The sequence below is a fragment of the Bidens hawaiensis genome, unplaced genomic scaffold (assembly GCF_021521415.1).
Source record: "Bidens hawaiensis isolate Kalapana, Puna unplaced genomic scaffold, B.hawaiensis_p1.1 tig00024867_1, whole genome shotgun sequence".
NCBI lineage: Eukaryota > Viridiplantae > Streptophyta > Magnoliopsida > Asterales > Asteraceae > Bidens > Bidens hawaiensis.
Window position 1 is genome coordinate 56438 of NW_027493950.1, and position 60948 is coordinate 117385.

The following is a 60948-nucleotide window of genomic DNA, read 5'->3' on the forward strand; positions in this document are numbered from 1 at the left end:
ACAGATAAAAAATATTATTTAATTGAACAGAGAAGGATATAGAGAATGAGATAGTGGATATTTTAAAAAAAAATAGTTAAATTTTAAAGATAAATGAGTTTTTTTAGCTGAGTTAGGGAGGTAGAAGCTAGCTGACATAATGTTGAGGGTATTGCACAAGGGGTTAATATAGGTTAGGGAAGGGAATATCGTATTATCGTATATTAAAAATACATATCAAATCGAACTAATTGTAACTTGAAATGCATGCGAAAATCGTACAGTTTGTATAAAATGATCATATAATATAGAAATCATATAAGAGAGAGTGAGTAACCACCTTTGTAGATATATTGAGAGACTCCATTTTGTTGATGAAGTTAAAGAGAGTGTGTGTGTGTGTTTTGAAGTTTGTATGAGACAAGACAAATTGCTGAAGAGGCTTCTTGTGGGAGATGATGGATTCATGGATAAAACACAAGTGCTCTTATAGACATTCTTTTACTAAAATTAACGGTCCAGATCAATCTGATGAAAATGTTATCAACCACATGTATACTTTTGTTATTTTGTAGTTTTGTTTATTTAAGAAATATATAACAATTTCTATGTTTAGTATTTGTATCCTCTTTAATCCAAAAACAAACTGCTTTTAGTAAGCTTTATTAAAGCTCGACAATTAAACTAACTTGTGATTTAGATACACATCATACAACTACAAACTCTTGTTATATGTAGTTAATTATATGTCACGTATAGAACTATTGTAACACAATATATGGTCGTAAAAAAGCTATTTACTATGAAAATTGTGCTTGCAAAACTGTTGATCAATTTTTAACGTGCAATTTTGTCGCAAAAATGTGCGTCACGTATTCAACTGTGATGCTTGAATGCTTTTCGTGTTAGTACACAAATTTTATGTCCTTTTGTGAATATGTGGGTCAATATGTTACGAAAAGCATATACTTAGATGGTTTTTAATAAAAAGGAACGGGATTTTATAGGTATTAAACTGTATTTTAAAAGTTTTTGTTTTTGTAAATAACAAGTTTTCTATGTTACATATAAATATTTTCAATGTTAATCAAATTATAAATGTTAATGTAATTCTCAAAAGGACTAGTTTTTGAACTTTTTGTATTATTATAAAAAATGTTTTATAAGTTATATTAAATCAAAGGAAATATTTGATCACATTTTAATACTTGTTAACTTAAATAAACTTATCTCCAATGTTATAGGTTTTAGTCTCACTCACTTGAGATCAATATGATAAATGTTAACGGTTAAAACTAAATTGATAATAATTTAATTTTATTACATAAGTGAAATTATTACATAATTTAGCATAAGTTGGTTGTGGCTTAATGGTAGAGCACTCACTTTACAAGTGAGAGGTAGGGGGATCAAACCTCACTACCACCAACTTATATGGAAGATATGAGGGATGACTCTGACTTGTCAGGGTTCGAGTCCTGATCTCACCCGATTTTACCGGCTCCTCGCTGTCGTGCCGTTTGGCGGGAGTGGGGGTCGGGTTTTATCCGGTGAATCCCTCAACAGGTGGACCGCTAGGGGCTCCGTCCGTCCGGAGTAGTGACCGGCTCAAGCTACTTTAGCCAATTAGTTGGCCGTTCAAAAAAAAAAACATAATTTGACATGTTATTTTCAATTGTGACCGCACTAAAAATACCTAAATAAATGGGCCCTTTATTCACGAATCACTTTCTTTTCACCTTTTAATTTGGGTGCTTTTTTCCATTGATGATGCAATGTTTTTTGTCACACTCTATTATTAAAAAACAAGCGTCGCATCATGATCAATAACTTTTAAAATTATGGGTAAATATATAAAACTAGTTTTTATTCCATGAGGGTTGTTTTATGTTGTTTGTTCTAATATTTATTTATTTTTTGAATTTATATTTTTTTATTGTATGAAACTTAATAATATACTTATGGTTTGATGATAAATTGTTTCACAAATAAATAAGATGTTATAACCCGGTTTTAAAAACTATATGGTTTTGATGAGACCTAAGACCCGTTTATTTTTTACGATAAAATTGGTTTTTTAATTATAAATAATATTTATGAAAGTTAATAATATATTTATGGTTTGATAAGACTCAAGACCCGTTTATTTTTTTACTATCAAATTGGTTTTTTAATTTAAATAATAAATATATCTTTAAAATTTTAAAATAAATAAGATATTAATTTTTATTATATCCTATTTTATAGGATTTTTACATCAATAATTTGGTGAGAATAATTTTTAATTTAATGAGATGATATAACCCGTTTAAGGAATATATGGGTTTGGTAAGACCCATACCCATGAATTCGGGTCAAATGCATGAGAAGCCTCCATTTAAAAATCAAGCAAATCTGGTGACTCCAAAAAAATGGGGAGCGATCACATAACGACACGTAGGATTTTTATGTTTTCGTTTATATATTATATATATATATATACACACTAGTTTTTATCCCCCGTATTACGGGGGTTGTTTTATATTATTTGTTCTAATGTATATTTATTTTTTGAGTTTATATTTTTTATTGTATGAAAGTTAATAATATACTTATAGTTGGTGATTAATTATTTCACAAATAAATGATATGTTATAACCCGATTTAAAAACTATATAGTTTTGATGAGACCCAAACCCGTTTATTTATTTTACTATAAAATTAGTTTTTTAATTATAGATAATATTTATGAAAGTTAATAATATACTTATGGTTTGATGAGACTCAAGACCCGTCTATTTTTTACTATAAAACTGGTTTTTAATTTAAATAATATATATATATATATATATATATATATATATATATTTTAAAATAAATAAGATATTAATTTTTAGTATATTATATTTTATAGGATTTTTACATCAATAATTTGATGAGGATAATTTTTAATTTAATGAGATGTTATAACTCGTTTAAAGAATATCTGGGTTTGGTAAGACTCATACCCATGAATTCGGGTCAAATGCATGAGAAGCCTCAATTTAAAAATCAAGTAAATCTGGTGACTCCAAAAAAAAGGGAAGCGACCACATCGCGACACATATGATTTTTATGTTTTCGTTTATATATATTATAAATTTATTAATAACCTTCTAGATAATATAATGAAATACAAAGGTTGATTTAATTCTACAAGAATTGTAAATATCTTAAGATATATACTATTTAAGGTAACAAATTGCATGGTTTAAACTTGCCAACTTAATCATGAAAGTCTATGCATGAAACTCATAGTACTCTTAATTAACTCGACCTCATTAATCTAGACTCGATTTGTAATTTTTAATGAATTTTAATTTAGATTTGAGTTTAACTCGTGCCTGTTAAATCATCTCATTAATTTACTCGATCAATTAGTACGTTTAACAACGATATCAAGTTTTTCACAAGCGACACAAAGTGTTTGCACCATGTTAAAATGTTGTTACATAGGCCAATAAACAAACCGAATGAACACGAACAAGAAAATGTTCGTGTTCGTTCAATTATTTTTAAGCGGACACGAACATGAACACTTAATTTGACAAATACTTGTGTTCATGTCCGTTTATGTTCGTTCACTTAAAATCTAAACGAATGTTTTACGAACATAATTAAAACAAACGATAAATGAACACATATAAACAAACGTAAATGAGCACAAACAAACATAACAAATATAAATTAAAAAAAATTAAATGAATGAACAAACAAATATAATAAATCATTAAATGGATTATTCATCCAAAAATGAACATAAACAAGCATAACCGAACGTTCACGAGTATAAATGAACGAACAAAATATGTCTTAATGTTCTTTCATTTAATTAAATGAAGACAAACTTCTTGCTCATGTTCATTTGCACGTTTATTAAGCAAACACAAACAAAATCCTCACCGAACAATTCATTAAACATTCAGTCCGCTTACACTTAGTTGTTAACATGTAAGTGGAGATTTGGAAATTGACAAGGACCTTATAAAGGGGCTGTTTGGTAGCCTTTAAATGACCATGAAAAGGATACCTTGTAATAGTTTATAACCTCTTAATGGTTAAGAGGTAACCATCTTAACCATTAAGACTTATGGCTATCTCTTAACCATTAAGAGGTTAAGAACTATTAAAAGGTAGCATCTGAATGACCATTAAAAAGGCTACAAAGCAGCCACTAAATATTTAAATCATTTCACCGTATAATTAAATATGTGATTTACCTACTTTTATATCGCACTTATATTTTGTTGCAAGAAGCAAAGGTTACTAAAAAGATAACAACTGTTGAACATGAAGAGTTCACCAATAGTAGATAATGAAAAGGAAGATTTAATTAAGGAAACCAAACCACGCAACTACTCATATTCACTCAACGTGTGTCTTTTTTAAGTGCTATGACAACAACATCAACGCCACCTTATTATGCATTTACTTTCGCTAGCCATCGATTGTTTATATAAGTACGGTGTCATATTGTTCTCGGAAACTAGGTTATGTACCCGTGTATCACATGGTTGAATATAAAACATAAAAGAAGATAAAATGTTTATAGATTAAAGTTGTATATTTGTATACAACATTTCATACATGGTTTTTTAGGTCAACGTGTTATATACTTGATGAATAAATATTACGAAATGATAAATATAAAGGACCTGAAGGCAATTAATATTGTAATTACTCTGTATAGAGTAATTGTGTTAAAAAAATAACATTAGAATAATAATTATAATAATTAAGCTATACATTACAAGTAGAATAATTATTATTCCTCAACTTCATTTGTTGTAAAGTAATTATTAGTATACGATAGCAAAATATAAGTAGAGTAATTATAATACGTTACACTTTACGATTAAAGTAGTTATTATTACTAATTTGTTGTAGCGTAAATTACAAAAATGCCACCACGTCCATTTTATTTCATGTTCTTCACTCGGAAACTCTCGTTTGTTTAATTGTATTAGATCCAACTCTTCGTTTTTAACAATATTTGGAACTACCCTCAATACTTGAGTGGGTTTTCCTAATACATGATGTTAACCGTCCATACTGATTTTAGCTTTCCAAGCTTGAATTACTTAAGGACACCATCAATGAGGAAACTCACTACTGTGAGAAAACTCCATTGACTCAAGTTTCGAACCTGAGACCTTAAGGATCACAAGTCTTAACCATCACCCTTATGTCTAAATTATTTGTGAATTGTAATGCATAACTTCTTTTTATTTCACATAACCCCTTGAAGTTTATGAAAGTTGTATACAATAACGATACATCTCGTCACATAAATAAGGTGCTACAAAACTCATTCCCTTGTAATAGTTTTTTTATGATTTGATCAAACCAGTCCACTTATTTAAACAATATTCTTATTTGCGTATGTTTCAAATTATATCATAGCAATTTACATTCTGGTTTAGTTGCATGGGGTGATCGTTAATGCATCCTTTGGATACTTGGGGTCTTAGGTTTAAAACATGATTTAAGAGGGTTCTCTCACAGTGATGGGTTTTCTCTTTGACGTTTTTTCTGGATGAGTCAAACCTAGAGCATCAAAATTAATATGGACAATTGACATCTTGTTCAGAAAGAATCACTCAGATATTAGATGTAGTTCCAAACACAGTTAAAAAACAATGATAAATCATACGTAGGGAAGACTTGGATTTAATAGCTAAGGTCAAAATTTTGATAATTGAAATTGACATAAATAGAGTCAAAACATATATGTAAATTAATAAAAATCCACTATTCACCTTTTCTTACGATAAAAATGGAATCAATTTAAATCAGTGAATAGTGAGGCCTTGAATATATGATGTTTCAAATTTTTAATTAAATCCCTTTCTATCAGATTTTATAATCGATGGATTTAGAAAGAATAAAATATTCCTCTTAACTTTCTTAAAAACTAAATTTCTTTCGAACTCGAAAACACAAAATTAAATCATATCGTTTCTTTCCCCTCACCTTTTAGTTCTCTCCGTAATTTCTTTTCTTTCGTTTATTAATCTCGGGAACAAAGCACAATAGCTAAACCAGATCCTACTAGAGTCCAGTATGCACGACACAAAACTATATCATGAACACGTTGCTTCTAGGGCAGAACTTAAACCATGACTATGAATTGCACTTATCTACCGCAACTTTACCAAGCCGACTCCAATATCGGAAGATCCCATATTGCATAATCTATATGTGCACTTATAAAGCTAAACTATAATCCCAAACCAATGAAAAATGCACCAAAAGGTAGCCATATCTCATATCTCATGTGATATAACTTGCCAACATGTGATAACACTTTATTTAAACTATAGTTTTAGTTAGGAAATGAGCACACATCAAGTCATTGGATTGTTTTCCATTAGCCACATTGGTCAACTTTTTTCTTATTAATAATAAAGGTTGATCTTACCAGTCAGATGGCACCATGCTCTGTCATCCACCATGAATCTAGGTCGATCTACAAGCATGTATATATTACCCCAAACGGACCTATATATTATATATCAGTTAATATATTTTTAAAGACTAATTATGTAACACCCCAACCCGGAACAGGCTAACGTGTTACTATTACAGATATCAAATCAACGCCACAATCCAAAATACAACAAAAATTAATGCAACCTACGTCATATTATTAAACAAAATGAATTAACTTTTAGAAGCTTGAACTTCATTTTTATCTCTCATCACTAAATTCCCCGAATCCCGGATTACCTGAAAACAAAATAAGAAAAACAAAACAAGAAAACACGGCTGAGCCAAAAATTGCCCAGTAACGGAAAGAACAATAGTATAGGTAAGGACAGACGTAAGAGAATAAATATACGAACTTCAATTCAAACTCGAAACCAACCCTTTTTACCGAAACATATACTTAACAAAATTCGGATGTATGATCCGACACTTGGCCAGAACATGGTCAAACGCATGCGGAAATATATCAGAACTATAACAAAAACACCCAGAGCCAGAAACATATAACTTGTAACATATAATGTGTGACGTGTAACATATAACGTGTAACATTTAACTGAACTATAATTAAATGCGAAACATAATCCGATACACGATCGGGACGTAATCTGAATATACTCAAATTTAACCAAATGCGTATACACAATCAAAACGGACCAGAAATATAGCGAAACAAAATATAATTACTAAAATACACGATGATGATGTTAAAATAAATAGGTCGTGTAATACGGAAGCACCCAGAGCCTAAACAGAGGGGTACACAGCTAGCTAGTCCATGCACCAAGGAGACGGTGTGGGTGGCGTGCACACATTGTTCCATCTCAAACAGAAGTCAGGAGTCAGGAGTCAGAGCTAAGATCGATCTATACGCCTCTAAGTGGCCGAGGTACTACATGAGTACTTTCAGAGACGCCGTGAACTTTGATTACGCACTGTCACGATAAGTGCCATGTCAGGAGTCAGGAGTCAGGAGTCGGAGCTAAGATCGATCTATACGCCCCTAAGTGGCCCTAATACTTCAAAAGTACTAGTTAGAGACGCCGTGAACTTTAATTACGCACTGTCACGATAAGTGCCATGTCGTTGACGCCCCAACGACAAGTCAGAAATTGCTCGGGTAACAGAGTACAAAAACTAAAATCGTATAACTAAAAATATTCAAACAGGAACATGCAATAATGAATTCAAAATATATATAACCTATTGCATGCTATAAAATTAATATAAACATCTCATACGAATAAACCGAACTAGATCTGTAACTGACAGATAACAAAAATCCGCACTACGAAGTGACGGACATCGAATATAAAATGGACTAGAACCAATACTATGAGTGAAGAAAAACAGAATCCGTACTACAAAGTAACGGAATATAAATAGTACTAAGAGGAAACAAAAACAGAAACCGTACTACGAAGTAACAAGAAACAGAATCCGTACTACAAACTAACGGACTATAATTAATACTAAAAATAGCAAAAACAGGAAACCGTACTACGAAGTAACCGAATATAATTTATACTATGAGTGACAGAAACCAGAATCCGTACTACAAACTAACGGACTATAATTAATACTAAAAATAGCAAAAACAGGAAACCGTACTACGAAGTAACCGAATATAATTTATACTATGAGTGACAGAAACCAGAATCCGTACAACAAAGTAACAGACTATAATTAATACTAAGAGTAACAAAAACAGAAACCGTACTATGAAGTAACAAGAAACAGAATCCGTACAACAAAGTAGCGGACTATAATTAATACTAAGAGTAACAAAAACAGAAACCGTACTATGAAGTAACAAGAAACAGAATCCGTACCACTACGAGAACGGTGAAAACAATATAAAGCTAAAAGAAGAAAAACACGGAATCCGTACTTGATCCGATGAACAAGGACACACTAAGTATAAACAGTCCCGGTCCTTAGCTCGTACGCGAACCTATAATATTATGGTAGTTTAATTTATAGTTGTGATGCTCACGTTTATTCTATCATTTTCGGTATTTGCAAATAAGTTCCATATATGTGTGTGTATAGATCACCATTAATAATTAAATAATAATTATTGTTGAATTGAACTTTCATATTCATCGTAACCTTTCAGAGTTATTTTCATATTTAGTTATCAAACCATATTATATTATACTCTTTAATATTATCTAATAAAATAATTTGTAAAAGGATAAAACTATTTTGAGACCCTTAAATCAGATTCTGTTTCTAAACGTTTAGTTTTATAAAATAAGAAGGTGAGGAAAGACCAGTAGGTCACCTTTATTGATCACAGATTTAAGTGTTTATCAATTTAACCCAAAAATAACTTAACCCTTAATTAACAATCACTTCTTGACTTGAATCAACATAATGGTTTTCGGTTTTAAGGATCATAACAAAGATAGTTTTAATATCCGAATAAAATTGTTACTAACTGAACATGCAATGACGAGTACAAAATATATAATCTATTGCATGGTACAAAAACAAATATAAAACATACCAAATAAATAAACCGAACTCAAACTGAAAAGTCCGCGCTACAAAGTGACGGATGCCGAATATAAAATGGAATATAATTTATACTACGAGTAAACAAAAACAGAAACCGTACTCTAAAGTAACGAAATATAATTAATACTAAGAGGAAACAAAAACAGAAACCGTACTTCAAAGTAACAAAATAAAATTTATACTACGAAGTAACGGAATGTATATATAATACTAAGAGTAAATGATAGCAGATTCCGTACTACGAAGTAACGGAATGTATATATAATACTAAGAGTAAACGATAACAGATTCCGTACTACGAAGTAACGGAATGTATATATAATACTAAGAGTAAACGATAACAGATTCCGTACTACGAAGTAACGGAATGTATATATAATACTAAGAGTAAACGATAACAGATTCCGTACTACGAAGTAACGGAATGTATATATAATACTAAGAGTAAACGATAACAGATTCCGTACCTTAATATCAAGCAAAAGTAAACAAGTTGGCAAGTATTCAAGAATTATGAGAACCTCGACGGATGAGTAATAAAAATTCTGAGGAACAAGGCAGCGGTCGCGCGGGCACCACACAAACGCTTACGGCTGGGTTTAGAAATCGTCAGTTTAACGGCTTCAGATACAGCAGAGATGCCAGTCGTTGTATTCCCGTCGGCTGTAGAGGTTATCCTTGATGGCAGGTGCGACGAATATTTAAGTTGATCGGAAGGGAAACAGGTGGTGCTTTCACGCAAGGAGGTAGAGCGACTGGTAGGGTTTCGCGAGCAGTTAAATAGTGTGTTAATCATCAGAGATAAGGACGATTTCGTTGGAGTAGATAAGGGATTTAAAAGCGTGGTTATCTGTTTCGATTAGGTTGAAGGCCAGTAAACGAAGAAACCAAATCATGTCTAGCGAAATTGATTTGTGGGTCGTGAACTTTGTTTCATGTTTCTATATATTTTCTTATTTAATATTAGTTGGATAAATTTCAAAACAATCAGATCTTGAATTCAATTTGCAAATTTCTATAATATCCACAATTAATATACTTTTTATTATTCTTTATCATTTTCATTATAATACTATCTTAAGATTTAATATTATAATTTTTATATGAATAAATCGGGTTATTACAATTGTACCCCCTAAAAAAAATTTCGTCCTCGAAATTGCAAAACAAAAACGAGAAAATTCAGATTTAATAGAGACACAACATATTAGATCGAATACCATACACTATAACATGACGTCTAATGAAACTTAATTATACTCAAAATTTCAAATATCATATTATGTTAAAATAAATTTCTTAACTCATATACAACTAATTAAATAAATAAACAAAAGACACAACAATTGCACGACGAAGTGAAAATCATATGACGAGGTCATATCAAAGTATTAGGGGAGCATTAATTTACACAATAGAATTTTAGTAGCACACATACGTACCTGTAAATTCACGATTACGTTCGCGACCATAATCGTCAATTTACCTTACGAACATGTCCTAACCGTCTTTCCATTATGCATCTTAAAGACCTCGTTGAGTTTATGAAAAAAAATTGTGTGATGGCAGGCTAATTAAGAAACGATGTCAAAATCTTAAAAGTTCTTATTAACAGCAAACGTCACATACATTCAAATGAAGATAAATGGATTTTTCGAACGTCTAGACGCATACGTGGCAGCAAATTTGGAACCGAATGTAGACTGGTAAGTTAAGATTGTGATCCAAACAACTGTGTCGAACATTTGTCTTCAGTAGTCATTATCTTGATGTCTTCATTCGTAGAGCGTTCGGAACAATGATAGAAAAGCTTAACAAATAATGCTAGTGAAAGCCATAAAAAGGAGAGATGCCTTTGGGTAATAATAGAAAAGACTCAACAAATAGATTGGAAATCACAAAACGATGAGCCAGAAGATTGATAAGAAATGTGAAGTCCTAACCCAACGTCTACCCATTATCTCACAATTCTGATTTTAAGGTTTAAGTTTTCTACAGGAAAGAGCCTTAGCTCTGATACCATAACTGTAACACCCCAACCCGGAACAGGCTAACGTGTTACTATTACAGATATCAAATCAACGCCACAATCCAAAATACAACAAAAATTAATGCAACCTACGTCATATTATTAAACAAAATGAATTAACTTTTAGAAGCTTGAACTTCATTTTTATCTCTCATCACTAAATTCCCCGAATCCCGGATTACCTGAAAACAAAATAAGAAAAACAAAACAAGAAAACACGGCTGAGCCAAAAATTGCCCAGTAACGGAAAGAACAATAGTATAGGTAAGGACAGACGTAAGAGAATAAATATACGAACTTCAATTCAAACTCGAAACCAACCCTTTTTACCGAAACATATACTTAACAAAATTCGGATGTATGATCCGACACTTGGCCAGAACATGGTCAAACGCATGCGGAAATATATCAGAACTATAACAAAAACACCCAGAGCCAGAAACATATAACTTGTAACATATAATGTGTGACGTGTAACATATAACGTGTAACATTTAACTGAACTATAATTAAATGCGAAACATAATCCGATACACGATCGGGACGTAATCTGAATATACTCAAATTTAACCAAATGCGTATACACAATCAAAACGGACCAGAAATATAGCGAAACAAAGTATAATTACTAAAATACACGACGATGATGTTAAAATAAATAGGTCGTGTAATACGGAAGCACCCAGAGCCTAAACAGAGGGGTACATAGCTAGCTAGTCCATGCACCAAGGAGACGGTGTGGGTGGCGTGCACACATTGTTCCATCTCAAACAGAAGTCAGGAGTCAGGAGTCAGAGCTAAGATCGATCTATACGCCTCTAAGTGGCCGAGGTACTACATGAGTACTTTCAGAGACGCCGTGAACTTTGATTACGCACTGTCACGATAAGTGCCATGTCAGGAGTCAGGAGTCAGGAGTCGGAGCTAAGATCGATCTATACGCCCCTAAGTGGCCCTAATACTTCAAAAGTACTAGTTAGAGACGCCGTGAACTTTAATTACGCACTGTCACGATAAGTGCCATGTCGTTGACGCCCCAACGACAAGTCAGAAATTGCTCGGGTAACAGAGTACAAAAACTAAAATCGTATAACTAAAAATATTCAAACAGGAACATGCAATAATGAATTCAAAATATATATAACCTATTGCATGCTATAAAATTAATATAAACATCTCATACGAATAAACCGAACTAGATCTGTAACTGACAGATAACAAAAATCCGCACTACGAAGTGACGGACATCGAATATAAAATGGACTAGAACCAATACTATGAGTGAAGAAAAACAGAATCCGTACTACAAAGTAACGGAATATAAATAGTACTAAGAGGAAACAAAAACAGAAACCGTACTACGAAGTAACAAGAAACAGAATCCGTACTACAAACTAACGGACTATAATTAATACTAAAAATAGCAAAAACAGGAAACCGTACTACGAAGTAACCGAATATAATTTATACTATGAGTGACAGAAACCAGAATCCGTACTACAAACTAACGGACTATAATTAATACTAAAAATAGCAAAAACAGGAAACCGTACTACGAAGTAACCGAATATAATTTATACTATGAGTGACAGAAACCAGAATCCGTACAACAAAGTAACAGACTATAATTAATACTAAGAGTAACAAAAACAGAAACCGTACTATGAAGTAACAAGAAACAGAATCCGTACAACAAAGTAGCGGACTATAATTAATACTAAGAGTAACAAAAACAGAAACCGTACTATGAAGTAACAAGAAACAGAATCCGTACCACTACGAGAACGGTGAAAACAATATAAAGCTAAAAGAAGAAAAACACGGAATCCGTACTTGATCCGATGAACAAGGACACACTAAGTATAAACAGTCCCGGTCCTTAGCTCGTACGCGAACCTATAATATTATGGTAGTTTAATTTATAGTTGTGATGCTCACGTTTATTCTATCATTTTCGGTATTTGCAAATAAGTTCCATATATGTGTGTGTATAGATCACCATTAATAATTAAATAATAATTATTGTTGAATTGAACTTTCATATTCATCGTAACCTTTCAGAGTTATTTTCATATTTAGTTATCAAACCATATTATATTATACTCTTTAATATTATCTAATAAAATAATTTGTAAAAGGATAAAACTATTTTGAGACCCTTAAATCAGATTCTGTTTCTAAACGTTTAGTTTTATAAAATAAGAAGGTGAGGAAAGACCAGTAGGTCACCTTTATTGATCACAGATTTAAGTGTTTATCAATTTAACCCAAAAATAACTTAACCCTTAATTAACAATCACTTCTTGACTTGAATCAACATAATGGTTTTCGGTTTTAAGGATCATAACAAAGATAGTTTTAATATCCGAATAAAATTGTTACTAACTGAACATGCAATGACGAGTACAAAATATATAATCTATTGCATGGTACAAAAACAAATATAAAACATACCAAATAAATAAACCGAACTCAAACTGAAAAGTCCGCGCTACAAAGTGACGGATGCCGAATATAAAATGGAATATAATTTATACTACGAGTAAACAAAAACAGAAACCGTACTCTAAAGTAACGAAATATAATTAATACTAAGAGGAAACAAAAACAGAAACCGTACTTCAAAGTAACAAAATAAAATTTATACTACGAAGTAACGGAATGTATATATAATACTAAGAGTAAATGATAACAGATTCCGTACTACGAAGTAACGGAATGTATATATAATACTAAGAGTAAACGATAACAGATTCCGTACTACGAAGTAACGGAATGTATATATAATACTAAGAGTAAACGATAACAGATTCCGTACTACGAAGTAACGGAATGTATATATAATACTAAGAGTAAACGATAACAGATTCCGTACTACGAAGTAACGGAATGTATATATAATACTAAGAGTAAACGATAACAGATTCCGTACCTTAATATCAAGCAAAAGTAAACAAGTTGGCTAGTATTCAAGAATTATGAGAACCTCGACGGATGAGTAATAAAAATTCTGAGGAACAAGGCAGCGGTCGCGCGGGCACCACACAAACGCTTACGGCTGGGTTTAGAAATCGTCAGTTTAACGGCTTCAGATACAGCAGAGATGCCAGTCGTTGTATTCCCGTCGGCTGTAGAGGTTATCCTTGATGGCAGGTGCGACGAATATTTAAGTTGATCGGAAGGGAAACAGGTGGTGCTTTCACGCAAGGAGGTAGAGCGACTGGTAGGGTTTCGCGAGCGGTTAAATAGTGTGTTAATCATCAGAGATAAGGACGATTTCGTTGGAGTAGATAAGGGATTTAAAAGCGTGGTTATCTGTTTCGATTAGGTTGAAGGCCAGTAAACGAAGAAACCAAATCATGTCTAGCGAAATTGATTTGTGGGTCGTGAACTTTGTTTCATGTTTCTATATATTTTCTTATTTAATATTAGTTGGATAAATTTCAAAACAATCAGATCTTGAATTCAATTTGCAAATTTCTATAATATCCACAATTAATATACTTTTTATTATTCTTTATCATTTTTATTATAATACTATCTTAAGATTTAATATTATAATTTTTATATGAATAAATCGGGTTATTACAAATTAAACATGTATTTATTAATGGTATGTGTAAGTGGACTACTCAGGTTCATGAAGCGACAATAAACATACTTTTAGAGAGAATATTATTATAAGAATGTGTCATTGATCAAGATCTCAAGATCATCTAATTATTAAGACATTTGAATCAATGATATAATAATGGAACTATATATCGAACCGGATGTCTTTTTAGGTCAGGTCGGTTTTAAAAACGGATTACGTAAAAAATAATTATATATATGGGAGGAACTATGCAGAACATTATATGTTGCGTGAACGCTTCAATAGCAGTAAAAACGTGCATTTCACTAATCTTATTTATTAAAAATAAATAAATTGATATTGATATATATTTAGTGTTTATGTTCATTTTAGGTATATTAGATACACATTTGTAGGTAACCGAAAAAAAAACTATAAAAAAGATTGTTTATTGGTCTCTATATATACACCTTGCGCGTTCTATATAAGAATCATAAAGTTCTAAAAAAATATAAACCATTGATAAAAAAAATTTAAATGATTAATATTTGTTCTTTTTGTTTACAATAACTTGGTGTCCCGTCATATATAAATTTATGATGGGAGTAGGCACAAATAAATTTTTATGTATAAAGTGAATAAAGTAGGGTGTGGTTGCATTTTCGTAATATGATAATTACGTTATATAGTGTAATAATTATTACCTATATAGTGTAATTACGCTATTTACAGAGTTATCACTGTGAGTCCTCGACTCCTCGAGTTTTTTTATTTGCTTCGTACGCTTCGCACTGACCGCTGACATTCTTGTAAAGGAAAACCCAGGCGGTGACATTTATATAATTAGATACGTAATGTAATTACTTTTTTTATTTGTTTATTGAAATGTTAAAAAGATTAGTAATCGGTAAACAAGACTTTGGAAGAAAAAGAAAAGAAAATTTTTGACTCCCGGTCTGATCAGATTTATCTTTAAATAGCTTAATCAGACCGGTTAGCTATATATATATGCTGCCGGTTTTAAACTGATCGATCGGTCCAGTTACACGAACATTGATGATAATAACTGAAATTTATATATATTACACAAGTGAGCATTGAAACTTAAGTCTTTGTAAGATACTGAAATAAGTTTGCAAAATGTGTTTATTTATGTCCACAAAGATCTTTTTCAAGTGTCACTTTGAAACAGTACAAAGATATTTAGTTGGGAGTTATGCATTTTAATCTATCAGTTTAATGATGTTTGGTCTTCTGATATTCTAGGATACATATAGCCTAGCAAATATACAGGGTGGCAAATCTTTTATATGGGTTGTCTTACGTGACCACAGTATGTACACTTGTTGTAATTGAGTTTGATAGATTTAGACATCTTTTCCTAAGTTAGGTCATGATTTCTCACCATCTGTCCAAAACAACTTGTCATTTCAACGTCTTCCTCGGACAAGCAGTTCGATCAACTAGGTTATAATTAATGTTAATTAAGGAATCTCCCGTTATATAATGAGTTTATATTACTTTCTAGAATTTAAGCGTGCTGGTTTTTCGGGTTATATAAACTCGCATGTAGTATGGTAGATGTATTATGAATCTAGCAAGTTATCAACATAAGAAAGTTTCTATATCAAACTACGAAATGCCATCACCGCTTTGGTGGAGCGGTCAGGAGGTTTTCCTTCTCCTTCTGGAAGGGTCCCAAGTTTGAATCCATGTACACGTGTGTGTTCTGAAATATGGGCAAAATGTTATAACCTTTTGAAAGAGACAACATTACAACTACGACATACGCCTTAAAAAGACCCTAAGACACTTCTCAGCTTTTCATAGCTGTATTGTCAAAACTTCAATTTGACATGAGATATATTGAAAAAACAAAACCGTGCAATCATTGGAGTAAATTGCCTAAAATAATAATAATAATAATAATAATAATAATAATAATAATAATAATAATAATAATAATAATAATAATAATAAGTGGTAGTAGTAGTAGTGTGACATTTTATCTAAAGATCTATACTTCAGTTTTATTTAAAGATCTTTACTTCAATTTATTTACAAATTATCTAAAATGTAGATAACATCATAAATGTGCCACTCATATAATTTACAACACATTTGTGTACGTAACAAAGTTCACAACTAAAGCTTCATCCCATACCCTTCAAAATATTCACAATTTCAAAAGGCTTTACCACATTTTATGTCTTGACTAAAAACAAAAATATTCTTGGAGTACTGGTTAAGCTACAAGCTAAGTGAGATATAATATACACAAGTTTACATTGCACTTACCACGTTAGTATAACAAAAAGAATAAATGTGACAAAAGTACAAATATATTCTGATTGATCAACACAATTACATACAACAATGAAGTGTCATCACATACTATATGACTAGGTGATATGGTTATGGGGCCATGCTACCTATCCACTTGTATAACAAGATGGTAAATTCTTAACACCATTCTATATAACTTGGTGACATCCACCTCACACCCTATCGACACTTGTCATCCCCACTTACAATTCTTAATACAATTAATAATGTATGCTAAATTGCTAATGTAATAAGTAATAACAACATAAGAAGGTATCATAACTAAGCTATGCTCATAAATAAACAAATATGATTATCAACAAGCCTTATTTTAATGTCTTTGACATAAAAATGGATTGCAAAAACTGCTTTGTCCGATATGCTTCACCACTTTGAAAAATATCTTGTACACGCGTTACTTTGTTGAATATACTCAAGAACCCTTGTCTAAGATATGCCGTTGATAACATATAATAAGGGAGATGTTTTATTACAGAAGACTAAATTATTGCAATAAGAAAATGTTGAGACCTAAATGTTTATTTTTTCTATCAATGGTTAAAAATTTTGAGAAATTTTACTTCTTATATACAATATTAAGTTACGTTATATATATAAAAAACCCATTAAACTACTTTTTTTTGTATGTGTTTCTCTCACTTTAAAACGTTACCTACACATGATACGCATAACCTGTGCATATGTAGGTTCTATAATTAAACGCGTTTTGATTATATTTACTTTTTAATGTTAAAGTAGATGAATAAACATTGCATTCTAACTAATTTTTTGCATTTTAAAATTTTGTGAAATTAAAAAAAAATGAATACTTCTTTTTCTTCATTCTTTTATCACATATATTCTCATGTAATTCATCCCCTATCTAATAATCCACGTTAAGTATTGATGTTATATAGCAAACATCACATGTCACTTTGTATCCTACCATGCTTCTATAAAAATTAGAAACACCTTAGCGTATAAACAACCAACCATTAATTAATTTCGCATGTTTGACTATTTTAGATAAACATGTTCCTTGAGTTGTATTTGAGTTTCAATAGTTTTGTGAATGTTTTATGTGTGTGTGTGTGAAGAGGTAGGTCCCAGCAAAGCCCAGTTGGACCCGCAAGACTCACCTAAAAGAGGGACGTCTGCGCAAAAACCAACTGGATCCGCAGGACCAACCATGCTCAGAGACGTGACGTCCTTACGCGCAGTACGCAAGCTGGTCCCGCAGGAAATGCCTCCCGATGGTGAAGGACTCCGCCTGTTCCCGCAGCCTCGGATACAAGCCATCAGGGAAGGCCACCCGCGCAGCAAGGCTACACGCACAAGGCACTTAGCTCTCACTCAGTGTCACCTGAAGGAATGAGCGAAGCCGGGAACAATCCCGCACAAGGGCGGGAGGGGGAATACTCCCGCCCAAATAAGCCAGTCCGTACGATACAGGAAGATCTTCTGTACTGTACCTGACGAGGTATGGGAAAAAGATCTGACTAAAGATACGACAGCTTATTGACAACAGTATGGCGAGCAGCATGCTCCTGCACTGTATGTCACTATTAGCCGCTGCCTACTCACCAACTACTGCCATACCACGTGCGTAGCCCGTCAGTTGGTGGAACAGGAATAGTATACAGCAGGCCTGGTCGCTATCAGCCGCTACCTACCCACCAACTACCAGCAGGGCACGTGCATAGGCTACTGTTGGTGGAACAGGAACACTGTTGCAGCCGGCCATACCTCTTTGGAAACCTACCTTCGGCTATAAATACCACAAATGGTATGACCATCTCATCTTATCATATCTTACCACATTATCATCATATTATACCTGATATCTGCTCTAGCAATCTCTTAATATACTTTTATATTTAAAGAGCAATCTAGTCTGATTCTCACGCCGGAGGGTGGTCACAAGGAGGAACCCCCCCCTTCTCAGTGACGAGCTCACGGTGTCTGTTTTGCAGGTTATCAGAAGAACCATCTTCCAAGGGTCTAACCCCTCGTGGGAAACATCTATCTAACCCCCAGGTTACCAGTAATCTGCCCGGGGTCCGGTTAGTGTTTCTTCATTGGCGCCATCCGTACATAAAGCTAGAACTTTATTTTTCTCCAGTTTTTTCAAACTTCTACAAAGATGGTTAGAGAAATTCCGGTAACCACAACCCCAGCTACTGGGGTGAATACCGGTAACACAGTTTTTACAAACACTACCCCGGTTACCCAAGCCGGGGCAAGTGAAGTAAATTTTACGAACACTACCCCAGTTACTCAAGCTGGGGCAAGTGCAGTAAATGATCGCCTACTGGGATCCACTGATACCCAGTTTGAGAAACGAAGACTCCCCCGCCAAACTCTCGATGAAGTTAAGGCATGGGCGGAGGCACGACAAAAGGAATTCCAGGCTGAGTTGGACGAACGCTTGCGTTCCATACAACAGGCCGACGAATTCAAGTACTGGGAGGATGACTCGGAGGAATCCGACTCCGACGCGAACCCTCGCCATAGGGCAAAAGGGAAGCGTAAGGAAATGGAATCCCAACCGAAAAGGCATTTTGGACAAGCCTTCAAACCAAAAAGCACAGGTGGAAGTCCACGAGACTTCTCCAAAACGTTCAGACCAAACATTGCAAATGCAGGAACGTCCAAGTTTGCAAGGGACATTGCGGAAGCAATCGCCCCAAAGAGTGCCAAACAAATGCCTAACATAGGCACATATGACGGTATATCTGATCCAGACGATCATTTGAACAGGTTCATAGCGGGGGCAACCGTCAGCAATTGGACGGAACCCACCTGGTGCTACATGTTCCAAATGACGCTTGTTGGGGCTGCTAGAGCTTGGTTTGATCGTCTACCGGTCAACCACATCTACGACTGGGCAGACTTCCAGCAGAAGTTTAGCCAACACTTCAGCCAGCAACGGAAGTATACCGAGGAGCAATGGACAATCCTCAAATGCATACGAGAAGAAGATGAATCTCTGCCAAACTTCATCACTCGCTTCAACTCAAAGAAGCTAAGTTTGGGCAATATCAGCGAAGATCTTGTTCGCGCTGCCTTCATCCAGGGCGCGCATGACCCAGAGCTCATCCGCACCCTAACGGGTAAAGATGGCATGCCATCCACATGGGATGCCATCATGACAGCAGCAAAACGCTATGCGGAAACGGAGAAGCAACTGGGTAGAGATCTCCCCCAGAGCACAAACCTCTACACTCAGAAAACGAGAGAAGACAACGTCCTCACCGCCCGATTAAATAAAAAGCGGAAGCTAGGCATTTGGCAGTCAAGGGTAAACTTTGACACCTCATCCGGCTTGCAACATCGATTGGGCGGAAGGGATAATGTACATCCGCACCGGAACTCCAGATGGACGCCACTCACCAAGAGCGTCACTGAGATATTCGCTACTGAAGAGCTCCCATGGCCAAAGCCTCCAATAATCCGACATCGTCATGATGCTGATCGGAGCAAATACTGTGACTTTCACAAGACAAAAGGCCACAACACTGAAGAATGCATAGACGTAAAAGACATGGTCGAAGCATTTGTCAGAGATGGGACGCTCGCGCACCTCGTGGCGCAATAAAGGCTGAGCAGGCGGGTGCGTGTAGAACCTCAGCTGGGGAAAACACGAATAAAAGTTCCAGCTTCAATGTCGAGACTACATGCTGCGTAAAGAACGAGATCCCGAACCAGGTGCGTATCGGCTCGATGGCACTCCCATCCCAACATGGAAGGGAGCTCATTTACACAATTTGCATGTAAATCAATTCCAATTTGTAAAGAAAAGGCCAAGAGCCACTTCTAATGGAAATGATTCTCTTTAGAACATCGAAGCTGATGATTTTACTTTTCTGAACACTAGTATGCCGGCTTTCACCGCATAATTACGTGAAGTCGTTGCGTGGGAAGGCGGTCCTACCCGCACAAACCCAATAATGTGAAAAAACCTTCACGCAGGTCAGTTGAAGGGAAAAGGTTCAGCACCCAAAAATGAAAGTGCCGGTCTATCCGCACGAATCATAATGAGGAAACTGAACAATAACCTATCAACAACCGCGCGTCGAACGGTTAAACTATGCAACACTGGTAACGGCATTCACATTACGTGAAGTCGTTGCGTGGGAAGGCGGTCCTACCCGCACAAACCCAATAACAGGACAGAACCTTCACGCAGGTCAGTTAAAGGGGATGAGTTCAATTATCCCATTAAATGAAAGTGCCGATCTATCCGCATGAATCATGAAAGGAAACTGAATACTAACCTATTGACAACCGCGCGTCGAACGGTTCAAAACAAAATTCTTAAAAGGATGAGGAAAACCTACACGCAGGTCAGATAAGGGTAAAGTTTTGCCATCCTACTAAGTGCAAGTGACGGTATTACCCGCACAATCACGAAAGAGGAAGCAAAACTTCACACCTATTATCAACCACGTTCAAAGGTTAACTTATCCTCAAAAGATGAAGAAAACCTACACGCAGGTCAGATAAGGGTAAAGTTTTGCCATCCTACTAAGTGCAAGTGACGGTATTACCCGCACAATCACGAAAGAGGAAGCAAAACTTCACACCTATTATCAACCACGTTCAAAGGTTAACTTATCCTCAAAGGATGAGGAAAACCTACACGCAGGTCAGATGAAGGTTAAAGTTTAGCCATCCTACTAAGTGCAAGTGACGGTTCTACCCGCACAATCACGAAAGAGGAAGCAAAACTTTAACCCATAATCAACCACGTTCAAAAGGTTAACTTATTCTACACTTGGAAAATTGCTAATTTAAACTAAGTATGCAAGTCATAAGTTTATAAAGCAATAAACCCAAAGAAGGAAATAACAATCCTATAAGCAAAAAGATTAATATTTCACAAACGAATTATTACAAGAATGGCCGGGTAACTACCCGCCTACGAAAAGAAAATAAATACATCTGTACAAGACTATCCTAGCAATGGGAAGGGATCTTCAGGATCAAGCTTCAGGGCCGCTTCCACTTGGACCCGCTCCATCAGAAGAACGGGGCGGTTCGAGGAAAGCTTTAAGGATAGCTAACCCATCATCAGCAGCAGCCACTTGGTTCACCTTCTCCACCACTGGATGCGGGAAGGCGGCGTATTGATTTACTGCTTGGTCATATATGGCTTCAGTATCAACATTGTACAAAGGGAAGTTGGAAGGCGGGACGCCTTTCTCAACGAACCCTAGACCAAGCAGGAAGCCGGCTCGTTCCCCATCCTCGTGAGAAGCGTTGAGGGCTGCGCTCATAGCATCGTCGTAAGATGTCTCTGAGAAGACCCGATGCACAACCTACAAGAAAAAATACAAGTGTTAAAACCTTTTCTATTTACAAAGGAAAGCGTGAAGACGTAAAGCTAAACATACCTGAGGCAACGCTTCTCAAAGAAGCCATTCTTTGGCAACCAGAGCTTCTTGAAGGGCGGCTTGAGCTTGGGTACAGGCGCGTTCGGCTTCGCTTTTGTTAAGTTTGTCAAGTAGCACTTCCTTTGCGGCAGCCTCTTCGACGCCCTTAAGCTTCCGCTCGGTGTGATCAAGCACGCCCCTCTGGTCCAGGATCTCTTGAAGTTTCTTGGCATCCTCCATCGCCAAGGCATCATGAGCACGTTGGAGAGCCTCCAATTTGGCCTTGAGCTCCTCGTTCTCCACGCGTAAAGGCTCAGCAACGGCTTCAGCCTTGGTGGCCCTCTCGGTTGCGTTCCTCGCAGTCTCCTTAGCCAGCCGAAGCTGTTCGTTAACAGCTTGGGCAGCCTTGGAGCGGGCCTCGAGTCGCGCTTGAACCTCAACCTCGAGGGCCTTGAAGGCCTTCTCCTTCTCCGCAGCAGCTGCGGCCAACTTTTGGTTCTCCTCCCGAAGAGCACGCGCTTGAGATACTTCCTTGGCGCGAGCTGCTTTTAACTTGTCGTTTTCACGACAAAGCAGCTCGACGCGCGGCTGCATCCGGGCCTGGAGAACCCGAAGCTCATTGGTTAGCCTACCCTCCTGGTAGCTAGCCATGGCTTCCCCCAACGCACCATGGGGAGCAGCGTGGCGAGCCCATTCCACGCACTCCACAGGGGTACGAAGGGTTGTTCCTCGGCGTATGTTCCATCGCGGAACATACACTTCATTGGAATCCGACACTGCAAAAAACAAAAAAGCAGTTAGGAAAAGATGATAAAAAATAAAAGTGAAAAAGGGCCAAAGGAACCCTACGCACCTGTAGGGTCTATAACAGGCCGATAACCGCCGAACCCATCACCTGAACCCAAAGGAAACCCATCCAAAAGGTTAGGCAGATGGGAAGGTGGCAAAGATTGGCGAGTACTCCCATGCGTACCTGATGGGCCGGCCGTCGGTGCCGGTGGCGGGGGCATGGTGGGAGCCGCCGCAGTCGCTGCCGCAGAATCCGCGGCAAAAGTAACCGCCGGCTCTGTGAAGGATGCTGTAAAAATCGCACCCACAGCCGGCGGTGACGTCATCTCGGCTGGAACAGTCGGCTCAGAATGAGCAACTGAACCAGCGGAGGCAGGCGCAGGCGCCTGGGTCGACGCCTCAGGTAGGCTGACCAAGCCTACCGTCATTGGCGGAGAGGTAGTACTCAGCCCCTCACCCTGGAATGCGCCAACATCCACACCTGCGTAAAGAAGAAAAGTGTTAAAAGACTTGGAAGATTAAACTACGAAGATAAAAGCCTAAGAGTTGTACTTACGGGTTTTCTTGAGCTTGAACGTACGGACGGGCGGGGACGAACCCGATGGAGCCGGTCTCTTGATGCCGGTCACCGTCGTCGTCATCGGTTCTCCGGAGGTAACAGTCGTAGCCTCCGGAACAGTGGTCTTCTCACCACCGGGGTTCCCCGCCAACTCTTCACTATCTGACTCTGTGTCAGATAGAAGCACCGGATCAGCTGTGGAGGCCACCTTCTCCTTCCCTTTCCCGACGGCAGCCCTCCTCTTCCGCACTAACGGAGGACCATCTGCGGATTCCTCAGAAGAAGACAGCATGTAAGGAATCCCAGCAGCGGGTACAGCACTGAGGGGTGGAGGAGAGAATAACGCCTTACCTGGCCGCCGGTGGCTCAGGATCTCGTGGCCCAGCGGATAGACCTCCACAAACCGATCCGCTGTTTGCTCCAGGATGGGCAACTCGTTCTCGTCAAGAGCGCGAGTACCCACCCGCACGGGACCGTCAGCTTCCCGCGGGTACAGGAGCGACTCCAAATTGTTCCCCTCTGAAAGAAAATAAACAGTTAGAAGACAAACTCATATCAGCAAGAAAGACTAAGACATACCATAAGGAGTAGAGTTCAAACCGTATTCGAGAAGGATGGGAACCTGAGACGCCTCCTTCCATACCCGGCTCATCCCCAGCATCACCATCCCGGACTCCGCAAACCGGTAAACCGGAGATTGGACCCGGGATATCTTCGCAAACCATTCCGCCTCCTGGTAGTTGGTGGCGTGGTGGCTCGGAATGGCTTGGCCATTTTTAAACTTCATGGCAATAGGGACGGCGTGGGCAGAAATGTAGAAGAATTCCCGCTTCCACGATCGGAGACTGCGCTCGGTGGCGCAAATCTTCAAACCCTTAATCCGGGTTGTCAGGGTGTACCACCCCTGGATGCACCTCCAAGTATAGAAGGTCATCAGGCGGTCAACATAGGGCTCAATGCCCAAAATCCGGCACACCCACTCAAAGTGGCGAATCTTGGCGATCGCCATGGGGTGCAACTCGGTCAAATGCACACCGTGCCTCTCCAGGACACGGTAAACAAACTTTGTCAATGGGAACCTAAGATTCCCATAGACAAAGAATGAAGCATATACCCCGATCTTGCCACTGGGGGCATCGTACACGGTCTGATGGGGTTCAGGAAACTCAGGCTCGAGAGGATCGAGCATGAACTTCCTAACAACATACCGGTACTGATCGCCGGGCAGAGCACACTGGCACTCGCCAGCAGTACTCTTATCATCGACTACAGCTTCAGTATCATGTGAAGACATATTGCAAAGGAAGAAGAAACGATTTCGGAGGAATGCTCAACTGAATAAGAGTATTCACCAGAAATCGCCTTAGAGATGAAAGAGAAGTGAAGATGTGAATTACAAATGACCCTCTTCCCCTTTATATAGTGATCGCAATTAATGCGGTGAATTTAATGCGAAGGAGAGAGAAATCGAAGGTGCAATGAAACTATGACGCGTGGCAAAAAGCTAGCTGGCAACAGCTGTAAAAAGTACGCGTGCCAGAAATTTCGCGGCCACGCGCCCGAAAAATCGCGCCCACGCGCCTGAAAAAGCGTCTGGAATGACCATGTACTGTCACGTCACCATAACTTCCTGCACGTCCTGACACAGTCAGAAGAAACCGTCGCACGACGTTTCAGATGTTTGGACTGTTCTTATCCTCACCAACCTTTCGAATTTCAAAATTCAAAATTTAAAAAGATCATAAAGTAGGCGGGAAAATACCCCCCTTACCTTGGCGAACAAGTAACCGTAAGACGGATGCGGGTAGAGTGTAAAGGCAAAACCCTTCACATACCTAGCACCCGCAGGGAATTAAAGCCAAGAAAACCTTGGCGAACAAGTAACCGTAAGACGGATGCGGGTAGAGTGTAAAGGCAAAACCCTTCACATACCTAGCACCCGCAGGGAATTGAAGCCAAGTACCTCGGCAACCAAGTAACTATAAGACGGGTGCGGATACAGTGTAAAGGCAAAACCCTTCACAAACCTAGCACCCGCAGGGAATTGACGCCAGGAATACCTTGGAAGTAAAATAACCGTAAGACGAGCGCAGGTACAGTGTTAAGGCAAAACCCTTCACATACCTAGCGCTCCGCTGGGAATTGAAACCAAGAAGGATCTTCTGGGCAATGCTTGCGGAAACGGAAATAACATCCCCGCATAGCGGGAACGTCGAGAACTACGTTGTTCGAAGCTCCAGGATGGAATTGGTGGTCTTAACATAATTGATCACTATGTTCAAAACCACCAAAACCTCAAGGAGAATCCACACAAGTGGGACTCAACGCTCCTGACGTGCGAGGAGATTACAGCCTACCCGCATCATACCCAAAGACCAAGCAGGAAACTCGGGCATTTCTGCAAGTGACAAGGACTTCCGCGGGTAGAATCCCCATGGAAAACCTTAGAAAAACCCCTTTTCAAAACCCTCTGCTTAAGTCCAAAAGTTCACATCACTTTATTAAACACTCATGAGAAGAACATTGGACTGGAGGGACTTGAAGAGGTAGGTCCCAGCAAAGCCCAGTTGGACCCGCAAGACTCACCTAAAAGAGGGACGTCTGCGCAAAAACCAACTGGATCCGCAGGACCAACCATGCTCAGAGACGTGACGTCCTTACGCGCAGTACGCAAGCTGGTCCCGCAGGAAATGCCTCCCGATGGTGAAGGACTCCGCCTGTTCCCGCAGCCTCGGATACAAGCCATCAGGGAAGGCCACCCGCGCAGCAAGGCTACACGCACAAGGCACTTAGCTCTCACTCAGTGTCACCTGAAGGAATGAGCGAAGCCGGGAACAATCCCGCACAAGGGCGGGAGGGGGAATACTCCCGCCCAAATAAGCCAGTCCGTACGATACAGGAAGATCTTCTGTACTGTACCTGACGAGGTATGGGAAAAAGATCTGACTAAAGATACGACAGCTTATTGACAACAGTATGGCGAGCAGCATGCTCCTGCACTGTATGTCACTATTAGCCGCTGCCTACTCACCAACTACTGCCATACCACGTGCGTAGCCGTCAGTTGGTGGAACAGGAATAGTATACAGCAGGCCTGGTCGCTATCAGCCGCTACCTACCCACCAACTACCAGCAGGGCACGTGCATAGGCTACTGTTGGTGGAACAGGAACACTGTTGCAGCCGGCCATACCTCTTTGGAAACCTACCTTCGGCTATAAATACCACAAATGGTATGACCATCTCATCTTATCATATCTTACCACATTATCATCATATTATACCTGATATCTGCTCTAGCAATCTCTTAATATACTTTTATATTTAAAGAGCAATCTAGTCTGATTCTCACGCCGGAGGGTGGTCACAAGGAGGAACCCCCCCCCCCCCTTCTCAGTGACGAGCTCACGGTGTCTGTTTTGCAGGTTATCAGAAGAACCATCTTCCAAGGGTCTAACCCCTCGTGGGAAACATCTATCTAACCCCCAGGTTACCAGTAATCTGCCCGGGGTCCGGTTAGTGTTTCTTCAGTGTGAAACTGAAAAACCATGTCACATTTATAAAACGTATAAGAATATTAAACATATAATTTAGTAACAATAATAGTAGTTCAGGTAGAGTTTAACAATAGTACTTAATGGGGATTGCTAAAGTAGCACTTACTACATGAAGATTTAAAAGTTAAAACTATGGTATCTTGTAAATTTCTCCGCACTTAAAATTGTGTATGTTTTGGTGTAACTTTTAATTAGTCTATACTTTTGAACGTAGACTAAAACTTAGTGGTAACATATATATCCATACAAGTTCATGACTCAACAAAGTCTTCGAATATGTCCAAGAGAAGGGTACAAGTTTGGTTAATTTGTTAAAATTAGATGCATCATTTGATATTGTTAAAAATGGGATATCTTCATGGAATTCAGAAATTGTTAATTAAAATCATTTAGGTCTCAAGAAATTGTTAATTAAAATCTATTTTCTTAATTTAAACAAATTACAAATAGCTTTCAATAAGCACATATGTGAATAAATTCTAAAACATTTCAATGAAAAATTTTGAATACTACAAGCTAGAGACAATCTCACACATCCCACCAGTGACCGGTGCGATGAAGACCACACTAAATAACTTGAACCTAATCGATGAAGATGATGAAATGAGAAGATGAAACGATTCAAACTTGATGAAGACGTGGAAGTTTGCTTTCAAGTCTCGATCGTATGATCGATAAACAAACATGAAGTAAACTAGTAACTCTCGTTATATTAATCAGAAAATAAAACTCAAAAAACTGATTAGTTAAAACTCTTACAAAAACCGTAACTCGGTTTAACTCTTGATGAACCTTAACTCGGTTACATCTCACATGTTCTATAATGTCAAACCATTGCTCGATTTATATATACTAACCTAACTCACTAGCAAAGACATTACCAATTATAATTACAAAACAATTAGGAAAAATATTGTAATTAGGAAACATAACCAACTATGACCGACCTGTTATTATTGGTCTCCTCAAGTTCACTGACTTGTGATTCTTTAGTCTGAATTTACATCCAACATGCTTGGTTTGCTACGGCCAATTAAATTCACGACCAAATTCACAATCGAAGAAAGCAAAGAACAGTCTTATTGTGGTAGACCAGATCACGAATCAAGGGGTCTTAGATTATACTCATGTTGTGATGAGGACGGCGATGAGAGGAGGAGAGGGATCAATCACGTAAGGGTAAATTTGTCATTTATTTTACACATTAAATTTACAAACTAAACACCATACCAAATTTCATTAAAAATTAATTCGAATTCTCTCAAACTCCAATACTTTCTAAAGATCTCAATTCCTTTCAAAACATTATGCAAACCAAACGCTTCCTGAATTAGTTAAAACCAATACACGGATCAAAAACATTTCATCATACTTCGACGGATTTGAAAGAGAAGATGCAAGATTGAGACCACGCATGCGAACAAGTTGAGCCACTTGTTTAAGATGTTGGTGACTAATCATTTCAGTGTTGTAAATTGAAAGATCAAGATCAATAAAGTGTGGTCAGGATTTGACTTGAGCATGAAATTTGATGGCCATTAGGTCTCATAATGATATAAAGACATGAATATCAAATTTTTGGTCGGCCACATATGTATGACCTAAATAATACTTACATGTTCTAATTGAATCCAAATTAAGATTATCATACAATTTTAATAAGCATGGTGCTTATGTCGATTTTCATATACGTTATTTTAAGCTACAAATACAAGATAATTAAGGCGAATGCATCAAGGATGGAATGTTACGTTGTTTATGTTTCACTTTTGTTCTGGTCATCATATGGTCTAGGGTGTGTGGTATATTTTATGTCGTATTTGCTAGTTCTTGTATATATTATATGGTCTATAAGTTAAATTTTACTAAAAGAGTTTTTTAAGGCAATCTATTTAATTCACACTCCTAAACTATACCCTTCTAAATTTTAATTTTTAATAATTATTAATCATGTTTTAAATGTTGAACTACATGATTTTTTTTTAATTCATTTAATGTGTTCAAGTGACATCAACTCACTTCACTCTTTTCCAATATACCTACTATTTTTATCTCATTATCTCATATTACAAGTGGCTACTTGGACACAAGATAAAGACTACTTTGTTTTGAAGTCAATATATCCTCAATATTGTGTAGTGTTTATAAATTGACAAAACAAAAGTAATTTGACAATGGATTTAAAATTTACTAAACCAATGACTGGTTCTTGGTTTGTATAAAGGTAATTTTAAATTTTTTATAAGCAGTGTGAGAAAAGAAATATAATTTATCTTTGTAAAACACACATAAACAATAAATTTATTATATCATTAACCAATAGATTTAAATATTAGAACTGTAATTGGTAGGAGTCCTTCCAAAAAGAAAAGAACTCTCCAAAAAAAGGTGTATGCTATCTTAAAGCAACAAGCACACGGTATTCTTTAGTAAAAGGCGAAAGAATAGTTCGATTTGTACTTATTGGCTTATTGCATAGCTGCGCGCTTAAATCATTTGCAGATGGTTTGCTTATATACACACATTATCACTCTCGTAACTCCTTTAACCAGCCGATGTGGGACAAACCCAGCCCCCCTCTTCCTCGATTCTCGATCACTTGTATTTGGTTGCTATCTTACTTTGATGAACTTAAGTTTTGAAGTTCAATTTATTTTTTTGTTTGAATTTTGTTATATAAATTTTGTCATCTTGAACCATAGTTTAATGATGAAAATTGTGTTGGTGATCGTCGAGGCAAGTTTTGTTTTGTTTTGTGATTCAGTTGCATGTTCTTAAACAGACATGTTCATATGATATTTTCTGTTTCTTTAATTTAAGAGTTAAAATAAAGTCTGTAGGGATGTCATATTAGATGTTTTTGTTATTAGTCTAGTGGTCACTTATCGAATATAATCCACTTATTCTTCAAAGATTTAGTATCATCAACATAATACGATGTTTTCCCGAACCTAAACTAACAACATATCTATTTATCGTATATAGATTTGCTTTGATGACTAGATAACTCGAAAATGATTTACATGAACAAGAATCTACTATACTGAAGTATGCCAATAATTTAGAATGAGGAATAAAATTATCTGTCTATCTGTGAAACTATGACTCAAATCATATGCAAATCGACGACACTACACACTCTTTACGCTTTTTTTATTGCTAAAGGGTTGGTTGCTTCTTGGTTTGTAAAAACAAATTTTTGAGCAGTGATAGAACTAAAACAGTATCTTTATCTTTGAGGGTAAATAAACTTTTATAACTAGTAACGGTTGGGGTCCTTTCGAAAAGAAAGGAGCTCTCCAAAAATAAGCGTATGCTATTTGATAGCAACGAGCACACGGTATTCTTTAGTAAAAGGCGAAAGAATAGTTCGCTTTGTGCTCATTACATAGCTGTGTGCCTAAACCGAAGGCATTTAGTCTGCTTATATACATACATCCTTATTCTCTAACTACTTTAACCAACCGATGTGGGACAAACCCAGCCCCCTTCTCCCTTGGTTCTCGTCTTCTTGATCACTTGTATTTGGTTGTTATGTTACTTTGATCTTAAGTTTTGAAGTTCAAGTTTATTATGTTTTTAAAATTTTGTTATTGTTCCATTTGAAACAATGCTATGTTTAAGATTGCAAAAGTCAGGGAGCGCAGAAGGCAAGACCTAGGGATTGTTAAGTTTATAAAGGGCACAGAGGGACATGTACCGGTTAAGGAGCAGGAAATCAAGCTAAGATGGCAAACCTACTGTAACATCACGTAAATTTCAGGCCAAAAATGTCAATTTTCAAAGTCAATGGACCAATCCTGCCAAAATCTAAACCCCAGGGCCCAAAATGTAATTTCTGGTTTTCCTGACCTATCGCGGTACGCGATGGGTCAGAGGAGACACCAATCGCGTACCGCGATTGGGATGTCTGACACACGTGACACGTGTGCCACGTGGCACACGATGGCAGCGTCTGCCGCCACGTGTCACCACGTGGCAGCACGTCCGCCACGTGTCGACACGTGGCAGGTCTACCCTGTGACTCACCAACCCTATATCGCGGTACGCGATAGGTGAGCCAGGAGACCCATCGCGTACCGTGATGGGGTCCAAAATTGGCTCTATAAATAGCAGCCACAGGATTCATTCCCAACTCACAAAATTTCACACACTTACTCTCTCACTACTCTCTCTCTCTAGACCTCGTAGTGCGTGCCATCGATCCACCTCGTTAAACGTGCCCCGTTACCTAGGTTTCCGTGCCCTACACCTCGATAAACGTGTCACTTTCCGACGACGTTCCGAGTAAAGAGGAGGTGTTGCCCGACGTCCCGATAGCTAACTCGAAGTACGTGCCAAGAAGTATTGGTGCCTCAGCAACGTGCTAAGTGTGGAAGGAAGTGTTGATCAAGTGAAAGTTGAAAAGCGAGTAGCGTCGGAGTGCTGCCCAAGTGTCTGGGGTATTTCTAAGCCGACAAAGGTAGGCATAATGCCCGACCAAAATAATAATAAAATATTATAACGGCTTAATACCCGAGTCGATATTATTCTCGATAAACAAAGAAATGAATAACAAAGAAAATAAAGAAAGAGAAATAAGATATATATATATATATGAGTATAAATATATAGATATAAATATTCTTTGTTAGAAATACATTATTTAAGTATAACGAGTGTACTTAAATAATGAAGAAAAGAATACGTTTCTTAATGAAGAAGAAACGTCGGGTTTTTATAAACTAAAAGTTTATTAACATTACTTTTCAACTAAAGGCTTTAAAGTAAAATGGGATAATGAACTAAAGGTTCATCGAGATAATTAAGACTAGAGGTCTTAAAGCCGGATCGCGTATCCGACTAATAAATGTTATACTCGTACTATAGGTGCGAGATAGCAAGAAGAGATCTACGGACGGTGTTGGAAGCCGATCCTATTGAAAAGGTGAATACGCCCCACTTTTACAAACTTGTTTTCAAACAAACAAACGTATTATGTGTAAAACTTTACATGAGGCTACGTGTCTCTAAAAACATTATAAATAAGAGTATAAGCCAGCCCTCAGGCTATGGTATACGTTTGTCTGGATCCTTACATATGTGGAACGCGGTGGGCACATCGCACCACGCTTGGTCACGACCTCCAGCCACGATGGGCCGGACCTAAGTTACGTCCGAGTGGGGAATGTCCATGTGTATATTTATGGTACCTAAGTTATGTCATAAACGCTGCGGTGTTTCGCTGAGGTGACCTAGTGCAAAGACTCGAGTTTATGATGATTGTTTTAACTTGATTATTCCTAAGCCAAGATGGGCCGATGTCACACCCCCATTCTAGGCCTAGGGGTATGATCCATAGTTGGTACCATGTTTGTAAATAAATCAGAGTAGCGGGTTATAGCGGAAGTCTTTATAAAAACATAAGGATCAATATTATAAATATTCACAATACAAAAGACGAGATGAAAGTCTCGTTTTAAGTTTACCTGTTTATGTGTTTTACAAAACCACCATATTTTATATTTACACAAAATTATCAGAGCCATCGGATTCTTGAGCTTCTTCTTCTTGCAAGTTCTAACCTTGGTTACCTGCAAAATGTTATTAAAATACGTCAGCAACGAATGCTGGTGAATATGCTGACGCTAAAATATTTTCTTTACTTAATTACCCCTCAAGACCACGTAAGTCTCGGCCCATCTTGGCTTAGGAAAAATCAAGTTAAAACAATCATCATAAACTCGAGTCTCTGCACTAGGTCACCTCAGCGAAACACCGCAGCGTTTATAACATAACTTAGGTACCATAAATATACACATGGCCATTCCCCACTCGGACGTAACTTAGGTCCGGCCCATCGTGGCTGGAGGTCGTGACCAAGCGTGGTGTAATGTGCCCACCGCATTCAACATATGTAAGGATCCGGACAAACGTATACCATAGCCTGAGGGCTGGCTTATACTCTTATTTATAATGTTTTTAGAGACACGTAGCCTCATGTAAATTTTTACACATAACACGTTTGTTTGTTTGAAAACAAGTTTGTAAAAGTTGGGCGTATTCACCTTTTCAATGGGATCAGCTTCCAACACCGTCCGTTAGTCTTTCCTTCGCTATCTCGCACCTATAGTACGACTATAACATTCATTAGTCGGATTCCCGATCCGGCTTAAGACCTTTAGTCTTATCGTCTCGATGAACCTTTAGTTCATTATTTCTTTTACTTTAAAACCTTTATGTAAGGCCCCGTTACCGGTAACCCTACTTTCGTGTTGGATTTACTCATAAACACAGTTCTAAATATCAGAGTTAATTAAAACATTTACGCGGAATATAAAACTTTCATAAAACATTACAATATTTCATAACTTGTCTCAAAACATCCTTTGTCTTTCACATTAAAACATTAAAATTAAAACATCATAAGTCTTCAGATGCCAGACTCTTGTTCAGTGCCATGTGTCTCCTCAAGCGAGCTGCCTCATCCTACTCACCTGCGTGCATACTAAAAGTCAGCTACGCTGAGTGAGTTCTAGATAATCACATAGTCATACCATTCACATAACATTATATTCTTTCATTCATACTTTCATACTTCCTTACTTTCTTACTTTCATACTTTCTTTTGTATTAACTTACTTTCATATCTTACGTTATAAAGAGCATTACGCCCTACATTCCTCGAGTATTATTAGGGCTCGGTACCCTCCTTCCTCGAGTATTATTAGGGCTCGGTACCCTCCTTCATCGAGTATTATTAGGGCTCGGTACCCTCCTTCCACGAGTATTATTAGGGCTCAGTTTCCCTCTTTCCACGAGTATTATTAGGGCTCGGTTTCCCTCTTTCCTCGAATATTAGTAGGGTTCGGTTCCCTAGTTCTCGAATATTAGTAGGGTTCGATTCCCTCTTCGTTACCATACAACCATACATCGTACCTCGAGTATTATTAGGGCTCGGTACCCTTTTCGTAACCATACAACCATCCTTTCCTTCTTTTATTAACTTTATCACATTCATACACATAAGCATACATATCATACTTACTTAACTTAGCGTTACAACCTGACAGTACGTGCAATATCCGAAGATCGTTCACGTACCATCAAGCAATCATTCATACATTTCACATTATCCACATAAGGCATACACTTATCTCTTAGGATAAGTGTATTAACAAACATATTGAGTATGCACACAGCCCCGAAAACGTAACACATAAATGGGGCTAGAAACTCACCTGAACACGGTTACGTTCACCGTTAATCGTAATCCCTTTCTTCAGTTGTGCACGGCTGACTGTATAACAAGTATACGTATCAATTAACTATCACTTCTCATAATGTATATCTATCTTTAAGTGACCCACAACGAACGGGGGTCCGGGGGCAGCGCCCCTGGCAGCGGGGTCTAGGGGCGGCAGCCCCTAGCAGGGTCCAAGGGGCAGAGCCCCTGGCTGGGGTCGAGCTGCCAGGTCAGCTTGGAAAAATTTTATTTCCATTAACTGTCTTAACACATTTTTCATTAGATTTTAAATTTATTTTCTAAACGAACTTGGCTTTAGGCGAAGTTAAACCTCAGGCGAACTTAGCTTTAGGCGAAGTTAAACCTCAGGCGAACTTAGCTTTAGGCGAAGTTAAACCTCAGGCGAACTTAGCTTTAGGCGAACTTATCATCAGGCGAACTTAAACCTCAGGCGAACTTGTCATCAGGCGAACTTAGCTTGCAGGCGAAGTTCATCAGGCGAACTTAGCTTGCAGGCGAAGTTCATCGCTTGAAGGCGAAGTTGCCCAGATGAAGGCGAAGTTGCCCAGATGTCCGCTGTTTCGGTTTCTGATCAACATTTCGGGCGATTTTAACACCCTTGTTAAGGTTCAATACCACCCACTACACTTCCCGATCATTTTCGGTCGTTTATACACTAAAAGCTCGGATCTTTAAACTTCCAAGATCAAGAATCATACCTTTTGAGCTTGTTTGGATCTCGTTTATCTTGGTATCACCACTAATCTTTCTCTCTTACCCGGACCTCGCTCGATCCTTCCTTCTTTCTCGGCCCGGCCGGTGGCGGTTTTGGGTGTGCTTGGTGTGTGTGTATGTGTGTGTTTAGGAGAGTGGGGGAAAATGAAGATATTTTGGGATTTTGGGGGTATTTATATCCCTGAAATCCCATTCTCATTTAACCCATCTCAATTAATCCAAGTCCAAGACCCGCTCCTTCCCCGACATTAATCAATTACGCGAAATCACTAAACATAACTTCCTTTATTCATCATTAAAATTTTAGGATGTTACACTTTAGTTATAAAGTATTCTTTATAAACCTTTAGTTTATATTTAAAAACCCGACGTTTCTTCTTCTTTAAGAAACGTATTTCTTTTATTATTTAAGCATATTCATAATACTTAAATAATATATATATATAACAAATAATAATTATATACTTATATATATTCACATATATATTTTCATCTTTCTTTTCTTTATTTTCTTTGTTATACATTTCTTTGTTTATCGAGAATAATATCGACTCGGGTATTAAGCCTTCAATATTTTATTATTATTTTGGTCGGGCATTATGCCTACCTTGTTTGGCTTAGAATACCCTTGACACTAGGGCAGCACTTCGATGCCGCTCAATCAACACTCTTTTCTTTTCAAATTCCTTCTCTTTACTTGGCACGCTTTTCGAGACACTTTTGGCACGCACTACGAGGAATTCACCGGGTCGTCGGGCAGCACTTCCTTCTAGTTCGAGATGTTGGGGAGTGGCACGAAAATCGAGGTAACAAGCACGGAAAACGAGGTTTGGGGCACGTTTATCGAGGTAGATTAGTGGCACGTAGTTCGAGGTAGTGAGAGAAAGTTAGAGAGAAAGTAAATGTGTGTATTTGAGGTGTGTTTGGAATGAACCCGTGGCTGCCTATTTATAGTGATATTTGGATCCCATCGCGGTACGCGATGGGTCACTTGGCAGACCTATCGCGTACCGCGATATAGGTCTGCTGTGTCACCACTAGACCTTCCACGTGTCACCACGTGGCAAACGTTGTGCCACGTGTTGACACGTGGCGACACGTGTCGTACGCGTTGCCACGTGGTGACACGTGGCAGCAGACACTGCCACCGTGTGCCACGTGGCACACGTGTCACATTGCGTCAGACACCCCATCGTGGTACGCGATGGGTGTCTTTCTCGACCCTGTCGCGTAGCGCGATGGGTTAATAAAACCGAATTTACATTTTAGCCCCTGGAGTTTGGAAATTGGCAGAATTGGTCCTTTTATTTTGGAAACTTGACATTTTTGGCCCGAAATTTACGCGATGTTACAGCCGAGACTTACGTGGTCTCGAGGGGTAATTAAGTAAAGAAAATATTTTAGCGTCAGCATATTCACCAGCATTCGTTGCTGACGTATTTTAATAACATTTTGCTGGTAATCAAGATTAGAGCTTGAAGGACGAAGAAGCTCTAGAATCTGATGGCTCGGATAATTTTGTGTAAATATTAAAACATGGTAGTTTTGTAAACTATAAACAAGTAAATACTAAACGAGACTTTTGTTTCGTCTTTTGTAATGTAAATAATTTATATTATCGATCCTTATGCTTTTATAATGACTTCCGCTATAACCCATTACTCTGATTTATTTACAAATATGGTACCAACTATGGTTCACACTTCTAGGCCTAGAATGGGGGTGTGACAGGTTGGTATTAGAGCCATCGATCTTAGGGAATTGGGTATCATAAAACAATACCCAAGCTTCGATTCAAGCGTAGGAAATATTTACTTGTTAATGTGAATAGGGATAAGATTTGTTGGTAACCCTTTCTTTCCCTCTCTACAATCTATACCACCCAAAAGATGTCTTACGAAGAATTAATTGAATATTATGACAAGGAAGTAAGAAGAGCAAAGAAGTATTACAACTTTCCACAAGGCGTCATGAGTAAAGATTACTTTGAATCATTCTTCAATGAAGAACACAAACAAAACCCCAACCCAAGTCCAATCTACCACCTAGATAACACACCACATGAAACATACCAACCCCCAAGACATTCAAGTAATCATCCGTCAAGCCTTCCTATGTATCAAACTTCCGAGATCCCGACATACTATCCTTCTGAAATTCCCACCTATCATCCATCCGGAAGTTCAACACAATTACCACCGAATCCTCATCCTTCATATGCTTTCCTCTCCAATTTACCAATTAAGGAAGAACCAAAATCTTCTTCATCCTCCGATTGGATGCAATGCCACTCCGATCAACGAAGGTGGTATACCGGCACTTCAACTATGGATACTGCCAATTCTCACGTCAACAAGGAATGATCATCTAGCAAACCCAAGATGAGGGTGACTATGCCATATGAGAAGATTCACATGCCCGCAATGACCGAGGAGGAACTAGAAGAGAAACAAGAAGAGGAACTGGAAGAAGAATCGACCCCGAGGAAGAATCGGAAGAGGAACCTGATGAGGAGACAGATCCTGAGGAACAAGAATTTCCCGACAACCCAAATGAAGTAACCACGCCGGAGGAAGAACAACACTCAGCTCCAATCTACGGTTTTGTGGATCCATACATGAAATTTCTCCAGGAACTTAAGGGTAAGGCGTCATCAAGCTTCCCACCATACCAAGGTGAGATTCCATCCCTTGAAGAGCAAGCAAAAGAAATTCAAGAACAAAATGAGGCTGCCAATGCTTTCTTCAATTACCAATCTGATGAGACGACAACTCCATGCCCTGATCCCAAGAACCACTACGATATTGTGATGATGGGTTACCGCGACCCACCTCCAAGATATGGGTATCCGACTGACATGCCTCAGTCCCAGGAGGAGCATTTGGATCGAGCCTTGCACGAAACTGATGACCTTAAGAAAAAGATTGCTATGGATGAGAAGAAAGAGAAGAAGATGGGATACAAGCTTCTTTGCAAATGCAACAAGCTCACCAAAGTTGTGAAGAAGTTTATGAAGGATTGAGAAAATGAAGATGGTGTGTTTAAGAGATGAAGTTATGTGTGTAATATAGTTTGTATGATATGTGTATCATATGTAATAAGGATAGGATCTATAAGTTTGTTGTAAGAATAATATACATATCATTTATGATATGTATATGAATGTGAAATAAATAAATTTGTATATTAAGAAAAGAAATGTATTAAAATTTCAGATAAAAAGAATAAAAGATTAAAATATGTCTCGACAAAGTGATAATCGAGAGGCCTCCCGAAAAGAAGCCGAGAGACGCGAAGTGAAAGGGAAAGGTCCTGAAAAAGAACGAGAGGAACCGATTCCCGATAAATACATGAATCAAATACAACAAATGATCAGAAAAGTTGTTCGAGAATAATCTGAAAATAGATCACGATCTAGACAAACAAAACATACTCAATCTGAAAATCCTTCTCGAAAATCTGTTTCTAAACCTCGTACTCGACCTTCACGAGAGGAAGAGAGCGAACATGAATCAAACGCTGATGTAGGGGTTGGTAAAGAACTTAAGAAACTCAAGATAGGAGGATGTTCCTTTAAAGACTTTAAGTACTACGGACCGAAAGAATTTCAAGGTGACAAGGGAGCCATCAATACTGTAAGGTGGCTTGAAGAGATGGAGACGATTGTTATCACGAGCAAGTGTACGGAGGAGGAAAATATTCAATACTCCGCCTTGATGTTCAAAGGTGAAGCACTCGAGTGGTGGAACACGCTGATCATGAGTAGAGAAAGGGAAGTTATGTATAGTTTTCCATGGAACGAGTTTAAAGAGTTGTTGATGTCAAAGTTCTGTCCGATGCACGAGACGGACCAAATCCAAACCAAGTTCTTGGCTCACAAGGTTTTTGGAACGAACCTTCGTGAGTATAACACGAAATTTCACGAGTATTGTCGTTTAGTTCCCAAGCTGGTTACCCCGGAGTCCAGCAAGGTTACACGTTATATATGGGGACTACCTCGAGAAATTCGTGATATGGTGAGATCACACTTACCACAAACCGCTGACTCCGCGATGGAGTTGGCTGGGTACTTGATGGGCGGAATGATCTGCAATAAAGAGGAAGACAAAAAGGTGGCAACAACACATGACTCAAGGAAAGGTGGAGATACCCGCTTCAAGGGTAAAGATCAATTAAGGTCTAGCTCCAATCTTGGCATCCCTCAATGCAAATTTTGTAAGAAATATCATAGAGGTAGATGCAACTTTGTTCTCGAGTCTGTGAATCATGTTACCGAACCGGCCATGCCACGCCTGATTGTTGGAAGAAGAAGATGACCTGCTACAATTGCAAGGAGATGGGGCATCTTAGTTTTGAGTGTCCCAAGAACAAACCCGCGACTGGTGGTTCGGGTGGTAGCGGTGAGAAAAATTTTATTTACATTAACTGTCTTAACACATTTTCCATTAGGATTTTAATTTATTTCCTAATTCGTTAACTCATTCCTCATAACGAATTAAGTCTGATTCGCTATCTGATTTGTTAAGCGAACATGTCAGTGGCGAACTTATTTCAAGAGAACTTAACATCATCGAACTTATATACAAGCGAAGTTATATACAAGCGAACTTATATGAGGCGAACTTAATTGTAAGCGTACTTATACAAGCGAAGTTAGCCACCAGCGAACTTAGCATGTAGCGAAGTTGGCCACCAGCGAACTTGCATGTAGCGAAGTTTAGCCACGAGCGAACTTATTTGGCGAAGTTGTTCAGCAACGAACTTATACCTCAGCGAACTTGGTTTGGCGAACTTGGCTTGGCGAACTTAGCTGCAGGCGAAGTTGCCCAGCCACCGCCTCTGTTCGATCTTAATCCCCCATAATCATATGTTTTAACGTGAAATTCTTGGATGCGATATTAACCAAACCCGTAAGCGTTCTCATGTTCATTTTCGGATAAAACTTGACCCGAAAGGCATAAAGTTTAGACCATTAAGTTCAAAACGTTCAACACTAAGTCTAGGGTTCATTTTAAACGTGTCATAAGCAACCGCGAGTTTGTTAAGTTCGTTTCTAACATCAAGTTTACAATTTTATGTTTCATTTTCACCCGATCTAATCTCGTTCTAAGTTTCAAGGCTAAACGTTTATAAAAACGTAAACTTTAGGATCAAAACATACCTTAACGGGTTCGTTTGGTTTCGTTTGGCTTGATTATGAATTCTAGATCTTGTGTTTATCTTGTATACTAAAGATCTAATCACCAACTACTGCTCGCTTGGCCTCGTTCCCCTCCTCTAGCTCACGGCCAAATATAGTGGTGTAGGATGTGTGTGTATTTTGAGTGTGTAGAGATTTATGAAATATGGAAATGATAGTTAGGGTTTTAGGATGGTTTAAGGGGTATTTATATCCCATAAAGCCCATGGACCTAAGGCCTATTATCCTTTTTAATCCATCTTAATTAATCCAAGTCCATGACTCTAATTTATTAACACTAATTAATCATTTAACGTACGATAACTAAACGCGACTTTCTTTATTTAATATTCGAATATTTTAGGATGTTACACAAACGTATTATGTGTAAAACTTTACATGAGGCTACGTGTATCTAAAAACATTATAAATAAGAGTATAAGCCAGCCCTCAGGCTATGGTATACGTTTGTCTGGATCCTTACATATGTGGAACGTGGTGGGCACATCGCACCACGTTTGGTCACGACCTCCAGCCACGATGGGCCGGACCTAAGTTACGTCCGAGTGGGGAATGGCCATGTGTATATGTATGGTACGTAAGTTATGTCATAAACGCTGCGGTTTTTCGCTGAGATGACCTGGTGCAGAGACTCGAGTTTATGATGATTGTTTTAACTTGATTATTCCTAAGCCAAGATGGACCGAGACTTACGTGGTTTCGAGGGGAAATTAAGTAAAGAAGATATTTTAGCGTCAGCATATTCACTAGCATTCGTTGCTGACGTATTTTAATAACATTTTGCAGGTAATCAAGATTAGAGCTTAAAGGACGAAGAAGCTCTAGAATCCGATGGCTCGGATAATTTTGTGTAAATATTAAAACATGGTGGTTTTGTAAACTATAAACAAGTAAATACTAAACGAGACTTATGTTTCGTCTTTTGTAATGTAAATATTTTATATTATCGATCCTTATGTTTTTATAAAGACTTCCGTTATAACCCGTTACTCTGATTAATTTACAAATATGATACCAACTATGGTTCACACTCATAGGCCTAGAATGGGGGTGTGACACCTACTCCCACAACCTTTTTAACAATGGGAGAGCTTACCAAGAAGAAGATGACAACACAACCTTTCAACACAACCTCGAGTTTATGATGATTGTTTTAACTTGATTATTCCTAAGCCAAGATGGGCCGAGACTTACGTGGTCTCGAGGGGTAATTAAGTAAAGAAGATATTTTAGCGTCAGCATATTCACTAGCATTCGTTGCTGACGTATTTTAATAACATTTTGCAGGTAATCAAGATTAGAGCTTAAAGGACGAAGAAGCTCTAGAATCCGATGGCTCGGATAATTTTGTGTAAATATTAAAACATGGTGGTTTTGTAAACTATAAACAAGTAAATACTAAACGAGACTTTTGTTTCGTCTTTTGTAATGTAAATATTTTATATTATCGATCCTTATGTTTTTATAAAGACTTCCGCTATAACCCGTTACTCTGATTAATTTACAAATATGATACCAACTATGGTTCACACTCATAGGCCTAGAATGGGGGTGTGAAACCTACTCCCACAACCTTTTTAACAATGGGAGAGCTTACCAAGAAGAAGATGACAACACAACCTTTCAACGACAACAACCGAATAACTGCTACTGCCGACGGATCACACGGGAAGAGGTGCAGACCGCACTTAGAAGGATGGGAAGGGCTAAAGCGGTTGACCTAGACAACATACCCATTGAGGTGTGGAAGGGTCCGGGAGAAGAAGGAACAATGTGGTTAACTACTTTGTTCAATATTATACTCAAATATGGTAAGATGCCAGACCAGTGGAGGAGCAGCGTCGTAGTCCCTATCTATAAGAACAAAGGAGACGCCCAGTGTTGTAGCAACTACCGAGGAATCAAACTACTAAGCCATACTATGAATCTATGGGAAAGAGTGATTGAGGTTAGACTTAGACGGGAAACTCAGGTCACGGTGAACCAATTTGGCTTCATGCCGGGCCGTTCCACCACAGAGGCAATACACATATTAAGAAGATTGATGAAAAAGAATAGGGAGAAGAAGCGTGACCTTCATATGGTGTTTATTGACCTAGAAAAGGCGTACGACAGTGTGCCACGCCAAGTGCTCTGGGAATGCCTAGAGGGTAGAGGGCTCCCGAGGAAATATATACAGATAATCAGGGATATGCATACCAGGAGTGCAACAAGTGTCCGTGCGCCCGTGGGGATACTGATTTCTTCCCGGTGGAGGTAGGCCTACACCAGGGGTCAGCGCTGAGTCCGTTTCTTTTTGCAGTAGTCTTGGATGAGTTATCAAAGTCGATCCAGGAGACAATCCCATGGTGCATGATGTTCGCAGAAGATATAGTGTTAGTTGCTTAGAGAAAACAAGATCTAAACATGAGGCTAGAGGAATGGCGAACAACCCTAGAGACAAAAGGTTTAAAGATTAGTCGCTCTAAGACGGAGTACCTACACTGTGACTTTGGTGGGGTAGTTGACAATGAGGATATCCAGATCACCATTGACGGGCATGTGGTACCGCAGGTAACGACGTTCATGTATTTAGGATCATTTGTTAATAGTGATGGGGAATTAGACAGTGATGTGGCCCATCGAGTTCAGGTAGGATGGTGTAGGTGGAGAGCAGCCACAGGCATATTGTGTGAAGAGATTCCCATCTAAACCAAAGGGAAAATTTTACAGGGTGGCTGTCAGACCCGCAATGTTATATGGAACAGAATGTTAGGCCATCAAGAAGGCACAAGTACGGAAAATGGAGGTAGCAGAGATGAGAATGCTACGCTGGATGTGTGGACACACAAGGTTAGACCGAATAAGAAACGGTGTGTTCCGGGAGAGATTAGAGGTAGCTAACATATTCGACAAGATAAGAGAGTGGAGACTGAGATGGTTTGGTCATGTGAAGAGAAGACAGACGACGAATCCTGTTAGAGTCGTAGAAAACATTACTATAGAGGGGAGGAGGGGTAGAGGCCGACCTAGATTGACTTGGGATGAGAGGATTAGACAGGATTTGATAGACCTAAACCTTTCAGGGGACATGGTTGAGGATAAGGGTTCTTGGAGACGTAGAATTAAAGCTAAGGATTTTTAGGGCGATATGAATTATTAAAGGAGCTACTGTTTACCTTATTTTGGTCACACACTATTATGCTATTTTAATGTCATATATTATATAGTTTTATTTATTAGTAGTTTTAATTCTATTACCGGATATTACTAATTATATTAATGTTAAACCTTAATTTACTCTTATACTCCCTCAAGCATATGTTTTTGAGCCGAGGGTCTCCCTGGAAGCCACCTCTCTATCCCATCTGGGTAGAGGTACGGTGTGCCTACATCCCACCCTCTCCAGACCCTACTTATAGCTTGCTATTGGTGGGATCCCACTGGGTATGGTTGATTGATTGATTTATGTAGGGATGGTATATTTGATGTTTTTGTTATTAGTCTAGCTAGTGGTCGCTTATCGAATCTAATCCGCTCGTTCTTCAATAATTTATATCGTATATAAACTGCTTTGATGGCCTGCGTCTGTCTAGATAACCCGAAAATGATTTACATGATCAAAAATCTACTAAACTGAAAATATTCCAAGAATTTAGAATGAAGAATAATATCAACAACTATCTGTGAAACTATGACTCATATCATAGATACTGTAAATCGAATAGACGAGCTGTTAGGTGCTGAAACGAGCTGAAAAATCGCTTACACGAACTGTTAGGTGCTGAAACGAGCTGAAAATTCGCTTAAACGAGCTGTTAGGTGCTGAAATGAACTGAAAAATCGCTTAAACGAGCTGTTTGGTGCTGAAACGAACTGAAAAATGGCTTAAACGACCTGTTTGGTGCTGAAACGAACTCAAAAATCGCTTAAATGAGCTGTTAGGTGCTGAAACGGACTGAAAAAAATCGCTTAAACGAGATTTTGCTGTTAAAACGAGTTGTAACGTGTTGAAAACGCGCTGATTCGTGAGTCCAAAAAAAACTGACCCGAAACCCATTTTGACCGGTTCCGACCTTGACCCGTTCTAACTCGAACCTATTGACCCTAACCCGTCCGACCCGTTTTGAACATTTTTTTATTTTTTTTTCAATTTTGCAATTTATTGCAATTTTCCGAACTTTTTTTTGAAAATCTTCGGAATTTTAAAATTATATTTCGTATTTTTACTAATTTTCGCAACCTTTAAAAGTTATTATGCAAAGTAAAAACATTGAAAAATAAAAAAAACCTAGATTACCTGCTATTTAGGTAAAATATTTAGGATTTGAATAAAAATGAAAGTTCAATGACCTGATTGTAACAAAAGTTTTTATTAGTGACCTGATTGGAACAACTTTCAAAGTTGGTTACTATTCTATGAAGTAATCTCTATATTATTTAATCTTGAAGAAACGTGTGATAATTGTTCAATAATAACATGCTTGGAGAATTTATTTTATATATTAGATATGAAGAATCTCACTTAAACCTTTATATGCTCCAAACATGTACAAAATACCAAATGTACCCACACCGTACCCGTACCAGTACCCGATTGTACATATACCAAAATTCAACAAAAATGAGTACCAATACCGAATAAACTAAATCGGTACGTGTACGGGTACGAGTATCATGAGAAAAATTGAACATTTTATGGGTGGGCACGTACCCATTTCGATCAAAACCGAATAGAACCAAAACTAGTGTCTTTTAAGATGGTCTGGTTTGACCCAAAGCCAACCTCACATTTAGATGTCACATTTGCGGCGTATTTAGTATCTTTAAAAACCGTACCACTTCAACAATATTCAAACTATAATTGGTTGGAGTCCTTTCAGAAAGAAAGAAGCTCTCCAAAAATAGGCGTATGTTATTTTAAAGCAACAAGCACACGGTATTCTTTAGTAAAAGGCGAAAGAATAGTTCGCTTTGTGCTTACTACATAGCTGCGTGCTTTATTCTTTCGCAGATGTCTGCTTATATGCACACATCCTTACTCTCTAACTACTTTAACCAACCGATGTGGGACAAAAGGATTTGTAAGATGACGAATTGACGATATGTAAAGGTATCGATAACTCAACCAGGGGACCGATACAATGCGAGAAAAGAGCGAAGAAAGAGTACATAACTAAAAAAAATCATCTTTAAAGGTTTTCGATAGTTTTGCTTAAGGTTAATCGAACGACAAATAAAGAGTCCTCATTTGAGCTTTATATAACGTTTGTTAGAGCGTATCTAGTTTTTTGTCATCCGTTAACTTCACTGGCGGAGCCACAATTTGGTAACCGGGTTCGGCCGAACCCGGTCTTTTTCGGTTTTATATATAACCTATAGTATCGAACCAACGAGCGAGCGCATTCGTTTTCGGCGAGCGAACCAAGTGTCATTCTATAAAAGTATTTGAACCCATTAATTATAAAAATTGTAGTTAAATTTTTTTAGTCACGAATACTTTTGTATAATATATAAAAAAACTTAAAAGATTACTAACAAACATTATAAATGGGCCAATAATAACCCATATACATATTATATAAAAAAGTCCATATTATTCATAGAATTGTCGGGCAAACCCAACTCAATTAGCATTTTTAAACATAATACCTAAATGAAAATTAAATAAAAAAGCAGAAACAACATCCATCGTCTCAGCGACGGATAAATTATGTTTCTATCAACCAAACGGCCATCGCCTCGCAGCCTCGCCAGTTCACCTCAAGACTTCAACTATCGCCTTACCTGCCACACTTCAAGCGGACAACAATGGCCATCCCACCGACACTTTCTTTGATGAGCCTTCAATCGATCCAGGCCTCACGACGAATCTTTCTTTGATTTTGCTTAATTAGATGGGCGATGGCTATATATATGTGATGTTTGCATTTGTTATATTGAAAATTAGTTCTTTTTTTAAGTCGCGATTGAAGATGTTATGAATCGTTTCCAAAACATGAAAATGCGTAGGAAACAATTATAATATGTAATTTTTTATTTATTTAATATGACTTTGGGCCCGAAAACTTTGATGCCGGAAAAACCGAGCATCGAAAAATACCGAACCCATAGAAAAAATTTACTGGCTCCGCCACTGGTTAACTTCATCATATTTCTAAGCAAAGGTATATGAACGAAAACAGATTCATAATTTATAGGTGAATCAACATGAAACCTTAATATCATTTATTTAAAACAACTGGTCACAATGCATAATAAGTATGTTAATAATAATGTCTAGTGAGCAGCAGCATTTTCTTCTTCACAGAACTTTGTGTACTCTTTCACACCCATTAAAGACTCCAACTCCGACGGGTCGCTCGGCTTCACCTTGATCATCCATCCATCTTCATACGGGCTCTTGTTAATCTTCAACATTTTTCAATCAAATTCACTCGTTAATTAGTCAATCATACAGTGAATTAGGGGTGGCATATGTGACCCATAGGGTTAAATGAGTTGCATTAAAATGTATATAATGGGTCAGAATGGGTCAAACTAAAAAAAGAAAATGAATGAAACGGGTCAAAACGGGTTGACATTTCTTGAAATTCTTTTTTTTATGGAACGAGAAAACGGAGGAAACTTTTTAGTACTTTTACTTTTTTAGTTTTTTATTTATATTTCGAGTTATGATTTTTTAATTATTTTTTTTTTTGGATTTTTTAGTGAGGGGTTTCTGAAATGGATTAAAATGGGTTTTTGAAATCTCAACCCATTTTAAGTTATTTTAACCCATTTTAAAAACCCCCTCATTAAAAAATCCAAAAAAAATAATTAAAAATCATAACTCGAAGTATAAATCAAAAACTAAAAAAGTAAAAGTACAAAAAACTTTCCTCCGAAAAAAAAACTTGAGAAATGTCAAACCCTTTTGACCCGTTTCAATCAACTTTTTTTTTTAATTTGACCAATTCTGACCCATTATATACATTTTAATACAATCTATGCAACCCAATGGGTCACATTTGTCACCCCTACCGTGAACAAAACCTTATTAAATTATATTTAGAAAAAAAAACAAAACAAAACAAGAATGTTTATTTTATTTACCAAGCCGGCATTTTCAGTGAGCTTCTTGTTAACCTCCACGACCTCTCCAGAGATTGGGGAGTTAACGTCACTGGTGGCTTTCACACTTTCCACGGCCCCAAACCCGGTGGCTTTGGTCACTGAGCTACCAATCTCTGGTAAATCCACAAACACCACTTCTCCAAGATGGTCCTGCATTTATATTAAGCTACATAATTATTTATAAGTTATAACTATATATATGATATAAGACTTATATCATATATGTAGTTATAAATTTATAACTAAAAAAAGTAAAAAATACTAAAAACTTTCCTCCGTTTTTCTTGTTCCATAAAAAAAATCGAGAAATGTCTACCCTTTTTGCCCGTTTCAATCCTTTTATATTTTTAGTTTGACTCATTATGACCCATTATATACATTATAATACAACACATTCAACCCCTGGGTCACATTGGTCACCTCTAATATAAGTCTATAACCTTCAGCAGGTTCATAAGCTTATTAATATTATTCATATTTGAGTTACTTAAAGTATATTATATATTATGTATGCATATAGATAAAGATCAATGGTTGGTGCCGTAACAGGCTCATTGGTCCACATGGGGCACTACTTTCTGCCAGTTGTTTTTTTCGCTTTAAATATGTAATTTGTTATTTATGTTTTAGTTCCGAAACTATGGCTAACAGAACCGAAACCGACCCAATTTGCGTCAAGTAGCCGCCGCAACACCCAGATTTTACAACCATATAAACGTCATTTTAAATATGTTATTTTTCTAGGCATTTAACTAATATAATTTTTGGGTTTAATGTTAATGAAGCTCACCTATACGAATCGAATCCGTGTCGCTTTAATCATAAATTAAATTTGTATTTCTTAATACGCTATACGAGTGTCGCTGTTGTGTTCTGTGTTGACAGATTAGTTTTTTTTATATCTGGTCTCGGTATCGTAACGAACTTAACTCATACTAACCAAATGCACGTTAATACGGGTACAAGCCTAGATATTAAATATTAAAAGAAAAGAAAAAGAACCTGAGCATGGTCAGTGATACCAATAGTAGCAACAGGCCCTTCATGTTTCACCCATTCATGTGAACTTGCATACTTCAACCCATCCAATACCACTATATTCACAAATGCATGCATCAAATTACTATTTTGCCCTCTAAATTTTGCATATTCCAACAAACAACATAAAGAGAATGGGGATTGGAGGCATGGGCTAAGGATAGTGAGGGTCAGGGTTGGCCCGACCCTCCTTTTTTTCGCACTAGTGTAAATTTAACTGTTTTTCGCCCGAAAATTTTTATAGGTAGTGTAAATTTACCCGTTTTCAACCAAAATTTTGAGCCCCCCCTCGTTTATGTTTTTTTAAATACATTTTGAGCCTGGCCTTACGTTCTCGTCCAAGCTACGCCAATGATTGGAGGGGTGTAAATTTACCTTTTTTCGCCCGAAAATTTTTACACGTAGTGTAAATATACTAGTTTTCAACCAAAATATTGACACCCCCCCCCCCCCGGTTTATGATTTTTTTTTTAAATATAAAATACATTTTGAGTCTGCCCTGTCATTCTGTCCAAGCTTCGCCAATGATTGGAGAGGTGTCCCTAAGGGGTAGGGACGGTGTCGTAAACAACAGTTTAGGTGGCGAGTACTCGACGAATAATCCCCGAGTACTCCCCACCTAGGCCGAGTTCTCGCAACTTCTCAGTCGACCGACCTGGCAGCGTCTAGTGACTGTTATAACATGGTACTAGGGATGCAAATAAATTACCTGAAGAGAAGCATCTTGCAAGAGGTGAGAAATGAGGTGTGGTGATAGTAGAGGATGATAGCCTTAGAGCATTGGCAGTGGAAGAAGCCCAGATTCTAAGAGCCATTTAGTAAGTATGTGTGTGTGTGTGTGTGTTTGTGTTTGTGTTTGTGTTTGTGTTTGTGTTTTTTGTGAATGTGGATATAAGACTTGTGTTGTGTTTTTTTACTTTTTAGAAGGTGGTTTTTATTATCTTCATATGAATGGTTGCCATTAAAGGCCTCATCCTATAAACTCTTTTCATGGGCTTTCAGGTCTTAGTGGATACTAGAGGTGCACAAATCGGTTTTTTTAAAAAAACCGGTTCGGTTAATAACCGGACCGGTTAATAACCGGTTTTTGTGTATGAAAACCATAACAGGTCAAACCGGTTAGGACCGGTTTGGGAACCGGTTAGAACCGGTTAATAAACCGGTTTTTTTATTAACCGGTTTTTTAATAACCGGTCTAACCGGTTAACCGGTTTTTTTTTTTTTTTTTAAATAACCATTATTTTTTCACAGTATAAACAAACCGGTAACTACAAGGCAAAACGGACTGACTCCATTCTTTGCTTTCGTTGTTAGGGTTCTTTGCTTGAAAGATTAAAAACACATAACTTTCATTTATAGCTTTTACATTAAAAATACAAACATTAAATCGTTATCGCATATTCGTAACTCAAAAATACAAACATTAAAGAATGCTTAGACACGATTACATTAACAACTTGCTGTTTCTTACTCATTATTTTCTTCGCTACCCGATCCCGAGCTATTCCTTATGTAATCGTCGTACGCGGCTTCTTCATCGGTCATTGGTTGAGTGTGTCCTTGATTGACCTCGTCTTCATACAAGCCCGCCTCATAGTCCATTTCCCCCTCGAGTGAGCGTTGATGTTGTGCCCTATCTAAAGAGTCCAAGTAATCCTTGTAGCAAATAGACATCTCTACAGCTGGTGGAGTGAGTCGAGTCCTCCTAATCGATATAACCCTGCCAGAAACAGAAAAAGCAGACTCCGAAGCTACCGTGGAAGCTTGGACCGTTAGTAAATCTTTGGCCATGGCGGCGAGGATCGGAAACTCATCCTCCTTACCTCTCCACCAAGCCAGCAAATCAAGACTTCTAAATTCATCTGGAGTCATGTGTTTCACAAAGTTGGTACCACCATACCTTCCAAGTTCACTGCTTGGGGTGTTTACCTTTTGACGTTTACCGGCGTCTTCCCAAATCATGTAGTACATCCCCATTTCAAGGTCGGTTTGGGATTGGGATTGGGCAACAGCTTTTAACGAGTCATGAATTTGGGAAGACGACCCGTATTTTGTAAGGTAAACATCATACATGTTAGACAAGGTGGTGTTGAAAGCATTCTTTAAAGTTTGGTTATAATAGGGGTTTTGATCGTCGTTTAACTCTAGCTCATCACAAATTTTTTCTATTAAAGCTTCAACACCACCAACATTTATGCAAGGGTTTAACGCAGCAGCACATGTCAAAACAGCGGGTAGTTGTTGAAAATATTTTCTAAATTTTTCTTTCATTTTTACACCCATATCAAAATAAGGTGCACCCCTACAATGAAGTTCACTCAACTTTGTGCACATGACAGCAATTTTTGGTAAAGCAATGGGGCTTGTTGGATAGTAAACCCCGGATAAACTAGTTGTGCAAGATTTAAAAATTTGAAGGACCTCCGTAACGATCTCAATCAATAACCAGTTTCTAGGATCGTACGGTGCACATTTACCCCTACTTGACATTATTTGATGAAACGCAATTAGTGATTCTTTTTGTTGGATGGCTTTCTCAAACATATCACAAGTCGAGTTCCATCTTGTTGGACAATCCCAATTGGGCCCCAACCATTGACAATTAGCTTCATCACAAAATTTTTTGTATCTTGAAAATGTTTTATTGTTGCTAAAAACATCTCGTAACATTCTTTTAAAATTGTTTCTTTGCGTTTCGATCACGTTTAACCCATCTTGCACGGCCAAGTTGATAATATGTGCAATGCATCGGCTATGAAAAAACGCTCCATCACAAATAGGTTTATACTTTAATTTTAAATGGCCAACCGCGGCCGTATTGTTGGACGCGTTATCAAACGAAATTGAAAAGATTTTATCTTCAATCTTGTATTGTCGAATGACTTTATCCAAGAGTTTAAAAATATTTCTACCCGTGTGCGGGTAATCAAACAATTGAAACGCAACGGTTCGTTTCATCATTTGCCACGACCCGGGGTCAACCCAATGAGCCGTCACACAAATGTATGAGTCGGGCGAACCATTAGGTACCGACCACACATCCGTTGTTAAGTTTACACCAGTTTGTAAGTTTGAAAAGTATGAAATTAGTTCGGATTTAGCGTTTTTCCAAGCTTTAAGACAATCTCTTCTAAGGGTCGAACGACTTACGTGTTGGCAGCGTGGTTGAACATACTTTTGCATCATCTCCGTGAATTGAGGGTTGTCGAAGTGGTTGAAAGGAAGTGTATTTTGAATCACAAAGTTTGAAAACTTTTGACGTACCGCTTCAAGGTCGTTCGTAAACACCGTTCCTTGATTCGTCATCTCCGGCTGCGAACTACTTCCCGATTCGTCCTTCAAGGCCTTGCAAAAGGGCCTTTGTACATGCGCTCTTAAAGTGGAGTTTGCATCTTTGCCATAAAACTTCAAACAATGTTTGCATCGAGCTTTTTGGGTACCGTTAGACATTTCGCATAGGTCGAAATGTTGCCAAACATCTTGGTTTCGTTTCGTGGGGATGACCCGAACGACCGTTTCTCCCGTGTTCGAGGCACCCATGTTGACGGATGAAGTAGCACTTTGGGAGGCCATGATAATCGACTACGAAATAAGAGCGTATGGAGTGGTAATGTGGTATAATTGAGCGTGAGATAACAAAATAATCGCGTATGTAATAAACGTTTAGAGCGTTTGGAGTTGTATAATCGAGTGTGATCTAACCAATACCCAACCTAAGCTATATATAGATGTTTGTGGGGGTAAAATGGGGAAAAAAAAAAACGGTCAAAAATTATAAAAAACGGCTATATGGCCGTTACTCAACGGGAAAAAAACCGGTTTTTAACCGGTTAACCGGTTTTTTTATAACGGTCAAAAACCGGTTTATAAAAAAACCGGTTAACCGGTTTTTTAAAAAACCGGTTATTAAAAAAACCGGTTTTTTAATAACCGGTTAATAAAAAAAACCGGTTTTTTTTATAACCGGTTATAAAACCGGTTTTGGCTCCAAATTGTGTAACCGATATATAAACCGCCGGTTTGTAAACCGGTCAAACCGGTTTACAAAAAACCGGTTTTCTTAAAAACCGGTTTCCGGTTTAAACCGGCAAACCGGTTCGAGGACCGGTTTTTTTGACCACCTCTAGTGGATACCCCATTACCCCTATCTATAACTATTATGTATTATTTAATTTTTAAAAATATCAAACTTTATATTTTAAAGAAAAAAATGTACAAATGTTTTGTCATATGAATCTAGAGCTTTAATTTTCTTCCTTGCTAACCTCAATATTAAGGGTGAACTGAGCTTGGCTAAGCTTGAGCTCGGCTTATCGTTCTCTATGTTTAAAACTCGAGCTTGAATTTGACTCGTTTATTATTTATTAATTATTTTATTTATTTGAATGTTTCTATACATATTTTCATACAGCAATATTTATTATGTAATTAATATTTATATAAATAAAAACTAGTTAAGCTCGGGCGCCTAGAAGGGCCTAAACCGGGTTTTTTTAAACTGAAACCGGTTCCGGGTATGGTTGGGTTTTGACCGTTTTATCATGTTTTGGCCAAGTCGGGTCCGGGTTTTGGCAGGGTGGGTGGTTACCAGTTCCGGTGGATCCAGTTTGGTTCTAGGTCCGGCTACGGTTTTATGTTCAAGTCTACATGCGCCTAGTCAAGCTCATTATGAAGCTTGGGCGTAAGCTCGTTTGTTAAATGGGCCTCAAATTAGACTCAAATCTCATTTAAACTTGACGAGTAATTCACAAGCGGCTTATAGCTCGTTTACAAGATATTCATCAATATGATAAATTTACTGAAAACTCTTAAAATAAAATGAAGTTCAAATTTAAACGACGTACGTCTTGATACATCCTTGATCAATATAAAACAAAACTCAATCTTGGCAAATCTACACAAATCTTTTTACACGCGACAAATGACAACTCAGGAACAAGTAGAATGATTGAAAAGTCAAAAAAGAGAGAAATAGTTACATACATTTACGGTAAATGATGATACCAAAGCGATAAACATGCGGGCTGCGGTTGATAATTTCTGGTTCTAACCAATTAACTAGCAAGCACAACCACCAGATTCGGGCTGGGATGAATTCACACTCAAAGACTTCAAATTCACATCAACCAGTTCTTCATGTTTTGTTGAGGATAGTGTTTCCATTCCTGGTAACGCTGCTGCTATTTTTCTAAATAAAGCCTGTAATAATATTATTATCATCATCAATCATCATCATTAATAATAATAATAATAATAAGGGGCAATTTCATATAATAGTAACCAAGTTTCAAAACTGTTTCAATTAGGTCACTCAACTTTAAAAAGTGTTCCAATTAAATCACTCAACTTTCATATTTTATTAAATTAAAGGTTTTAACATGTCCTTTTTGTTTCACATAAGAAATCTCTTTATCTTTTTTTTTATGTTGACGTTGAGTGACGACGTGGATTTTATTTTTTAATTTTGAATTTTAATATAATTAACGTTTATTTTTAATTTTTTTAAAATTTAACTACATATATTGCAAATTCCGACCCCAAATCTTATCCTCCATTTCTTTCTTGACGCACAAAAAAATCGGTGAGACTCGATTTGAAGATTTAGTGACCCGATTTGAGGAAAATATGCATGAGTGACCTAATTGGAACACTAAAGTTGGTTACTATTCTATGAGATATTCCCTAATAATAATAATAATAATAATAATAATAATAATAATAATAATAATAACTCAAACCTAATAAAATATGATATAACAACTTTTTCATGTGTTAGATACCTTTATATTGAACCCAGCCTTGGCACTTGTTTCTATAAACATGACATTTAGCTCAGTAGCTTTTGCTTCGCCTTCCTCCACCGAGACTTGCCTGGTGAATCATAGACAAATGACAACATGAGAAACTTCATATTAAGACAATCAATCAAGCAATAATCAAAAACCATCAAAATAATAATTATGGTTTGTGACCGATGTTTATAAAGAAGAGATGTAAATTGATGCACGTTTTATATCATCATAATCAATCTTTGACTATATAAATCAACAAGCATGATTAATAACATCACCTTTTTTCCACGAGATCAGTCTTGTTCCCAACAAGAACAATAATAACATCACTACCTCTCTCTGCACGAACCTCCTCGATCCACTTAATAGTGTTTAGAAAAGTCTGCCGACCTAAACCACCAACACAGAAAACAATTTTGGAAGTTATAACTCGGGCCATTGTAATAGGAAATTAAAATATATTTCAGAAATCATTATTTCATACTGGCAACATCATATATAATCACTGCAACTGAAGAATCCCTTATGTAGCTTGGAATAAGACTCCTGAATCTCTCTTGTCCTGCCGTATCCCTGAAGATGATACGGTATAATTTGGTCAATATCATTCAAAAGAAACATCACAAAGAGATTTGGCTTTATCTCGTATTTGTACTAAGCAATCACATGGCAAATACATTATTTGTAATGTTACAGAGTAAACTCTGACACCTACATCTCTGTTATTTGGCTCCTCATGAATCATGATGAAACCAAAACAAAAGTACAAATTGAACTATTTTAACACATAAAAGTTACATGTGTCAGTATATTGACTTCACATTTGGCTCCACATATTTTCAATCGAAATGAATTTTCTAATAGATTAAACTGATAACAAACAGAACAGAATTGAAATAAACGATGGCAGAACATCTTACCACAACTGCAGGCGAACAGTCCGATCTTCAAGATACATTGTCTTTGACAAGAAGTCAATTCCAATAGTTGCCTGGTCAAAATTAAACATAATTTAGTCAAAGGCATATCGATTCAAGCTCAATTTTAAAAGATCAAGTCAACATTAACATTTAAATACAACAGAACATAAACATGTAACATAAAGAGTTTGCATCAAAAGCCAGTGTTGTAGAATTCGCTAGGCGCTAGTCGAGCGGTAGGATTAATCGGATTAGAATTTTATATGTAATTTTACAACTTATATATACGTATATATACACACAAAAATTTTCTAACTTATTAATCGGATTGGATTATAAGTAATAATTTTTTTAAAACTTAAAAGATTTTGAACAATGTTGACCAATTTTCACATATTTTGACTGGTTTTGAAAATTTTGAGCCGATTTGGACCAACTTTGACTGACTATCGATATGTTGGTCCTATTAGGTGAAATCGTATCGCTGGCATACTGATTAGCAATTAATCGGTGACTAACCACGATTTTTACAACACTGTCAAAAGCATAATAAACAAAAAGTTTATCATATACTTAAAATATTCATTACTTAAGTCTTAAACCTAAAAAAACCATCACATGAGCAAACTTCCGGATCACAATATTCCACCAATTTGAAGAATTCATACTCATCTAAGTAACCTGAACACAAAACAGCCCTAGCTTCTTGTAACAGAATTATTCACCTAAATTCAAAATCATAAACCCTAACACAACTTGTAAAACTTCAAATTGGAACAGAAAACTCATACAAACTAAAGCAATAAAAACTACATGGCAGAATTTAGTTAAAGGCATATGGATTTGAGCTCACTTTAAAGAGATTAAGTCAACACAAACATGTATAAAGAGTTTGCATCAAAAGCATAATTAACAAGAAATCAATAACCTGTGATAACGATCATACAGTTAAAATGTTCATTTCATAAACCTAAAAGAGCAACTAGCTAGGCTAAGAGAGTTGTAAAGTAGTTTAACGAGACTCGGCATTCAAACCATAAGTGCACGTAACGCAGATCCATAATTTACACGCGTTGTGACTTGTGTGGAGCAATAGCAACACAGCTAGTATTTTCAGTTTTAGGCATTCAAACTTATAGTGTGTACAATAGCTTCTGGATCACGATATTGCACCAATGTGTAGTATACATACATACATACTCATCTAAGGAACCTGAACACTAAACAAGCCCTAGCATATTGTAACATAACTAATCAACTAAATTCTGAATCTCAAAACTCTAGCACAACAGATCTAATACACACAGCTCACAAACTTGATCTAATATTCAGATTGAACAGATAAATGTTCAAATACTAAAAGATTTCTTTGAAATTATAAACCTAGTATTCACTTAATTCTCGTCTTCCAAGTTATCTCCGTGAAAAACATCGACAATCTGACGTGACCGAGTTGGACCGACTAGTTCCGAGTTTGACCGATTCCGAGTAATGCTGGCCGAGTTGAAGAAACTCGCCTCGGCAACCTACCGAATTCTCGTCAAATACATCGCGCCTAGACCGAGTTTAACAACACTAAACGAGCCCTAGCTAGCTTATTGTAACAGAATTGATCAGCTAAATTCTAAATCTATAAACCCTAGCTCACAACTAAACACGTTACAAACTGAAACTACAAATTCATACTAACAGAAAGTAAAGTAACATAAGCAACAGATCTGATACAAACAGATGACAGATTTGATATAATAATATTCAGATTGAAGGATTAATGTACCTGATAAGATGTATCGAACTTGTCGTACATGAAGCGAGTGATGATGCTGGTTTTGCCGACGGATTGATCGCCTAAGAATACTAGTTTGTACTTCGCTAGTGCCGATACTGGTGCCATTTGATTTCGATTTGATCAGATCACAATCAAGTAATAATAGTGATGTTTGTTTTGAGCAGTCGATTTTGAATTGATTTGAAATTGAAATGATACTGTTGTCGTCTATTGATCCAGTCAGTCAGTCAGTCAGTCAGTCTTTCTTAGCTATTGCTGCTCCAAATCTTGCTGTTATTAACTTATTATTATACTACATTTTATATTTATTTATTCCATTTTTATAAATGGTTTAACATCTTGCGATGCACGCGTATACTGTAATGTATATATGTGTGGGTTATCGAGGGACAAAAATGAAATTGTATTAAGTTTGGCATTATTTTATTAATTTTGTGAAAATAGTGTTAAATGTGGCGGAAGGTTAATCATGCATCATGTGGTGGCGTTGATAGCCGAAGAACAAATGTACATGCACCGATTGCTCGGAGTCCCGATAGTTGAGTGTTATGTGACTTATGTCCAGTGCTTGATGCAAAACTGATATCAAGTCGGGAATCTCACCGAAAGCAGTCTCTTTATTCTTACGGGTAGAGGTAAGTTGCCTGCATCTTACCATCTTTAGACCCTTATATAGTTTTGTTATTGTTGGGATTGATGGTTTTATTTTCAAAAGTTAAATTATATTTTATAACTAGTTTCTGTAAAATTTGATAAGAGATGTTTGGTTAAACTTTGTCTTTGTATATGGTATACCATTGTCTTTGTATATGGTATACCATTCTCACGTGGAATGTCAATCTCTGCGCTAATGTTAAAGGGTGTATTTCTTTCTCTCTTACATGCTCACCCCCTCCTCATGTGAACCAAATTGACCTTTCATCCAACCACGATTCTAGTTCGACTTTGAGCGATCATTCCCCCATGGCCTTCGTGTGACCACTCATCAATCGTTCATGATGCATCTTCTAGATCTTTTCTAAATATGACTTCAACGATTCTCATATATTCTACCCACCTATGTTTTTTTTTCATTAAAGACACGTTTGACATTCACAAACATATGCCCCATATAGAGCATAAGAGGAAGATGGTTATTCAGTTTCATTCAATTATTATGGTGGTTTGTTGGTGCTTGTGGAAGACCCGTAGTGACTATATATACTCAAACAAGACGATTAACGTTGATAGCATCCTCGAAGATACTAAAAGTTAAGTTTTCTTTTTGGATTATAAATAGAACGAATTGTTTGGATTTAGATTGGACTAGATGGAATTTGTAAGCTATGTAGCCACTAACGGATTAGCCAGTTCACGCCAGCTCTTGGGGGGTGTTTGGGATTGCTTATTTTTACCAATTTATAACTTATAAACTTTTTGAAAAGTAATAAGGTGTTTGAAATTGCTTATATTGTGAGAGGAAAAGTTTCAAAAGTTATAAGAAAGTAAAATAAGGAATCCCAACCCCCCCCCCCCTCCTTTTTTTTTGAACGGCCAACGAACAAACAATTTTTTAGGTACTTTGTACGATGTGACCCAACGGCAAAATGCCACCGGCCAGCTATCCCAACCCAGTCGTACGGAACTCTTAAGCACCTCCAAATTATATCCAGTTCTAGAAAAAATCCACTCACCCGAAAGCCCATTAATAATAAAACTCGGACGTCATCATGATCAAACCGGAAATAAGTACTTACTTGCTACTTGCTACTTGCTACAAGCCTACAACTTTAAAAAGAAAATGGCCCATAATAGCTGTTGGGCTCGAGCCTAAATAATAAAAACTGTTTTTAACACAGAGACATTGTCGCATTGATCGAGTTCTTCACAAACGAGACCTATACGAAACAGCGATAACGGGTTTATCTCCATATACATTTTATATATTAAATCTGTTATCAATATCTGATATCTTGGTATGTGCTATTGTAACCTTTGGATCAATCTTGATCTGTTTCATTGATCTGCTGTTAGCTTATTATTTTGGAGATGGACGACTTGAAACGTGAGTTTTCAACAGCTTTTTGTAAATTCTCTCTACGGTTTCGATGATATGTTAATTGAATACTGAAATCACTAAACTAGACTCCGTTAGATATTTTAATGTAATTGGATTGACTTGTCGACCAATTAAAAATCATGAAAATAAGTCAGGAGGTGCAGAGTGCACGCTTGTTTTAGTTTATCATGATGTTACCAATGGGGTTCCAAGGGGGTAGTGCCCCCTAGGTGCAAACGAGCCGAGCCAAGGGTCGAGCTTGGCTCGTTTAACTTACACAGAGCTTGAGCTTGGCTTGTTTCGATCTCTATTTTCAAAGTTTGAGCTCGGCTCGTGAGTTTTTTTTCAAGATCGAGCTCGGCTCGGGCTCGGCTCGTTTACTATTTATCAATTATTTTTTATATAATTAAAATTATTTTTATAATTTTTTAACTATAATAATTTTATGCGTAAAATAATATATGTTATTTAGTTATTTTTATTCTTTTGCATAACATTATATATATTAATTAATAATTATTAAATATATATTTTTTAAAATTATATAAATGACAGGCTCACAAGCCGACTCGAGCTCCGGGCTCATGCTCGTTTATAAAACGAGCTTACTTTTAGGCTCGGGCTCGATTCAGTTCGGCTTGATCGAGCTTTTTAACGAGCCGATCTCGAGCAGCTCGGCTCGATTGCACCCCTAGTGCCCCCTAGCTGGTAAAAATTGTTTAAATTGGGGGAATATATTTTGACTTTCAAGTTAGGGCTCTAATTAAATAATAGAATTCTACTAACATGATCTGGCTCGTCGAGACCTTTACGTCCACTACTTATGAGTCTCATAACTCCAAACACAGTGTAACATTTTTCTTTTTTATGTCGAGTCGTGTTGTGCCCCGGAGTGTGTTTACTCTTGGAGCACACATATTTGTTTATTGCCGGGAATTTCAAAAGGTTCTACAACCGATGTGGGATTTTTCTAGGTGTTACATATAATGTAGTCATAATTTTCACTAGGATGTCTTGGTGACATTAACCGGTTTATTTTTTAAAAATATAACTTCACTAACCGATTTTTTTCTTTGATCGAACAGAGATCGGGTTAGGATTAACCGGATTCGGCGTCTTTTTCTGGCTTCTTGGAATCATTTTGTTCTTTGACAAGGGACTACTTGCCATTGGAAATGTTGGTTCCTTGGAGTACTTATTCAACTCTCTTATTACTAATATACCTAATAAACAGTTACTAACAAATGGTCACATTTATTCGGTACCAAATCAGATCCTATTCATCTCGGGAGTTATAACAACCATTGGACTCAAATCGTCTTTAGAATTCTTCACGAAACAAAGTAACTTTAAGGGCACGGTTTCTTTTGGTACCGGCTTCTTCTTTGTTATCGTCGGGTGGCCTATTATAGGAATGGCTGCAGAGGCTTATGGGGTCATTGTTCTCTTTAGGTTTGCTTCATTTTTTTTAAATGAGATTATTACTTCAACTTTGCTATTAGTTAGTTATGAAGTTATGATCACTCTATGCAGCGGCTTCTGGCCCACGGTATCGGTTATTTTGCAGAAGATACCCGTTATCGGTTGGTGTTTTCAACGGTCTTGGTTCAGTTAACAGTACGATGGAGCGGTATCGATCAATGTGTGTTTTAACCTTTTTTTGCTTGTTAAATTGAATAGTTAATTTGGTTGTGTATGTTTCTTTATTTTTATTTTTTGAACGAACCCATGCCACCTGGGTACACCCACTGACAAAAGGCCACCCATGACAACTTTGTTGACCTGGCCCGCCACCAATTCTAAGGGGTTTCTACGGTTTCGAAGTTTTGTTCATGATTTGTTTTACTTGGGCCATGAATTTTGGGCTAAAGTTCGAGTAGCCCATAAGATAAATTAAGAT

At 37.4% G+C, this 60948-nt stretch overlaps 4 protein-coding genes and 3 non-coding genes across 7 annotated transcripts in view; 1 reads left to right on the forward strand and 6 right to left on the reverse strand.

Annotated features, from left to right (window-relative positions):
- LOC143570274 (protein NRT1/ PTR FAMILY 7.3-like) overlaps positions 1–535 on the reverse strand; it is a 5954-nt gene extending 5419 nt beyond the window's left edge. The window contains exon 1 of the mRNA XM_077055959.1: positions 320–535. Coding sequence (XP_076912074.1) covers positions 320–346 — 27 coding nt within the window. The 5' untranslated portion in view covers positions 347–535. The remainder of the gene's footprint in view (positions 1–319) is intronic.
- Positions 536–29569: 29034 nt separating this feature from the next.
- LOC143570305 (U5 spliceosomal RNA) lies at positions 29570–29690 on the reverse strand. Its single transcript, XR_013141907.1, has one exon. It is a non-coding gene; the product is annotated as a U5 spliceosomal RNA (small nuclear RNA).
- An 800-nt stretch (positions 29691–30490) lies between these two features.
- On the reverse strand, positions 30491–30610 carry LOC143570301 (U5 spliceosomal RNA). The gene has a single exon (XR_013141904.1). It is a non-coding gene; the product is annotated as a U5 spliceosomal RNA (small nuclear RNA).
- Positions 30611–45228: 14618 nt separating this feature from the next.
- On the reverse strand, positions 45229–45348 carry LOC143570303 (U5 spliceosomal RNA). The gene has a single exon (XR_013141906.1). It is a non-coding gene; the product is annotated as a U5 spliceosomal RNA (small nuclear RNA).
- Positions 45349–46525: 1177 nt separating this feature from the next.
- Positions 46526–49364, reverse strand: LOC143570275 (glycine cleavage system H protein, mitochondrial-like). Its single transcript, XM_077055960.1, has 4 exons — positions 49219–49364; positions 48474–48565; positions 47451–47621; positions 46526–46766 (listed from the first exon to the last, which is right to left on the reverse strand). The coding sequence occupies exons 1-4, from the start codon at positions 49322–49324 to the stop codon at positions 46635–46637; spliced, it is 501 nt and encodes a 166-aa protein (XP_076912075.1). The 5' UTR covers positions 49325–49364; the 3' UTR covers positions 46526–46634.
- Positions 49365–53317: 3953 nt separating this feature from the next.
- On the reverse strand, positions 53318–57217 carry LOC143570276 (ras-related protein RABH1b-like). The gene is made up of 6 exons (XM_077055961.1): positions 56999–57217; positions 55222–55292; positions 54786–54874; positions 54580–54691; positions 54290–54380; positions 53318–53708 (listed from the first exon to the last, which is right to left on the reverse strand). The coding sequence occupies exons 1-6, from the start codon at positions 57113–57115 to the stop codon at positions 53568–53570; spliced, it is 621 nt and encodes a 206-aa protein (XP_076912076.1). The 5' UTR covers positions 57116–57217; the 3' UTR covers positions 53318–53567.
- Positions 57218–58782: 1565 nt separating this feature from the next.
- Positions 58783–60718, forward strand: LOC143570277 (vesicle transport protein GOT1-like). The gene is made up of 4 exons (XM_077055962.1): positions 58783–59054; positions 60134–60225; positions 60322–60500; positions 60582–60718. Exons 1-4 carry the CDS (start codon positions 59039–59041, stop codon positions 60661–60663), a joined length of 369 nt encoding a protein of 122 aa, XP_076912077.1. The 5' UTR covers positions 58783–59038; the 3' UTR covers positions 60664–60718.
- Positions 60719–60948: the final 230 nt, after the last annotated feature.

Coding starts and splice junctions, on each gene's coding strand:
- LOC143570275 (XM_077055960.1), bottom strand. CDS start 49,324: ATGGCTCTTAGAATCTGGGCTTCTTCCACTGCCAATGCTCTAAGGCTA. Junction 47,622..48,473: donor GTATCACTGACCATGCTCAG/GTTCTTTTTCTT, acceptor ATATAAATGCAG/GACCATCTTGGAGAAGTGGT. Junction 46,767..47,450: donor TCACTGAAAATGCCGGCTTG/GTAAATAAAATA, acceptor AAAATGTTGAAG/ATTAACAAGAGCCCGTATGA.
- LOC143570276 (XM_077055961.1), bottom strand. CDS start 57,115: ATGGCACCAGTATCGGCACTAGCGAAGTACAAACTAGTATTCTTAGGC. Junction 55,293..56,998: donor AGTTCGATACATCTTATCAG/GTACATTAATCC, acceptor AATTTTGACCAG/GCAACTATTGGAATTGACTT. Junction 54,381..54,579: donor ACTGATCTCGTGGAAAAAAG/GTGATGTTATTA, acceptor ATGATTCACCAG/GCAAGTCTCGGTGGAGGAAG.
- LOC143570277 (XM_077055962.1), top strand. Junction 60,226..60,321: donor GACTACTTGCCATTGGAAAT/GTTGGTTCCTTG, acceptor GTACCAAATCAG/ATCCTATTCATCTCGGGAGT. Junction 60,501..60,581: donor GGGGTCATTGTTCTCTTTAG/GTTTGCTTCATT, acceptor CACTCTATGCAG/CGGCTTCTGGCCCACGGTAT.